General features: G+C 44.9%; 3 protein-coding genes across 3 annotated transcripts; 1 reads left to right on the top strand and 2 right to left on the bottom strand.

The window, feature by feature from the left end:
• Positions 1–27,395: 27,395 nt before the first annotated feature.
• On the top strand, positions 27,396–32,094 carry LOC120840042 (BTB/POZ domain-containing protein 6-A-like). Its single transcript, XM_040210473.1, has 2 exons — positions 27,396–27,664; positions 31,497–32,094. Exons 1-2 carry the CDS (start codon positions 27,396–27,398, stop codon positions 32,092–32,094), a joined length of 867 nt encoding a protein of 288 aa, XP_040066407.1.
• A 15,570-nt stretch (positions 32,095–47,664) lies between these two features.
• Positions 47,665–56,462, bottom strand: LOC115312305 (the record flags this gene model as incomplete). The annotated part of the gene is made up of 4 exons (XM_029971179.3): positions 56,451–56,462; positions 55,581–55,822; positions 54,957–55,073; positions 47,665–47,680 (listed from the first exon to the last, which is right to left on the bottom strand). Coding segments are annotated over exons 1-4 (387 nt in total), but the record flags the coding sequence as incomplete, so codon positions are not given.
• A 10,650-nt stretch (positions 56,463–67,112) lies between these two features.
• LOC115312310 lies at positions 67,113–68,114 on the bottom strand. Its single transcript, XM_040210472.1, has 3 exons — positions 68,079–68,114; positions 67,739–67,980; positions 67,113–67,230 (listed from the first exon to the last, which is right to left on the bottom strand). The coding sequence occupies exons 1-3, from the start codon at positions 68,112–68,114 to the stop codon at positions 67,113–67,115; spliced, it is 396 nt and encodes a 131-aa protein (XP_040066406.1).
• Between the last annotated feature and the right edge of the window lie 3,742 nt (positions 68,115–71,856).

The raw sequence follows: 71,856 nt of genomic DNA, 5'->3' as shown, positions 1-71,856 counted from the left end.
ATTGGCGACATTCCCACCTAGTAAAGAAATCGTGCGCGTGCATATTCAACTCGAAGTAGACGCGTCGTGCTCGACGTTTGCGCGAGCGATGTCTTCAGCCACGAGAAGGGAGCGACGGCTCGGCGACGTCTTCGTGCAAATCGGCTTGGTGGTCGGGCGTGGCGTACGGAATGAATACCAATTCTTTTGATCAGCACCAATGCAGAATTCGCCGGTACAGCGAGCGGCAGTTCTGAAGTATAGATCCCAGACCCGTCGTCTGCTGCCATCGCCGTCTCCGCGAGTCCCACGATATGCGAAACGACGCACGCACGCACATAGTGCTTCCGGTTCTCTGTGCAACTTTTTTTTTCAATCAACGCATTTGCAGCTTTTTAGAAGCCACAAAAATGGATTTCATATTTTTTTTTCTATTTTTAATATTGAGTGTGTGCTTTCAGGTGACCAACAACTTTGATTAAATTTGGTGGTCGCGTTGATACCTTAGAAAACGGCCCGTGACCACGGAAAAAAAGAGTGAGTGAGACTCGAACCGGCTAGTTCTTGATCGGCGGTTTTCGGGCGGAAAGAAACCAAATTTCCAGTCGCAAATTGGGTTCTGGGTAGTTGGGCTCTCATATATCATGTGCAACTAAAAACCTCGGCGAGCATAAACACCCTGTCAGTGTCCCTTTAATGCGGTGAGTTCCGGTACGTTACTTTTAAGATGAGAATATCTCCCGTGAAGCCTTGAGCTGGTTCCACGAGTGGTAAATTTGGAGCCCCCTTACTTGCCACGCGCTCCAAATCTGTATAAACTTTACATATTATTTAATTTCTCTGCCCCTTGGCACGTTTATATATGAAATTATGTTTATTTTACCTCATTATTAACGTTTTGTCAAAACACGTTTCGTTGACAACTGTTCATCGACGCATATTTCTTGGAAGCACCCATCTTCGACACTTTTACGTTTCGAGAAAACTCGTTTCGTGGACATATGCTACTGCAACGTTTCGTCGGAAAGCATTCTTTTGTTTTCTAATTGGATTGAATTAGCTTACTGGCTGAATTTTTCATTCGCTGGAAGCGTACCGGATATAAAGCGGACCCACCCAGACGGCTCTGATAGAGAAATCACCGTGAACATTCAGCTTCGCCCTTTTTTGTTCCACGAGTCCAGCGCCCCAGTGCACTTGACTCGTGAAACATAAAGTTAGAACCCGAAGTTCGCTAAACACGCCTATTGGACATCTGCGACAAACCCGGTTCATCGTTGTGGGACCCTTACGAAATCTGGTGCTTTTCTGTCGATAGAATGTTGAAAAAAGTTATGAGACAATACAAAATGTCAACAGCTCTTCATCTGACTTTCTTTTGAATATAGGATCACTTTTCAATAAAAAGCCAACAAATTTCTTGTCGCCTCCAAGATGCTTTTTTTTTTTGTGTAGGTTTTGAAATGAAAGTCTACGGGTTTTCAAATTAAAAGCTGCAACCATTTAGTACTAGAAAAACTGATTTCCATCTTAGCTTTTCATTCAGCGAATTTTAGAGGCTTACTACATATTTTTCACTCTGCTCCAGATTGGCAGCCGCAAAATTACGCAAAAGAATGCGATATATATATAAGTTTAATCACTTGGAAAATATATTTTTGTTGTATATTAATGCACTACATACATCCCACAGATATGCATAGGTAACGAACACAAAGACACATAACATGTAGCGCTCAGCACCTGAATCACAGTCCTGTTAACTCCTTCTTGAGAGTCTGTCAAAAGAAAATCTGTGTTTCGAAGTTCGTAGACTCTATATTTTACTAAATAGCATCGGTAGAACTAATAATAATTCGAGGCAGCCGCTAAATATGATCTCCAAAAACTGCTCCTAGAACAACTGCCACCCCTTCTCTGTATATCATGACCTTGGACGAAGCGAGTTAAGGCCGTTGCGCCACTTTAAAATCGTTCTTTTCCTTTAATTTACTAGTTTACTAGTTTAACAGGGTCAATAAAGTCACTAAATCATTGAAAGAATGAGAACGGCCTGGGCGTGTCTTTCGAATCCCTGGCCTCGAGCATGCGCTCCATGCCTTCCGTCGTGCTTTGACTGAGCGCGCGTACTCGAGGTGCGCGAAGCGCTTAAGCCTTGTCAAGGGTAGAAGGCTCGCGCTGGGTGCGGGACAATCGAAGATCCTCCCTACCATTATAACTTCGTCAGAGACGAAAGAGGAAGTTGTTGACTTTTAAGATATGGTCATGATGTACTATGGTCACTATAAACTCAACAGAAGGTATGTAGTTTTCGTATTAACTCTGGCTACACGGACACAACTGAACATTCTCAAAGCGAAGTAAACATAACTTCTGCAGTCTTCTTGATGACGCTGTCAACAGGAAATCGGCAGAAAAAAAAATCAACTTAGAGTTGATAGAAAGCCAACAGCCTTCTTTTGACTCAGGCTAAAGAAGATCAGAAAATCTCACAAAATCAGCAAACTCTCTGTTGACCATGTTAACATAAATCAAAGTCGAAAGAGTGCAAGACATTAGAGGCAACAAGAAGGCAACACGTTTTCAATAAAAAGATAAAATATTTCTTTAAGGGGGAGTCCAACCAGCGAGCTCCATAAACGTGGGCCGCCACTTTCTGCATGCGAAATCGAGGGCACCCAAAGCTTGTTCAGCCTTCCCGTTAACCCTCAAACACATGTATTTCTTCGTTTTACCACGTGATTGCGCGTGCGCGCGTCCTTAATATTTATTAATATTCTAAAGTCCTTGCTCAGATTTTAGTGAGCATTAAAATAATTCGGTAGACTTGCAGACCAAATTCATCATTGAGATGTATAACGTCTTTAACGCCAAACTCAATTGACCCTTTTCAAAAGTGCCAATCACCTGGTAGCAGCGGCAACAATTATCCGAGTAAACCATACTCCGGACACATATTTTGAGCCTGTATTGTCTCTTGTACATGTACAGGGTACATCTAACTACTACAGCAACGTAATTTAACCCAAATCAACCGAGGACGACCAGCGTGATTTTAGTGGCGTTTCGTGTAAGGATACATGCAATATTTTTCGCTGAGTGTGTTTTAGTGAGGTCAATTAAATTCGCGTTTGGCTCATGGCCCCTGCGAGCAGGGTCACACTCAGTTGCAGGACAATGTGGAAGGCGGTATAAGGAGGGTTGACGAGCGTGCAAAACAATTTTCCTTACCGAATATAGAAGCGCACAAAAAAAAAAAAAAAAAGCTAGATCTTTAAAACCGATGTCAGCAGAAGTGAGAGGTATCAGATTGCAGGATTTTTAAACCTGACATCACACTCCAAACAAGACCCTGCGCTCAAAATAAAAAAGAATAGGTCTATATTTTCAACAGTGTTTGTAGAAGCAGAGCAAATATTGTTAAATGCTACTAATACACAGAAGAGAACGTTGCAATATCTATGGAAGTGTAAAGTGCAGGAGCATTTGGAAAAGCTCTTACGTCCTTACACATGGGTGGCAGTGATGAAAAGAACAAAGAAATAAACAGAATGTTAGTAGATATTGTAACTTTTGACTAGCACGAACCGTCCACTTGACCGCTCTGTCTCTGCTCTCAGTATTTGTTCTTGCACATTTCAATACCTAACGAAAACATTTCAGTTTGTACTCAAGTCCCCCGACAACGCGCTTTTAAAGCCATCAGTCGCCAACGTTAAACACATTTGTGAGAAAATGCAAGGAACAGAAACAGATCGGTTTCTCAAAAATCAAAGGTTTAATCAAATATCTCAGAGGTACGTCACTCGTTACTTGGACTGGGGCCAGCTGAACTTAGAGGAGAGATGAAGCGTGAGAAACAGGGACAGAAAAAGACATAGACACTCCGCTGGGTACGTCACTACTGCACCACAAGATTGCGCTGTATTTATTCTGCTACAAAAAAAATGAATGATTATGAGATGGAACTTGTGATTTCGGATGTGTAAGGTGCCTAGTAGACCACGGTGCCAACAGGGCGGTGCACAAAGTGTCCACCTCGGCTCTGGTGCACGGAACTGTGAGAGCCGGTCACCACTGGAGCGTGGTGCACCTCGGCCTGGTGATAAGCACTGCAAGCGAGAAAGGAAATTTCATCTGTTAGGCATATAAAGAAATTATAGTCGGATGCAACCTAAGAACAATCTTTTAGCTCCACCCACAAGCGCATTGCGCCCATCTGAAGTGCCTCCGCTGTCGAGAAAGTAGTTCGCTAGCAACGTTGCTTTTTCTTCCTCCAGGAAACCTGTCTTAAACTAATACAATATTTATTTAATTCATTCAGGACATTTAAATAAGTTTGAATACGTCTTTGTCAACGAAATAGCTGTTTAGTAAAGAAAGAAAGAAAGTCATGTCCAATGTACCGTCTTCACAATTTATTTTCTGTCCAAGATACTGTCTAACATACCGTCTAACATACCTCTCAGCAGTGCTAAGCCTCGCGCCCGCTTCGAAATTTTCGTTGGCGATAGCGTCGCTGGATTCTCACGTTGTCGCGCAAAAACTGCTGCAAACGCAAGCCGATACCATCAAGATTTCGTGGCGTAACCTCGGGCACGTAAAACACGGTGCAAAAAAGCAGAATAATTGTCACGAGAAACTATAGCATCGCGTTGCTAAGGCCAGCAGCCATGTTGAGCTTTTTTTTTTTTTTTTTAAAAAGGATCGCGATTGGTCCACAAAATCGTGACGTCATGAAAACAATTGGCTGGCGTTTCTCGGCGTAGGATTACATTTTCCTCTGAGAGGCATTTCCGGTTTTTTCTTAGCTTGCAACCGACTATAGTTGAAGGTGAGACATGTTCAACTAATTTCTTTATGTTTGAGCTTTATCTGTGTACTTCATGTATGAGCTATAATCTTGGTTTGAAAGATCAAAGTTATTTCCAGATTGTGAAATTATTCATATTGTTATTCATAATGCTTTTTGACCTAGTTTCAAATTTGCGATGAAGCGGACCTCATCCATCCTAGGAACATGAAGGAAAAATGGTTACCGGAAATTCGAATTATCTTTGGAGTCATTACCAAATCAAAATGTCACACAGAAGCAAAACGTGTTTGCTCCGTGACACAGTAGGAAGACTTTAATGATTGAAGGGTTGGAGCGAAGCGGCTGGCCACTTCGCTGCGGGTTAGGTTGATGGCTGCCGCGCCGAGGACGTGCTCGCATCGTCAGCCTAGTCGCTAAAGGTCCTTGCATCGTCGTAAGATCCGGTTTCAAACGTGATCCGCGTTACCAACGGACCTGAGCTGTTCATGCACCTTTTCTTTCTGAGTGCTGCAGTCATGTTGAATGTCGTTACTTCTGGTATGCGTTAAAACATCGTTTTTATATCTCCGCGCCGCTGGAAGGTGTTCACTAAGAACAAGTGATTGTCACACTTCATTATTTTGTTTCACATGTATTTTCTTAATAAATTCTAGGTTAAAATGTTGTATTATTTTGTAGCTTTGCACACCAAATATTAAACCCACGTGACTTAAGACGAAAGGAAACGAAAAACGTCTATACGTCGGTGTCGGCAAACCCAACCCGCGCCGGCGTAGAATGATGTTGGTCGTTCACTTCGTCACACCCCGTCACAGAACCCAGAGCGATGGTGCCAAAGCAGTGACTCGGGGCAGAAAGTTGCGCCGTAGTAGGTTCGAAAAGAAAATGCGGGATAACAAGTTAAAATAAGCATTTATCTTATACCAAACGTCGTACAAAAAGTCCGCGAAAAACAAATGATGGCAATGTCGTGTCCGTTAAACCATACGGCGGCCGGCTTCGACAGATTTGATGCACTCGCGTTTCGCGGGAGCCTTCCACGTTCACCTGCGTATAACATTGAAGGGAGCGGACGATCCCTGATTGCTGACAATTGCTGACAATTGACAATTGCTGAAAATTCCTGACAATTGCTGACAATTGCTGACAATTGCTGACATTGACAATTGCTGACGTTTACCCGTCAGCAATTGTAGCACACTCCGAATAAACACTCTGGGCTTCAACTTTTTTAATTGCGTACCCGTTTCATGCTAGGCATTCGTTGTTCCGAGCGGGAACGGCTGCTGGCCACATACCACTAGCACATGATCATATAGAGCTCCCACGTGAGGTCAACCTGAATTCTAATGAGTTTTACCTTTGGTTTGTCATCGAGCTTTAAACTTTGGCTGGCACCCCGTGAATCGCGTCCGGCACGCTAGGCCTACGAAGCTTCTCGGGGTAGCGCGTAGGGCCGCACACGTAGGGACTTGCCCAATCGAGCACACGTACGTTGTGCCCACCGACGCACAAACACGGAGGCACAATGCTGAAAGGCGACAACTGCCCAAGGTATACGGCAAATTCAAATAGCAGAAATAAGCGTCGCGCACACGCTCTGATTAGCCCTATACGCCGACTCTCAATGCGGCTATGGGGCGCCCGCGCGATTAGCAGCGCTTAATCATTCTAATGCTCTAGACTCGCTAGTGAGCATGCGCGCAGGTTGGTTTGGCTGGATTCGCTGCTGGAAATCAGGAGTGTATTTTTCTTTCCTCATGTTTCTGTACGTTTTAAAGATATTTTTCTCGATTTTCATCTTTCTCGCTCAATAAAAACGCTTTCTTCTGAGAATACAGATGGTTATTTAGCTTGCATAAAAACATTTCTGACGGCTCTTGCCGACTGCCAACAACCAAATCCTTACCGGTGATGTCACTGGCGTCGCGTTTTCAACGCTGCTAATATTTTCTGGCCACTCCTTGTTCCACGGGTTGTGCCGAACCGCTATTGAGGAATTAACACACATAGATCAGAAGCTCAAATGTCAGTAGAGGGCCCCTTTACTTCTGTATATAATAATGTTCGAGAAATAACTTTTTCACATATTCATTGCTAGGCGTGTCGGTATTCTGCATTCAAAAGGGACCTCAGAACATCGCTTGCGATGCAACGTCAGGTTAAATGAGATGAAGATAAACGTCGATGTCGTTTGCCTGGTAAATTAACAGCAATGTTTTACATTGTCGTCAGTAGTAATGCAAGATCATCAATACAAATCATGAGGACAAGTCATAGAATGACCTGAATGGAGGTCAATCTTTCAACGATTTTATTAATCATTTCTCCCAAGGTTCCTGATTCTCGTATAAAGTAGTCTTTGTTATTTAGGGAAGCTGGGCTTTACTTACCAGAAGAAGGGGTCATGCTTCGTGACGGTGGTCTTGGGGTGGACGACCTTCTGCTGGCTGATGTTGTACCTGTGGGCGTGGGGAGGTACGTAGGCCACCTCGCTGTGGTGCTCTACCACCGGCTGACGCACCACCGTTGCAGCCACGGGGACGTGGACGGCGGCGGCGTGGTAGGCGTAAGGGGCCACGTAGCCGGCCTGGCAACAGGCGGCCAGCAGGACGATGCAGGGCACGAGGGCGGACTGGAAGGACGCGATGGCATCAAGTTTGTTGACCTTGGTGGCATGGCGAGGATACAGCCTTTGATGATTAGGAGTATGTTGCCTATATATGTGTTACGAAAAAAAAATACACGGTTTGTTTTATCGCAAATAAAGTAGGCATCACAGAACGCTTATTCTCCACCCAGAGCTAGCGCTAGAGGTCACATCAGGGTGCTAAAGTTCGAGACCGATCCGATACCTTATTCAAAAGTTATGAGGGATTCTCTGAAACTTTCAATGGGAAAATGGCGGCCGACGGCGTTTTCGAATACATGGGGCTCTATGGGCACCACAACCCGAAAACGGGCAAAAATGGGCTCCATTTCCCCATTGAAATTTTCAAAAAATCTTTTATAACTTTTGAATAAGGTATCAAATCGGGCTTAAACTTTGGCATCTGGTTGTGACCTCTAGCGCTACCTTTGGGCGGAGAATGAGCCTTCGGCGATGCCTAATTTATTTTTGCGGTAAAAAAACCCCATGACTATACGTTGTGTTTGCAGATTTCATGAATTGTCTGACAGACATGTAAAGCACTTGAAATGATTTTTTTTTTTTTTTAAATTAAGCCCTGAGACGTCATTTATATTCAGAGATCCGTGTTTTCGGTTTTTATTGTTCTAAAAGTTGACATACTTTTTTGGCTTTTGTTTGGAAATAAAGTTTTCGGTTTTACAGATGAATATTTTTAGAGATAAAAGCTTACCTGTTTTTTTCCTTCGGTGAATCCGCATTGACTAGTTCCATTTTTCAATGAGGGCAATCCAAGGTGCAGTACATTAGTCGGATATTTGAATTATATACAGGCGGCAACACTTGTACACATGAAAAAAAGCAAAAAAAAAAAAAAAAAGAACATAGCCTAGTGTACTACTTCCGTAGGGACGGCGACAAGTTCTAGACTGCGAAATTCGCAAGCATAATTCGCAAGCGCAGCATTATTCGCAAGCGCAGCATAAATTCGCAGCGCAGCATTAATCCGACCGAAGCTATCTTTAGCTGGGTCTCAATTGCCTGTGCTTCCTTCCCGAAAAGGAGCGCGAACGACGATCGCCAGTCGGCCAGAGCTCAAAACGTCTTCATACGTTCCTTCACATTCCGGCCCGTCGAACACTCGAGTACTGCGCCGCCTCAGCCCCATCGGTATATTCCCTTCCCTTCTGCAAACTTTGCTTTCTGTTTTCTTGCCAGGAGTAACGAAAGGCGACGCAAAAGCTGCGCGCGCGACGCGAGACGCGAACCACGTGACCGCGAGAGACGACGCAGCCAAGAGTTGCGAGAGACGACGCAGGCGCACAACGAGGTGCTGACAGAACGCGCTCGCCACATCACGTGCGCGCCGTGGCTGCGTGCGGAGCGTGACGCCTTGTTGCTCGCGGTGTTCCGTCTCATTTTTTTCGTCTCTGTGCCTTCTCTCCCTTCCCTTTTCACTCGACAGACAAGGTCAACACACCGTATTTGTTTTTTACGGAAGTCGCGCCGTGATTTCCACGGTCAGGTGGCTATTATTTCACGGTCATTTTTTACAGTGTGAGAGAAAGAAGAGCTGATAAGCATATAAGTGAGGCCTGTTTCTTTTATGGAACGTCTTCGAGAGTGCTTGAGAAAATGGGTGCAGCATGAATATATTCGTCTCGAGCAAGGCAAAACTATAAGTGAAACAAACAATTCATGGAAAAAGGTAATGTCTTGCTCTAGTGTTGGAGAAGCGCAAAAGTAAACTCACTCACGCTGAAAATGCGTGAGCGTGGGTGCACAGCGGACTTCAAAAATAGCACCGTAATTGGAAAGAACCATTACCAATACGTGAAAGAATAGAGGCAGCTAACATCGCAAAAAGGAGTGATACTTGTGTTAGCAGTCCATCCATAACGCTTACTGAAAAAGAATTGTTATATCTTGACTCTCGAAGGTAATGTGCGATAGACATTGCTTTTTGTTTGTGCAAAGGAGAACGAAGAAGTTTAATACGGGTAAAAAAACGAAAGAAAGAAGACGAAAATACAATTTGAGTTGTAAGTCATCGCGACGTGAGTGAACTTTTTTCTGGTGTGCGTGCATTTTCAGCGTGAGCGATACAGTATGAATATCCAACTCGCCCAAGCATCCATTCTAAGAAGTCCTGCTCTATTTTGATTTTCAGAAAACTGGACAGTTGTACTACGTGAGGAAGTCCAGTCACGTCCGTGGCAAATGACGCCAGTTTCGATCTTCACATTCGTGATACAACTAGAAAGGGAACGCACAGCTGCGTCCTCGTGAATGATGACACCAGCCACGATTCCGCCCATGCATGCTACGCCATTCCGAAAATTCACGAGTGGCTTGAGGACGTTGCTCCGCTGTAGGCGCATGTGTCGTGCGTACGTCAGTGAGGGTGCGGTAAGTCATTTTAAAAACCGGTATCAACTTTATGAGCGCACAATAACCAGGTGCCTGTCGGTCATATGGCTATTTTCAGCTACTGAGTATGGCAAGAACGTCTGCGATGGGACTGGAGGACTCGACAAACACCATGCAACTCTTTCTCAATCTCCAAGGGCTTGCCACATCAGCCATCAAGTTTACGCCCGATATGGCGCGGGACGTCGTCGAGACAAATTTACCGAATGTAGCACTAATTCACTTGCCAAGGCCTGACGTTCAGGTGTTTGGGGAGATGAAAACGAGAGACTGGGATTCCGTCCGGCCCGTGCCTGGAATTAGGTGCACTTCTGGCAGTGCACACGCGTCAACCCAGTGCGGCACGAATCGCTGGTATCACTTCAAGATCGGAAGCGCCTTCAAAGAAGCCACTTCAGAAATAAAGAATCAATTCAACCAGCGCCTGTGAGAAGCGTAGTGCAACGCGGCTATAACAAATCTCATTAAAATCTGAAGACAAAGAATTATAAAAACAATTTTACAAACCCGCTACCCTTCAGTATCTCTCTTCCCGTTTTACGGCCTGTAAGTACCTTTTCAAAGCTAAGGACGACAAACGCAGTCCAAAACCGAGGTAGGAAACGGTTCCGAGTTTTCATTATCCATCCGAAGGCGACTGCGCACGGAGTGGAGAAACTTGGCCCTCGGGTCAGGTCGGCGCGCCTCGCTGTTTACACAAACGCGCGTCGAAGAGCCAGGTGGAACTCGGTAGGGTCCCACTACGTCTTTTTGTTTAGTGTGATGCCATCCTTTCTAGAACCCCATGCCTACAGTACGTGTTTGCAGTAAAAAATACAAAGAAATCACCTATAACAAAATTTCGTCAATGTGAAGAGCTTGTGGAGGGAAGCGAGGCGCTCTTTCATGCGTTCCAGAACATACAAAAAAAAATACAAAAAAAAGTGGGGAACAAAATGGTCAGTTGTCATCACACTAAGCAAAGCGGGGAAAGCGCATACGATGGTGCTTTGCTTAGAGTGGTTTGCGCCCTGTCCGCCGCTCGCCACACGGGCGCCTGACGGGAGGTCCGGCCTTGTTCCCCAGCACTCTTAAAAAAAAGGAGTAGTACTTCGTCCTTTTTGGGGACTAAATCGATGTCACTGAGAGTGATCCCCCAAAAACGGCAAAACCCCGGTTTAGTCCCTCCCTTTTCTTTTAGTCCCTTTTCATTGATCCCTTCAGGTCAAAGTTTTGAACCGTTAAGAGGAGTGCTTTTGATCCCTACAGCAGGGCATCAGGGACTAAGCTTAACTCTTCAGGGGATTAATTATGGTCCCTTGAGCGCCGTCGTGTTTATAATTGGGGGAGTAACTTTGATCCCTTTGGGGATCAACAGTGGTGATTGGGGGACTAACCTTTTTTTATTGGGGACTAAAGTTCGTCCCTTTGGGGATTAATTTTGCCACTTAAAGGGATGATATTTATAGTGACGGGGGAGTAACTTTCGTCCCTTTGGGGATTAATTTTGCCACTTAAAGGGATGATATTTATAGTGACGGGGGAGTAACTTTCGTCCCTTTGAGGATCAATTTTGACCCTTTTAGGGATTAATTTTATAGTATTGAGAGGGTAATTTTCGTCCTTTTGTGAACGAATTTTGACACTTTTAGAGCCGAAATTACTAGTAATGAGACCCTTTAGCTGTGAATAGGAGTGAAAGGTTTGCGGCATTGAACAGCTTCCTATTCAGAAAAGGCAGATTGTGCAACTTGTTTGAAAAGGTATATCTTCTGAAAAGTTGCACAAAGTGTCTTTTCAGAGCAGGGAGGTATTCAATACCTCAGACCTTTCACTCCCATTCACAGCTAAATATTGCAGTACATATGAAAAGTCGCACACCTTTATTTGGAAAAAGCAAGCCTTTGTTGTGAAAGAAGCTGCGAAGACTGGATATGCGGACAACACTCGTAGAACTTTGAGGCAGGTTTTTTTACAGCTAACATCACCATTTTACGAAACATTGCACCAGCTATCTGTAGAAAAAAAAACTAGCACTTTCATTGTGGAAATATATTTATTCTAGAACTACAGAACACTGTAAATGAAAACAATTGCACATCACAAGAAAGTATACAAGAAAATACTGCCATCTTGGCACTGAAGAACTTGCCGAAATTTTACACGACTAGCATATATATAGGAATCTACAATGGTTCTTAGTGCTGCTGAACGAGCCCGAAAAATTGGTGCCTGAACATTAAAAGTTAAAGCATTCACTGAATGTGCATGTTACCTGTTGAAATTGTAAGGAATTTCAACTCCTTCCTGTGAAAAATTAGACGAACTTGCCAGGGCCTACGGTGGACATGCTTGCAGCTTTAGCAATGCTTGTAAACTGCGACGTCATTTTGTTCTAAGCAAGGGAAGCAGAAGGCGATCTCATCTGCTCGTTGTGCCTACCGGGAGTTACAACCATCGCCAACTCTATCATCTGCAGACATGACTGCTATTCACACTGGTCAGTTTGTCGGTCTTATTTTTCATGTGAAGGGAGCTAAGCTTTGAAATTACTGCAGGAAAAATTCACATTTGGTGAAATCTTAATTGAGCTTTCTACATGCAGGATGATTGTTCTGGCTCGTTTCACAGCACTAAAACATATTGTAGACACCCTAATATCCATTCAAAAATAAGAAAACTTGTAGAGAAAAAAAAAGCTAACAAGAGACAGCTCTTTTTAATGTCGTTTGTTCCCTTTTTTAATGAAAATGACTATAAAAAGTCAAACACCTTAGTAAAAGAGCTCCCAATCATAAAATGTGAGACAGTAAAATTACTAGTATATTTATAAATTAAAAAAAAAGAAAAAAACCTGGGAAAGGTTTTTGGCCTGTAGGAACATATCTGCTCAAGAAATTACTAGTATATAAGATGACTCAAGTCCCCAGGCTCGACCTAAAATGGACCGTAAAAATTGACGCCTGTACGTAGCGATCTAAATTTTTCGTCATAGGTGTATTTCACAGGTCGTTTTTTTTTAATTACAAAGCGCAGCTCTTTTTCTGTAAATAATAGGGCGAATAAACTTGCCACGGTCTACGACGTGAAGGCGACGATTTTTACGGTCCATTTTTGATCGAGCCCGGTGACTTGGGTCACCCTATATTTATAAATAAAAAAAAAAAAAACAGAACAAAAAATTTGCCATGGGTTTTAGACCTTCAGGAATGCATGTGCTCAAGAAAGTAAAAATAATGTTCACTTAAATGCGAATGCATTCCTTCAATGCGTTACACAAGCCCAGAACAACATTCTTTTAACAACAAGTGTGGAAAAAGCTTTTTTTAAAATTTAGGATGGTCAGCAGCCTTGTGTTCATGCAGCCCAGCTTTGAATGTTTGAGACCTACAAGTCTCTTTAAACAAACAAATGTGCAAAAATATTTAACGAAGTACTGAAGGTCGAAAACCCATGCCAGGCAGACACGAAGTGCCACAGCTTCCAGAGGGTCCTCTGTCTCATAAGCCAGATTTACAAAAAGCACACTGCAGCGCTCTGTTGGGGTCCTGGGACACACTTCGATGGAATAGACTGCGGGGAACGTCTGAAACAAAGGTTGGGAATTAAAACAAATCATAAAATCGAAGGCTTTCTGACAAAAAGAGAGGCCTGCCCTTAGAGCAGATACAAGTAACTGATGATAAGCAGATACAGGTAACTGATAGACTACCTGAAACAGGTTCAGTACATACTCCCTAAACCTAACACCCCAAACCAGTTACCCTAATATTGTTCTTGGCAAATCAAAGCTAAATTGGTCATTGGAGCAGCTGGAATATCCTCTCCAGGCTAGGTCATCATCGGGTACCCAAACTTCACCACGTTGTTTGACTGGTGAGCAAAGGAGTAGCACAAACAACGCAAAAGATGGACCATCTCCGGTCAACAGTAAGTTTCGGGAGCACTGCGATATCTAAAACTCCTAGATGCGGTTGATGTATGTGAAAAGGTTCTTAACACGGATTCATCTAAAGCCTTGCATTAAAGCCAGAAAGGTATTTCGTTTATAACGAAAAATTCAGCCTTCAGGCTCAAAATACAAACGTGAGATTGTCATTTACGGATATTGTTGATCATTTCCTCAATACAACATTGGTTCTGTTCTTGAGCAGGTGACATCGTACAAGTACCTAGGTGTCCATATAACATCTGACCTCTCCTGGCAAACTCGCATTAATTTTATTGCTAACAACGCTAATCGCATGCTAGGTTACTTATGCCGCAACTTCTCAAGGGCTCCTTCATCATTAAAACTACTACTGTACAAGACCCTCGTTAGATCCAAGCTTGAGTATGCGAGTTCGGTGTGGGACCCAGGCCATGAATTTCTAATTAATCAAATTGAATCCGTACAAAATCGTGGCGCACGTTTTATATTGTCTAATTTCTCGCGTTTTTCCAGTGTATCATCCATGAAACTAACTTTACATCTTCCGAATCTTTCATTGCGTAGAAAATTATCTCGTTTGTCCTTATTTCACAAAATTTATCATCACAACCAGCATCTAAGTGAAGACCTTTTTTCTGAACCATCGTATGCATCCCATCGAAATGATCATCACCATAAAGTCAACGTGCCTTTCAGTCGCACGAAGCTCTTTTTTGATTCTTTTATCCCAAGAACTACTAATGACTGGAACCACCTGCCCACCTCCATCGCCACAATCACAGACGCTCCTGCATTCAAGTCTGCCATTGAAAACTATTATGTTAACTAATATGTGTTGAATTCTATTTTTTGTACATTTGTTTTTCCCCCACTCTCTTCTGTAATGCCGTGTGGCCTTGAAGGTATTGAAATAAATAAATAAATAAAAATAAATAAATAAATAAATATTCAGCCCATATCTGAACAGGACGGGTATATTTCAAATTTCGTTAAGTATCCCTTTAAAATATTTTCATACCACAGAGCACAGACACTTCAGAATTTTTTTGTCCAACCACCATTCTACACTATACTCTGTATCACCTTAGTCAGGGCGCAGCGGATGCTGCGAGCCATCAGAGCTAATCCAAAGCTGTGCGGGTGTCATGTGTTCTTAGAGAGGGGGCGCGGCGACATGTGTTATGTGCTATGTTCAAAGAGCACGATTAAATGGGATTGCTCTTAGCATCCGCTGCATCCGGACATAGGGTGAAACAGTAATACCATGCAGTCAAATCCTACCAGGTGAGAATTAAGGGCCTGATTTTGTTTCCTCATATGCACACAGTTAATAACCGAATAATCACCCATGCTAGTAGATTGTTTTTTAAACTAATCCTTTCAATTGTGCTCAGTGCCAAGTGTCACGGCAATTCAACACAAAATATGAAGGCTCTATTTAAGCATCACATCAGTAATGCAAATTTATATTTCTTTTTAAATACAGCCATTCCCCCATTTTTTTTTAATGTTACTCATCACCAGACGGTCCCTCACAATTTAAAATTAATGTACAGAAGCATTTGGAATTTCAGATGCTGTACAGATAACAGTTAGATATCTCGAATTTAATTTACATAGTTTGCACCCACCTATCACATGAACTGAGTCGGCACCAATTCGGTTGCAATAGAAAGCTAGCTGGATTGGGACTTCCGCTAACAGTCAATGAAGGCTAAATTGTAAAGCAGGTATACCTTGTTTCTCCGATTCTTTAACATCATCCATCCTTTCAACAGTCTGGTAGAAAATGTCCGGCTTTGTCTTGCCCTCTGTCAGTTCAAGGGCGGTCGCCAGGTTTTCTGAGGCAATTTAAAAAAAGAGTTGCTCGGCATCGACGCTCGTGATGCGATTAAACTCAGCAAAAATCTGAAATAAAAATAGATGATCTTTAGTGAGCCAATAAATCGTAAACTACCCTGTAGAAAAGCAGGAGATAAAAAAAAAGATTCCCAATTTATTATGAGAAACAGAATCGTAATTGCAAAGATGTCAGTGGGATAATAAAAGACTCGTGGTGCTTGCTTTTGCCATGGAGGAAGTGCCAGTTAATAAGACTATGATGTTGTTATCAGTTTTCTGAAAGTAATTCGTTCCAAGCACATCTCATTATGCTTGTGATCACATTTAGTTTTGCCCGTGCTTTGAGAAATGCTGTTAATACTTACTTTAAAATAAACAAAGGAATAAAAACAAGTATGAAGTACCCCAATTTTCCACATAAGCCAACTAATTCAGAATGTGCAGTGTTTTTGGTTGGCCAGTTACGATCAGATACATCTCAGCTGCACCAAATCTCGCTCAGCAGGAGGAACCTACCAAAATATAAAGCTATTTGCTCGGTTTTCTAGCCCTCCACAAATATAACTAAAACGCAAGTATTTTCTTATAATGCTGCTATAAAAAAGGCAAGCAAGAAGTGGCCTATGAGGAGAATTTTTTTCAAAGGCATGTTGAACTTGAATAATTCCCACTGAATTGAGCAACAGGGCAAGGACAGTGTGCTTGCTCTCTTGAAAACTTCCAACAGGTTGGCAGGGCAGTGCCATTTTAAACCTTGTTATCACATTGGGTATGCTCTCAGATCCAGCCAGCTGTCGATCATAAAACTGGTGACCATGCTTTCTGCACATAGTCATGTGCACGAGGGGAGGGTCAGGTAATGAAATACTTGTCCAGAGAGCCCGTAGTTTCTGCCAACCCGTAAGCTGAGCCCTTGGAAGGAAATTAATAGCAAAAGACGAACGGCTTCATTTACTGCAAATGTGCTGAAAAAGAAAAGTGTAATACAACAAAGGGTAAAGTGCACCTTTTTTTATATCTTCTGCATCATGAAGCCTTACAATAATCTCGCAGAACAGGGCCGGTCTTGGTTTTCCCTCAGTCACCATGAGAACAGTTGGCAATTTTTCTGAGGCAACATTCATAAATCGCTCCTTTGCCTTGGCGCCAGTACTAATACAAAAAGACACTGCAAAGATCTGCAAGAAACATTATTTTCACATTTTCAGTCAACTTGGAGATATTTGTAAACAGCTCTTTTTAAAAAAGAAAAAGCGAAAAAAATCATCACTTATCAGTTGTAACAAAATCGTAATTGATGTAAGTGGGATAAAAAAGGAGACCCATCATGGTGCCAGACTTCACCATGACAGGACTAACGGCGCATTTATGCCAGGACTGGAGCCGCAACTGCAAAGCAGATCTGTGCGTTGAGGAACATTTTCCCCAACCGCGTCACCGAGATCTCCCTGCAGGAGCTTCCATTCGCTAGCAGCGCGAATGCACCATAATGGGGGTGGTAGTGGTCTTATCAGGGAACTTACTGCTCCTAAAAGCATGAGCAACATCGTTAGTAAGCAACATATTACCTGGTCTTTAGGGCTTTAGGGCTGGATAGTCGTCTACGGTGTTGAAGATTGTAGGGTGTATGCTGATGTACCCTCCTTGCCCAAAAAGTCCTCTCCATGGCATCTTTCACCATCTCCATATACGTAGTAGCTCCCTTCCTTTCTCTTCTCATTGCGTCCATGTGGCCGGCTATGAAATTTCAATCTTCAGTCGTGGGCGAGGATGCTTGCAGCTTCTGAAAATTAGAAGGAACGAAGTAAACCAACCTTGAACATAGTAAAAACACTCAGAGATTTCGAAAAAGAAAGGACAGGCAGGCATAGTCTTAATTAACTAGCACCAGCTTGTTTTCGCCGTAAACCTCATAAATAAACCCTTTTCCATATGTCTGTTCTCCACCAGTGGTCGAATTTTTTTTTTTTGCTACATCAAAAGTATTTCTTTAATAACATTCAAGAGACAAAGCCTACAAGTGCGAAATCAATAGTTTAATGAGCTCAATAATCAAAGATTACTCAGTTAGTTCAATGCCTCCTAGATCGCAAGGCTTTAGTGTTGCTGGATTCTACCCCCTCTCATAGGTCATCGCAAGGCTGACTGGAAAAAGTGCTGCATTTGCATTCAGCTGGAACACGTATTCTCACCAACTGAACACGAGTTCTAGGCCAATGCTAACATAGCACTGTCCACTATATACCCTGCACTGAAATATGATAACCGAGAAAGAAAATTAAGGGCTAAGGTATTGGTATTTAGGAGGTGCTAGGCCAACTCAAAATTAAAGTGTCCTTTAAATGAAGCTATAGCAACATTTTGTGTCGTGATAACTGTTCATGGCATGTGCAAATTTATTTTTACGTGACTTGTTTTTATTTTTGATTGTAGCTACTTCTGTTCCAAAATGACGATGCTATGTGGTAATACCCTATTATTTATGTAAGATACTGTCATAAAGCATAGTGTCTGTCATAACCAGAATTTATTAATGCGAAATCGAATGACAGTCAAGACGAGAAAATTGCACCCTAAAGGACCCCTGAAAAAAAAAATATTTTAAACAGTTTATAAGGGACACAAGTGCCAAAAAAAAAAAAAAAAATTTGCGCAAAAACATTTTTTAGCAATATTGACGGCGCGAGATTAATTTTCTATTAATTTCATGACGTCACAGAATAATAATGCGCAATTTTCCCGTCAATAAGATTGGCATACCATTTCTCCGTCTGAACGCGATAGCCAAGGCAATCCACCTCAACCCCCGCACTCGAAAGAAAACAAGTGGAAAGGACGTGATTACCGACTAAATCGCGTCTCGACCTACTAATTTAACAGTGACCCATGACCTGTCGATTTTTTTTTTGTTTGTTGCATATTTAATATTGTTCACTTGTTACTATATTAATATCTTTATTTTATGTATGTGCCTCTCCCCCTCTGTAATGCCTTCGGGCGCTGCATGTATTTTCAATAAATAAATAAAATAATAAATAAATAAATAAATATTACTCTAAATTATTTTTTTGTTGTTTATTCGCGTAAAATTTATTTTTCGACACGCGTGTCCTAACCAGACTGTTTGAAAATGCTCAGAGTCCAAAGCAATGAAAATGCTCAGAGCGCAAAGGAAACACAGCTATCAATAACAAGCATAAAAAAAAAGAAAACTTTTGAACGAAGATCACAAGACCAGCTTTGAAGAATACAACACACATTTAGAAGCCACGAGCACAAGTTACACAGGGCGAAAGCAAACTCCGAAGTGAGGATCTCAGAAGCAGAAGTATTACAAGACAAAACACCTCTACGCTGGGCTCTATAAACAATAGTATCGTTACAGCGTTCAAGTTCAATTCCAATTTGGTGATTCCCGACCATGGTTGAAACTATAAACTGTGCCGCGGAGCCGACCAGCATCGGCCGAAACATAGAGGGCCGAAAGACGCTCGGAAACCCGCAGAGAAAGTAAAAACATAAAATAATGCTTCACTAAACGCGCGCGTGCACGACTTCGCGGCACCGCTCAATTTCGTCGATACGTGCTCCTACAACGTTTCGTCGACTTTGTTTTGTTTCGTTCACCACGGGGATTGCATTATTGGTTTAATTTCGTTCGCCGCAAACCTACCTCAACTAAAGCGGACTTGCCCAGGCGACTCTGATACGCCACAAATGAATTGGCGATCGCCGCTTTCAAACCGTCCGCACTACGCGCTGAAACCCTTCGCTCCGCTCGGAGACACTTTAATATTGATCGAGAACATGTTTATTTACGCATATCGGATACGACCATACATTTCGCCTAAGAGCGTAAGCGCGAAACTTTACTCTCGAGGCGCGAACTCGCACCAGGCCTCATGCGACCCGCAACGGTTTCGTCAAGCTCGCATCGCCTTGGTAGCCGACCGAGGCGATATGTGCGGAGAGACGCTTCCGATGAAGCGTCGCAAGGTTGGTCGATGAAACGAACACGGGTACTTTTCGATGAACCTAAGTGGCATTAAAACGCTGCTGCGTCGACGAAACCATCTGCCGGTGTTACATCGTTTGTTTGATGAACTGATTGCCGCCGGGTCTAGTTTTGAAGTGCTAGGCCTCGTTTGCACGCTAACATGGACGAGTACGAGCCCGACCGCGTCAGAGAGCGAGCGCCTATCGTACAGGGTAACCCTGCGACTTTATGAAGTACGTTCTGAAATGACTATAACATTTCTGCTGCTCTACAAGTAGCCAAAGCCATCAAAACTCACCGTCCAATCGGTTGCCACTCCGACTGCATCCGACGACGCTTCCACCGCACCGCCACAGGTCAACTGGGTCAACCGTCACCTCCAGTTCAAACTCGGGCGCGCGCGCTGCAGTCGGAGAGTAGGTAGCCTCGTCTCCGGCGCCTCCGCGTCGCTCGGATTCCGTTCTCATGTTTTTCGCGGCCGGAAACATTCACCGAATATGCGCGTGTAGTCACAATTTCTAAATCCCGGGGCCAAAATCTTGTTTTGCCAAGGCTTCTTTCCAAAATAGCTACTCGAGTGATGCTTCGTCCACTTCATCGAAGGCTTGCGGCAGCCATTATTGGCGAGGGGACTAAAGTATTCGTTAGGGGATCAACTCCAGCGGGAGCAACGAAATGCCCGCGGGACGAACTGCTCGAGTTACCGCTTCTGAATAGAGGGCGCTAGGGTCGCGGGGATGAAAGATGGCGATTGGTGCCTTTGCGCACCTTTTTTTTTAAGAGTGAGGCACGTGGAAGCGGTGGCTCCAATGCCGTGAGGAGGCAGCGACCGCCAGGCCAAAAGCTGAGATCAGAGGCCGAGATAAGCCGCTCCGGTCGCTTCATTTATGTGGCGCACACAGAGACCCTACACGCCGGCTATTGAAAACAGGCCCTGCGAAGCAGGCGACATGAGAGAGCCTCTCGGTCGCTCCGGACAGTGCGATAGGAATTCTCCATTGAAAACCACCGTCCGCCTCTGTTCCGTCATTTTTTTTTTTTCTTTTTGACTACCCTCTGGCATATTTCCACTTTGTAAACATAATGAGTTTGTCACCTACGGGTATCTACACGCCCCATTCAGGCTGCTGCGGTAGCCTCAATTTGGTCATTTTTCTACCTTTATAACTTCAAATACTCCAAAATAATGCAATAGGATTTTGCAGATTCGTTTAGTACCCATCATTAGCCTTAAGGTAAAAGAGTTTTAAAAAAAATCGAAGATTTCTTTTTTTATTTATATAGATTTAAAGCAACTCGTAATTATTAAAATGACCTGATTGGAGCTTGTCTCATAAATTTATTTCACTGCCAAGGACAACCATATTTAACGCCAATATTAACAATATACAGGAAAGCACTCTGGCAACGTTTGAAAGTTCTCGTATTTATATAGATTCGTAGAAAACAAAATATAAAATGTAAGTATTTTTGAGAAATGTTCGATGTTGGGATTTTTGTTTTAGAAATGTAAACAACGTCGATACTTATTGATAAATATGCTGAGTCAATCCTCCTTATATGTAGTTTAACAGTAAATATTTCTAGACCCGTAGCCACGACAGTTTGTTTGGGGAGAGGTGCCTGAATTGCCTTCTTCGCGCAATTCGCAGAATGCGCTTCGCACTGAGAATGATTCTCATTTGTTCCCGCAAAAGCAAACTTGTTTTTTTTTTGTGTTTTTTTCGCTAAACAGGTTATGGTTTTGTTCTTATAAGCATTGAGTCTACAAATATATTTTTGTTTGTATAAATTAAAATTTGTCACCGATCTTGGTCGAGCGAACTTCTCTGAAAACGTCCACCAGTTCGTGGCTGGGCCCTCGAGCTTCGTGAGCGCGTTGGAAGACGTCAACCTGTCGGTCCAATGGTAGATGTCCGCAAGGACTGATTCACGCATAAACGGTCAGACATCAAGATGAGAGCTGGTTTAACACCGGCCACGCCGGCTCCCTCACACCGGTGACGGGCGCAGCAACCGTCGGCTGCGCCTGCGGAAGCGCCCCATGCCGCTCATAACTTCTCTCACCGCCGTCTCAACTGGCGTTGAATCAGGTCCCGATGGAAGCGGATTTGGAAGTTCGTTGCCGGATTCGTGCTGGCTTACGTTGGCAGTCTTCCCCCAGTAATAATTGGCTTTTACTAGTTCGTTGCGTCGTCAAGGTTGGGCAATCTTTGTGCTATTATAAGCGCGAGCTTCAGCCCGAACTGACGCATATTTTGCTGTTCATGTTCTTCTCTTTTTGCTCTTCCGATCTCTTAAAAATTAGACCTAAACCCAAAAGTTAATTACCCTCTGCCTCGTCGCCGGTATACTCCTCTCCTTGCGGCGTCTGATCACCCGGACGCTTTTCCGGCTATTCCTGGATGACTCATTCTGACAAGTAGCAGCGTAATGGTGGAACCATGAAACCACTAACTTCGCCACCTCTCCATCAGAGAATCACTGCATTTTGGTATGTCGGCCCATCCCGTTCTTTCGACTGCTCGTTTAGAGCCTAGCTCCGCGTTCCGGTCGCATAGTTGGGGAGCCGACGTGTATCGCAGTTTTTCTAAACGTTGTGACTTTCGATTTCGAATAGGCATATTTAACCATAATGTTGTTGTTGTTGTTGTTGTTGTTCGAACGTATTGACATTTGATATTTCACTTTTGATTTTTTCGTAATTCGCTTCTTCGAACACCTCACATCTCGAAGTCTTTGATGGGCGGAAATTAATCCCCTGCTGTTTTTTTACGACTTTTTTGGCACCGTGATCATTCAGTTCTTCAGGGCAGAATCATATGATCTATACTGTTATACTTATCGGCAAGGATTAAAGCAAAACAGATTGTTAAAAAAAAGTCATTTTTGCGCTGTGTTTTGGATGTCGCGGTTTTTAGCAGTTTTCGGAATTCCGACTGCATGGTTTTCAATTTTTAGTTGGCACCAATGGTTTCCAGATTTGCGCGTCTTGAGATGGCTTGCACTTTTCTATCACGCCACACGCAAGCCCAACTCCGGACCGAGGAGTTTGCCCCGCACCGGTGATAACCGACACCAAATTTGCCGACACCACCCGAGAGCCCGGTCCGCGTGGCAGGCGAAACGCCGCAGCGGCCCCCGAGGTGGCCCCAGGGGTCCCGCCGAAGAGCAAGAGAAGCGCCGTGGGAGCAGCGGCCCTGGGCTGACATGAAATTCGTCCACAGTCAAGTTCGAGGTTTATTAACCATCCAGTTTCTACAAAGGAGTGATGCCAAAAACGAAAACGAAACTGAAACTAAAACCAGAAATGATAGCTAGCATAGCTCAACCGAACTACTTGGCGCCGTGACACAACTGAAAAAGGAACCTTCGCACGCCCGAACGACCGCACTCGCCGTGCACTTTGGCCAGCTTTGACTCCTCTGGCGCGTCACGCATTCGTGCACTTGCCACAGAACGTCAGGGACGTGCTGTTTCTACCTCAACGGACTCTAGTCCTAAAGCAGAAACAAGCGGCGCCCCACTTTGGCTGAGGCCTTGCCTCCTCAAGACGGTGAGTGTTTAGGTTTGATTTTCCGATTCTCCGTCTCCCGACCTGTTGGACCGCGCTTAACTCCGCTGTGACGAGTGCGGGCAGAGGATGTCGGCATTGCTCAACGGTCTTACTTTCGTTTCTCTGCGCGCGCGTCTCGTCTGCATGGGATCATCTACAACCCCTTAGAGGTGACTGGGCTGTGTGCTTTGGTACATAGTCCAGTGTGTCGTTTGATGCTCGGACGGGTATTCGGTAAAGCTACTGGAGTAAGTTAACAGGCCGATTTCGGAACTCTAAATGGCGCGTTTTTATTAGCGATCGACCGAATTTGCCGGACTTCAGATTCGGAAAACTTCGGCGCATGCTGAACTTTTGAAAGAAAGGTGGGAACAAATTTGGCAAACGCCTGTGCACGCGCGAGAACGCTACGGGGACATAGATTGCAAACGGTAACCGTGCGGTCGTGCGGTTACCATCGTACAGTGTAGTACCAGTAGTACTACCAGCGGTTATGGCGAGGCAACGGCGAGATTCGGAATAGGCGACATGGTAGCTGTGTTTGTCATTATTTGTGAGTGTGGTTCTCTTCAATATGCTACACCTCAAGAACAGAAGATCAACCGGGAATCGACGCAGTCCACTGCGCAAATGTCGAATGATGCGGATGCGCTGTTGTTTTTCTTTGTTTTGTTTTTTTGAGTGTGTGTGTGTTTTTTAAGGCAATGTACGAAATTTTTAGAACATAGCTACATTTCAACTTTACTGTCCTCATCAATCAATTCGTGTTCTTTTTGCTATTCCCATTTTTCATGAATGTCTTGCTTTTAACTAGGGATATCCGGAACCACCCTAGGTCCGATTTGGAAAGGTTTCGATACTTTCGAAGCGAACTGAGTTTCGAATTCGCAAAACTTCGATATTTTCGTACTGACTGATGTTCGAATTCGAAAGATTCGCAACCTTCGATCACAGTGCAGTTTCGAAATCGAAAACTTCGAAGCTTTCACGGTTTCTAAAATTTCGGGTTCGAATATTTCGAATATTTTTTTTTTTACTTGACGTTCGATAATTTCGAAGATTCCTAACTTTCCTAACTTGAAATTCGAGATATTCGAAACTTTCGATATTCTTGGGATCTGAAATTTGAAAAATCCGAAGATTTGAGATTCTTTGGATATAAAATTCGGTAATTTCGAACGCTTCAAATTTGTATACACAATAAGTTCGAAAAATCGAAGATTTCGAACTTCTTTCTACATAAAGTTCGAAAAGTTCGGAGGTTTAGATTCTCTTTTAAAACTAAATTTGTAAAAAAAAAAAAAAACTTTGAAGTTGTTAAATTTTTTTTAGGTCCAAGTTTTTCAAGTTCGAAGTCCAGTTTTCATGTTCCTCCACAGTTTCAGTTCCAAAGATTGTTTTCACGACCCACTGGTTTTCACGAAATCAGATGTAGAAAAGTTAGGGCGTGATATTTAGACTCCGCAGTGTGACGTGTGACCATAGATCAGTAATTGTGACCGCCAGCCCCGGGAACGCACTGTTTTACGATACTCATCCAGTTTGAAACGGCCAGGGACGGGCAAGAGGTTGAAGCTCAGAAAAATCTTGAAGCGACCTGGCAAACTACCTCCCTACCCCTTGCACGCTGGGAGTAATCCAATCGAACGCCACCCGAGTGATGCTGGCATATAGTAAATTAAGTTTGTAATTGTCCTGGAGGTTTATATTCCGGGACGGAGGAAACGCCTCGCATTAAATATAGAAGCCGACAGAACTCGAGGTCGAGGAACGTTCTACCGTACCAGTAGCGTCGGAAGAGGAAAAACGGAGTGGGGGCGGGCGGGCGGGCGGGTGGGTGGGTGGGTGGGTGGGTAGGTGGGGGGGGGGGGGGGGGGGCGCCGCGGGTTGCGGCTCCAGCCCTCCCTTTTCCCTTACAGATATTTCGGACTGTTACAGAAAACAATACGGAAAAAGAGGGCGTAATGTCGAGCTTATTTTAGTCTGAAATTATTTCTGCATATGTATAGCTTCTGTCGCTATACATGTTGGGGAAAACAGCTCAGAAAACACGGACTACGAAGAGGAACACACACGACAGGACAATGCTTCTGTCGCTCTCCACTGCATGAAGATCGCGTAGATGGTCATTCTCGAAAAGTCGTTGTCAGAAGGCACTATTCGTCACATGCTTAGTGGTTAGGAAGTACACAGCTATGTCTTTTCGACCTAAATAACTGTGTCATTGATGAAAAAAAAAAAACAAAAAAAACATAATAAATGCGGCGACAAACTACTGCAGAAAAAAAAAACTATCAAGAATTTGCCGGAAGTGTGGTTTTCTAGCATATTCAGGGGCTAAAAACTTCGAAACAAGTTTCTCCTACCAAAATGTGTACAGGCTAAAAGAAACACGTCCCAAGAACGTGAAGCGAAAAAACAAATGTTTATTTTTTAATGACGGGCTGAACTTGAACAATATTAGATATCTTCTCCCATGAGTTAATTTATTCCTTAACGTGAAAAAAAATGATACATAGTTTTAGATTCTGCAGCTGCCAGTGATAGGTACTGTCTGTAGTGCTAATATAAATGCGATACCTCAAACAACTTAGACGAAAAAAAATACCAAGTTTAGGGCATAATTACCCGCAGATACATGTGTGGACATTTCTTCGAAACTTGGTTAACAATAATCACAACTTAAGACGACACTTACCTAAGCTATACATAGATCATTCTTACAAAGTTTAACATCTCTACCATAAATAGCTTCGACTAAAGCGCACTTCGAATATGGCACAAAAGACAATCGTCAAAAAACCGTTGTCCTTCCTCGCCCCTTTGGGATTTTTTTTTTAAACTAAGCATGCGAGAACATTGACATACACGGCATTGTCTTTCGTAAGGAACGCAGCACCGCATGTAAAAATTCGAGAAAAAAATTACGAATGTACCTCACTACTTGAATTCAAATAAAATCGTCCGCCAGTCTATCGAAGTTCGACTAACGTCGAACTTTTACCCTAAAAGTTCGAAGTTCGTTGACCTTTTGACATTTTAGGATTCGAAAGTTCGAAACTTTTCAAATTATCTTGATAAATAAGTTCGAAAATTATCGAATTCCTTAGCGTAGGAGATTCGAAAGTAGGAAATTCGAACTTTTTAGTGCAAGGAGGTCGAAAGTTTGACAAGCATCGAATTTTGCAGCGTAATAAGTTCGAAAAAGGTCGAATTTTTTTGCGTCATAAGTTCGATAAGTCTCCATTGGCCATAAGTCTTTTCACTGGTATACATCCGGTGGACCCAAAAGCGGGTCAGCCGGCCTCAGCTTACCCATTGGACAAGAGCACTGCGTCACTATACTACTGCGTTCAACCCTAAGAAGACAAATTCGGTGAGAGCTACGCGCTTGCCAGACAACTCAGCCGTTCCCCTTTCATCACCTGACCTCATTATGTACGCGTGGGTAAGCGCGACGTAGCCTGATCACGTGGCAAGAGGTTAAAGTGTGGCTGGCCCAACGGGCATGTATAGCTTCCAAATCACTCGCAGCTTAGCGGTGGACTGAGAATAGTTTCGCGCAGCTCTGCGGTAGCCACGTGCGCAAAAGGGGGGAAAACAAGTTTTGTCCGAATTTTGAGGGACGAGCTAATCTTTGGGGAGAGAAATCCCAACATTCACGACCTATAGGGGGCGCACTGGTGCCTCTCAACTTGGCTGTCATCTGGATGATCGTCGTAGAACAGCGCTACGAGGCTGGGTCTGCGACGGGCAAGTAATTTTAGTCTTGCTATATGCGAGCAGCATTCGAGCTTTACGTTATTTTTTCGCGCCAGGAAGGTGTAGGCAATCCCATTTATTATAAAGCCAATCATCCAGGAGCTAGGTAGCGCGATTCTCACACCGCGGTACCACCATCGCCGAAAGCTGCGAATGGCGATGTTCGGGTACACATTACTACACATAAGAGGGTCCGCGTTAGAGGAGAGTTCTCCCTTTCTCTCCTCTTCAACTGCCAGCGGTATGCACTCGCCCCTGTACCTCTGGCAACTCTGAGCGACGTGTGATTTGAGCAAAGCTGAATTAAGTCGATGCACACAACTCTTGTCGTTAGGATTTGTGCCAGTATCGCGCGACGCTGAGATATCGGGTGTCGATGATGAGTGTCGCTAGGCACCGTGTGTAATTAGGGTTAGTTCTCGTTTGAGTCCCTTTTGTAAGTATGTAAATAAGCGCCATAGCGTGACCGGAGACATGTGGTTGTTTCAGATGGCGAAACCAGCCACTACGCCGATTGTGGCGCTGCCAAGGAGCGATCTGAGCTTCTTCTCGGATGGAAGGTACACGGACGTGGAGTTCCTGGTGGAGAATGGCTCCGACCCGCCGAAGAGGTTCAAGGCCCACAAGATGGTACTGGCAATGAGGAACGAAGTGTTTGAAGTCATGTTCTACGGAAATCTGCCCGAACAAGACAAAGTTATCATCACCGACCTGCATCCGGATGGATTCTTCTGTTTCCTCAAGTAAGAATAATAATAATAATAATAATAATAATAATAATTTTTTATTCAACATTGCAAATATAACCACTTGAGTCTCGGGTCTGGTCAAAGCAGCAGAGGCTTGTGGGACCAGATCCAGCATTTGGTGTGGCAGACCGGATATTCACACGGACTCACATTGCCGTGAACATAGGGGAAAAAACACACACACACACACACACACACATTCAATGTTTCATCAGAGTACAGGCGAAAAGTCAGAGTTGGTGTTTTAGTCGTGTTTGTATGTAGCATAAAGATGAGTCATAAAAAAAGAAAAAAGCACTGGATGGCACACATTTTCACGCACGAAATTACGCAAAAATGCAACAATAAATATCGTATTGGAGACACGAATGTATCTTGCTGAGTCAGGCAAATTGACTCAGGGTGTGTTCACACAAAAAAACAAAATGCATAGGAACAAATAGAAAATTTCACACAATACATCCACTAGTCAAGTTGTGTGTCCAAAAAAAAATAAAAAAGTGCTTTAGTAAAAAAGAAAAGAAAAAAGAATGACACAAGGGAATATGCAATATGTAAGGACAAAGAAACAAGAGTTAAAAGCAGTAAAGTTCACTGTCTATACACGTCGGAGATCCAGCTCCTCGATCTCCGACGTGTAATAATAATAACAATAATAATAATAATAATAATAATAATAATAATAATAATAATAATAATAATAATAATAATAATCATTAGAATAATAATAATAATAATCCGCGGAGAATCTTAGTGAGAGGGGGAGACGAGAGGGCGCGCGGGGACTTCAGAACGTTGAGCTCTGGTCGGAATGTTTAGTGGATAAACCTAAGGCTATTGGTGCCTTTGTCTACATTGCACTCGTGGAATGCGAAAGCCAAACGCCAAATGCCGGCATTCCGCGTCTAGTGCATTCGACGAGTGCATGAAGAAGGAGGCAGCTAGCTTTAGGCCTACCCACTAACCAATCCAACCAGTGCTGGGCCTTTTGACGTATTTGCGCTATTTTATCGTATCCTCCCTGAGTTTCTTGGCGAATACTATTATGGGTATTAATAATTCACTGTCACACATTGGAATTCAAAAGAGTGAAACGGGCAGATCAGATCCAGCAAAGAGCTTGTGTAATCAGTTCCTCTGAAAACAGTGCACCAATAGAAAACAGATGATAATTAACCTTTTTCCAGTAAGCTTCTGCGTATAGCACACCTATCCTCCGGCCTTATTGCTTCCCGTTGTTCCTATTGTCTGCGCCTATTTTCCCCGTACTTCGACGCTGTACATTTTAAATAGTCACTCGCTGGTGGCTTTTTTCAGAATAAACCTATTATCAGCAGGAAGATCCAAATCCCTATCACCGCGGCAGCCATAGCCGTTTGCTCAGCTCCATCGGAGCTCATGATTCCACGTTCAAGTTCCACGACGTTCGATAGCTGGGTTGATCGACCAGCTACACCACAGCGTTAACAACCCGTTTTATATATTGGGAGTTTGTAGTTCACGATACCCTCAGCACGCGCTCTCTTGAGAAATACGAAGAAATTGCCAACAACAAAGTGCCGCCGTAGCACAGCCAATATGCCAAGAGCTCGTGCCAAAATAATGCTTTTTGGCAGAAAATGGTGAGATTTCCGTTTTGTTCCAAATGCTTGTGTTCATGCACTCCACGGTGTGTGAAAGCAACGCCGATTCCCAACGTCTTCGACGTGACGTGTCACAGCGATAACGGGGACTGCACTGTAGATTAACATGTGACTGTTCAATATTTGGTTGCGTTGATTACTTTTAAGATTTAACCGCGAGCTAACGATGACAATATCAAAACACATGGTTGTACACGTATTGTGCACCTCTTCTATCTTTTGAATTTTAAGGTAGAAATAGGTGATAATAAAAAAAGCGTAAACGCGCACTAAATTCTGTTAAAATTGCAGATATATAGACAAATGCAAAGCAACGAATTTGTCCTGCCGTCCCCTCGAAAATATAACCACTTCCCGTTCCAGTTCCACCGCTGTAAAATAGCACGGCGGCGTTCCTACATTAAGGATGGTGCACATAGCGCGGCGTTCTCACTTAATGCAACGTCATGAAAGCTTACGTCTGCTTACGTCACGAATCGCCGGGACATCTGTGATTTTTACAAAGCGTGACTACTGGCCAGTGCAAGGAGATCGCCTGGCACGCGGCATTCGAGTCAGGAATGTTTCGGTGAGTTGTATGTAAACTAAGAAAACGGTCCTTTGTGATACAGCCTTCACTCCTAAACAGAACGCGTTCCAGGAACACCGTTCCGTGCTACACTACTGAACGACGACATTGCGGTCTTACTGATCGCTAAAATTCACCATTTCATTTCACCATCAACTTTCATTGAACGTTAGAGGTCAACAGGTGCTCTAATAGATGTCTCGCCCTTGTGCGAATAAGACATCGGTCGTTTGAGTCGCAAACAAGCTTACAAATTACCGATTCCGACGTTCTATAAAAAAATGGGAAGCGGGGGGTGTCTGCCGTTAGAAGCACGTGCAGATTCACGTACACAACTGGACTATTACGATGTGTTTAGACCCCTTCGGCGTGAGTACCCCGCGCGGAATCGAACCCAACTCTTTCCAGGTCAGTGATTTATTAGGGAGTTTTAGAATAGCGCACGCTAAAGCTTTGCGTACGCCACGAATAGCGTCGTTGCCACTGCGCATGCGCCGAACGCAAACCACGTTTTCCGTTTTGCGTGCGCTATTTTAGCGCACGCTATTTCTCAGAAATTGCGTGCGTACGCAAAGGGTATTTGCGCTCCTCCAAGGAGGATTCGTGATGAGAAGTTGGCTAAAGCCAAGACATGCACAGTTAAAAAAATGGCGGCCCCCAGGACGATGGCTGCGGCCGCTTTGGCGGAGTCTTGAGCGCGACGTCGGCGGCATCCTCGCGACTGCGATTTTCAATACGGGACGACATTGCACTCGGTGTGCAAAGCCCAGTAAGGTGGGTAAAGATCACCGGCAACTTCATGCTTGCGACGAGCGAACATTTATCGGCGGAGGTCAGTACAGTTTTGCCGAGGCGGCGTATGCGGAGACGACCGTCGACCGCTCGCGTCGCAATCCCACGTTTAAGCAAATGTAAAATTGTTACTCCGGACAAAAAAATTTGTTTTTTTTCTCAAGTTACAGCATTTCGTGTGTGAAATAAAAAAACGTGACTGCATCTTGGTGGCCCTTGCAAGCACGAGATGCTTGGGCTTTTGCGTCGCGGCTTAGAAACGCTATTTTAAAACTTCTTTGCGTCGCGTGCTCTGACGCAAGCACTAAATCTAGCGCTAGCGTGCGCTAAAATTGTGTACGTTATTCTAAAGCTCCCTATTATCTAATTTAGAGGTAATGCTCGAAGTGCAGTTTCCAGAGATGATGTGCGCATTGAAGCGAGGATCCGGTTCCGTTTTAAAATAAATTTCTTTAATGATAGTATAAATTGGAAACATGCAGATCGAATCTGTGCACCCCAAATGAGGAGCGTTGTTAACGTTAAGTAGAGCATACAACAAAATACGCTTATACGCTAATATAAACACAACTTGTCTTTAATAACTATGCATGGCAGTGTGAAGTACAGATAACAAATACATTATCTAAGAAACATCACCACAGTTTTTTTTCTTTTTTTTTTAAATAGGCACCTACATAATTGATCTGCATCAGTGGTTTTATTAGTGAGCAAAGTATAATACTTATCCAGGTCAAGGAATATTGATATTGTAATATTTATATAAAGTTTATATCTAGATCAGTGTGCGCCTGCCGCTTCTGTCAACTCGCTTTCATTCCAGGTACCTCTACAGCCAGTCAGCCAACTTCGCCGACATTCCACAAGCACTATACATACGAAGTGCTGCTCAGAAGTACATGGAATCCAAGCTTGTGGATGCCTGCGATGCTTTCATCAAAGTCATGCAGCCACGCGACGTGTGCGCCGTCTTAAATTACGCGATAGAGCATGAAAACCTCACAAACTTTGAGAATGAAATAGGCATGCATCTGGAAAAGAGTGGCCTGCAGGTGTTAGAGTCAAGTACCTTCATTTCAGCCTCGATAGAAACCGTCATCAGGGTTCTTAAGAATCCCCGGTTGAAGGTCAAAGAATATGAAGTCATTAAGTGTGTCTACGCCTGGGCGATTGCACATTGCAGACATGAAAACGGGGAGCCCTCCGCCTCCGCACTGCGAGAGTCCATGAAGCCCTTTCTGTCAGAACTTAGGTTCCTGACGTTGAGTTCTCAGGAGTTCATCGCTGGTCCGAGTTCGTGGAACATCTTCACCGAAAGTGAAGCATTTTCCGTTCTGAGCAACATCATAACGCTTGGCTCAATGCCGTTTCCTGATGGCGTTTCCACTGTTACAGTAGGCCGGGTGCCGGCACACCTGTAACCGGCTTGTTCACGGTCCGCTAAGTAAAAATGATGTTTTCTTTTTCTTTTTTTTATGTTCGCAGACGTGACCGCGTTGAAGTGCTGAAGCAATACCGGGATACATATCTTAGAATTATCGCCATTCCTATCAGGAGGAATAAACTTAACATGTGGCAAAAGTGGCGCATTTTTTTTTTTTTTAATGAGGAAATACATAGTTTGGGTTTAGTCCGCTGAATGAAAATGCTTTCCTTGAATTAATTAGCCGTTAATTCGTGGCGCGAATCATTCGCGTCCCAGAGGTTTCCAAAAAGGTGCAATTAAGGTTCTTTACATGTGTTTGGTGTGAGTGTTTGTGTTGATTTCTTAAAAAAATAGCACTGTTTTTTTTTAAAGCTAGGCAACAGGAAGTTACGCATTTCTTATACTGATAAAATGTTTGGTTCATTTGCAGGCATTCTTCATTCTTTTGACTAGTGCAACATTTCGTTTGCGTTAGTTTAGTAAAGGAAGAAAAAAAAAAAAACGGTTGACCGCATATTCTTTTTGGCCTTGTTGAGTCACGTCTCCGAAATATCCGATATCATTCACAAGCAAGTTTCTACGCTCCACGTGTTTTGAATCCCGATCAAATAAAGTTTTGTGGAAACTTTTTATGTTTCGTATTTTTTCTAGTTATTGTAACTGCTACACCTTTGGGAAGCATATCCACGTTGCAACTGTATACCGTGATGTTTAAGTTTTTATTTGTTGCCTTTTTCATGCAAGCAAAAAGCCAAGCTAGTGCGTCCTACAAGCTCTCGCGGGCTTAAGTTGCCACATATATTAATGGAGCAAACATTGCGTTCTATTGCAAATTAGGTTCTCATTAACTTTGTTACGTGCCACCTGGGTCGCTAAATTCGTCAAACACAAAGCTGGGACCGAAGTTCGCGGAGTGTGCTGATTGGACTTTGGCGACGATGACGTTTCGTGGGACTAGATGTCAATCATCCGAAATCTCGCGGTGCTCAAATGGACCTTTTGCAGAAATATCGGTTCCAGAGTAATTGGATCTGCTAGGCCCTCTCTCTCTTCCATCTGGTCGAGCAGAGAGGGAGGATGGTTTCTTTTTATCGACTTCCGGGCAGAAGCTAACCCACGACGAGGACAAAGGCGAGATTCGGGGAGCCGTATCTAGTTCACGCCGGCTCAATAGACTACTTCCATACATCCCTGCATGCAACACGGCGCGCGTTGCACTCTGAGAACTAGTGTGCCAGGGAGGAGAGTGGCATGGTTTCGGTTTCGATCGACACGTCGACAAGAGGTTATACACAGAGCGTGAACTATAAACAGCCGTTGTCTCATATTTTCTGGTCCCGAGAGCGTCATTTTTTGTCTCTAAACTAACCTAAATGCTTATACCCCGATGCTTTAGCACAAGCCCTAGACGTATAGCTTGCCTTAACGCATGTTTGTTCTATTTTTGTACTTGAGCCTTTCTCTTAGTGTTTCGAGGTATGGGGACGAGCCAGTGCTGGGAATCTCGACGCTGCGCAGCTCGGGTACCTTGCTTGTGTACGAATCAACAAGCTGTAGCAAGCAATAAGTATGCATACATCGAGCTCGAGCCTTAACACCGGTGTTGTTGATCGGGAAGTATTTTTGTTTCGTGCGTCCATAGACGAAATATAACTTTTTGCAATTACTGTTTTTTTTTTTTTTAATACGCTTGAGTATGCGAGGTAAAACTAGCGAGTCGCCATTGAAAAGCTGAATTTGAAGACACTTCCCGTCTCTTATCTGTACTGCCCCGCAGCACCGCACGAAGTAAAGTCCCCACCCGCTTGCATTACGCTAATATTCAACATCGCGTTTAAAAATAAAGTTATCCTGCAATCTTATAGGCACATTGGCACATATAAACCGTTTTAAGAAATCAGAAGTCGAACACTTGTGTGAAGAATGTCGCACCGTTCGCCGGAAGTGCGCCGGACTGGCATGAACACCTATGCGGTGCGCCAAACGAACGAAATTATTCAAAGCGCATTTGACGGTTGCTAATGGCCATAATATTTGTTATGTGTTTGCTTTCTTCCTGCCTGAGTATACCGAGATAATTTCAGACACACCGTTCAGGCACAGATCTTGGGCGTCAATAAAAGCTCGTTCAAAAAGGCTTAGCGAGGAGTAGGGGACGCTAGTTAGGGGCTTCGAGCAGGTCTCAGTGTTTGCGAAAACTTAATCTTTTATCAGCATAAAATTTTAGTGTAAGATATGTGATGACACGACGAAGACATGATAGTACCTTTTGTGCAGTAGTGAGGTCGAATTTATTGCGTTTCCTCAAAAGTTCATGCGCCAACGCTGGGCTCAACTTTGAGACTCCTGTGAGGACGCGGCTTGCTTTTCGCGCAATGAAGTAACAAGAAGCGGACGTTTGGCAAACAAAATACGTGTAGGGTTCAAGGTGACCAAATTTCAGTTGTAGTTCACTGGTACTAGTCGGGATTACTGACATTGAGCTCAAAGATGCACTCGTGGGGTGAGGTGACTATAGCTACGTCTTACTACGTTTGCATACGCACGCACAATATCCAGCGTTTCGGGGAACCAAGGAAAGTAAGTGCCCGCTCTTCGTTTTGTATCACTCGAGAGTGAGTGTATTGTACATTCGCAAAAAGTCAGATAATCGAAAACGCAAGCAGCGCGTTTGGTCGCGGCGTGATAGCATGAGATGAAGCTGCTCAATCGAAACCGAAACTGAGTGGCCAACCAGTTCCCAGAGTGCACTGCGTGGTATTTCGCCGCGATGGGGCGCGTCGGTTTTGGAAGAAGTTTATTGGCAAAAAGGATGTCGCTGACGTTTTGGGTGTCGAACGGGTGGGAGGGGAATTGCGCGCGCGTTGTTTTCTAGCCACTTCGTTTCGGACCCAGTCGCGTGTCTAGGTGGCAGTACAAATTTGGCCAATGGTGAATTCGAGCGAGGTTGTGAAACACGGTGATTTAGCGAGCTTCATCGGAGCACTCGCAAGCAACATCGCGGGCCCAGCCGATTGAACGGCTGCACTGATGACGTCGCGCCCGCGTGTCCCTATATCCCTACGCCGCGAATGCTGTGTAAATTGTCACTAGGCGGGATGTGAATATTTAAGAGGCCAGGTTCACGACGAGCATATTAGGTTATGACAACTTTGCCAAGAAGTTCGCAAGTTAAGAACATCGTAAGAAGAGGAGAAATCGGTATTCGCGAACGCATTCTTAAGTAAAGGAGGAAAGCGACGTTCTCGCACGGAAAAACTAGAACTTCCGGTGTACCGCAAGCTTCCAATCACCGCGAGAGCGGGCTCTTGCTATGGCGATGGCGTCTCGGCAACATGAACAACCAATCTGGAAGCTCGGCATGACCATGAACACGTGGATTTTGAATAACAAACGCAAGCGGCCTTTTCGCCAACGATCGTCTCGGGTTCCCGTCCTTGCTATGAAATGTCGATTCTAACAGGATTTAAACGGGCCTGAATGCCGAGGCCGGGATAACCGCCTTCGTCCACTGCTGCGAGCTCAATCGCTACAAAGTAAAAAAAAAAAAAAAATGTTGTCGTTGCTAAAACCAGGCGGCCCGCACCGGTCGTTTCCTAAGCAGCGTAGATAGAAACATCGCCGGGGCGTCTTTCCAGGCCTCGGAGAAGCAGGAGCAAGCGGACGTCGAGGAAGATGCATTTGAACTTCTAGAGTGCCGGCAAGAGTCACGTAAATGCGTGTTCACACTCAGTGCAGGCGCGACTTTGATCGAATTGCTGGTTTCGCGTTGTTGGACCGCGTCTTGGTAATGGCTTCGGGACCGACCTTTTACGATTGCAACTCGGTGCTGACGTGACACTCGGCAAAGGAAAGTTGGACCGCATCGCGTAGCTCCCACGAACTGTTCTAGCTCAACAGTGGTGACGTACCGTCGTGTCGGAATAAAAATGGCGTACTAATAACAAAGAGTACAATCTTTATGTTGCGAAGGTATCCATACCGCGTTTATTTGAACTCAATATCACATATATAAATGAGGTAGAATCGACGAGACTTCCTTTTCGATGATAGCGTTCGACACGCCTGCCTAGGAAGACAAGGGGAATAGATTGAGCTCTTAATCTCAAATTGAGATCAGCGATCAAACAATTCACACGGGAAGGGTCAACAAAAAAATGGCGCGGGCATATCCCATCCAGCAAGCTAGCCGGTCGTGGGCAGACGGTCTTGGTCAGTGACCGTTGGAACAAGGCTGCGTCCGTGGCTGCGTCGGAGCAGGTCGGAGTGCCTTGCTACGCCCATATTCTGCCGCGCTCGCTCAGCTAGCCCTTGGCGGACGCTTGGTCTGTGGGATCGTTGCCGTTGTAGCTTTTCACATGTTTTTCTGGATCCAGCGTTCATGTCCGTCGTGGTCAGCTTCAAGTACTTCTTTCTTCTTGCTGCTTGAAGTCGGGACGCGCTAGAAGAGCACGTAAAAAAATAAATGTCCGTTTGTCGTCTCGACCAAGTAGCTGTGCGACACTGTCAGTCGTGTTGATTCCATCATAAAAAAAGTAGGTAAGACGGCTCCGGAGCTTTCGGGGGATTCAATCGTAACCTGCGCAAAACTTACGATAATTCGGTATCGTGAATACGAATTTGTTCTAACGTTTTGTCGTACGCACTTTTTTGGCGTAAGATCGTTTCGCGCATCCGGCCTCTAAACATTCTCGTCCTAAAATTGTCGTTTCTGGAATTTTTGGCGGCGACAAAGTGATGTTTTTCAACTTTGGGAAGGAATTATTCGAAGCCGAATTCTCCCCTTCGAAATGGAGTATGCGACTTTAGAGTTCTTCCGCCACACTCAACGATGCTACCGTGGTCATGAAGAGGGACTGTTGGTAGTGACGTCGGTGGTGTTTGAGAGAGTGAGAAGGGACGGAGGACGGCGAAAAAAACAACGGGGAAATAAAAAAAGCAGTACTGGAAACACACACACACACAAATTAGGTAGCAGGAAGGGCCGTAGAAAATGCACAGGAGAGAGAGGGAGGGTGCATGTCAGAACATCAGAATAATTTTATTTCGTCTATCTTCTTCCGATATTCATATTATACCTTTATGAAATGTCGGAAATATATTGGCGGCGTGCGCCAACTACAGGGGGCGCTTCCCTAGCTGTCATCATCATCGTCTGGGACATCGCCGATTGGACAAACTGCAGTAGACCGCGCAGATCTTAGATCCTTCGGCTCGTCAGCTCGCTTCATGGGCAGTCCGGGTAACGCGCAGCAAAGCCTGTTTCATGCGTTGTGTTTGTTTGGTCAAGTGATATTTGTACTAGGACATTTTACCAAAGCTTGAAACCATGGCACACGTAGTCGTGCTAGAAAACATTTTTGGCGCTGGGTTGGTGGTGTGCTGTTGTCTACTGCAGTGCAGAAAGCTGAATAATGAACGTTAGAAAACATGATTGCGCTTTGAAGACGGGGACATAGGAAGGACAGACACCACAGAGCGCTGTGTGGTGTCTGTCCTTCCTATGTCGCCGTCTTCAAAGCGCAATCATGTTTTCTAACGTACCATACCAACATGCCCAACGATCAGCGCCTGTGAATAATGAAAACAGTATACAGCGCTTAAACCCCCTAGAACATCTACCACGGCGAATAACGTGTATTTTTATTGTGATTCCGACTAAATAAAGCTTATAAAATACTGCCTAATCAAATTGAAAATAGGATATTAACCGAAATTCGAAAACCTCGGGTATCTAGTAAACATTTCAGCGAAAGCGACTCCGTGTATCCAGTTGCTCTGTGAGCGCTGGTCTCCTTTAGCTCTAAGTTTATTCCTTTTTGAATTTTGTAAACTAAACTGGCAGGAGGAAGCGGTGGCTGGCTACCGGACTTGTTTCAATTAGATGGCTGCTTATTCATCCGGTCGAGCGAAACGTGCGAATTTCGCGCGACTGAAGTCTGTTAAATCTACTAAGTCGGTGACACCTTAGCCGCGTCTCAAAATTGAGGCATTAGGCTGCTGTGAATTACTATAAATTCGTAGTTTAGCTTAGCAAAAAAATGTGTAGAACAAATTAATCAATCGCCTGAATATGAAAATTTCTGCTTTCGAGCAGAAGTCGCCATAGGACAGACTTCTTTGCCTGGTATTCGATTCGGGAGGAGCTAAGCGTTGTGTACTACCGACTCATTCGGTGCTGTGCGTGCGGGCACGTGTGTGTGAGTGTGTGTCCCACCGTGGCGTTCGCGCCAGATTACAAAGAATCCTCGCCTCGCGGCTATGGGAAGGAAAGAGGACAAAGTGGAAGGACAGCAAAAAAAGGACGGTTAGCCATCGCAAGCCTTCGGACAGAGAACGTTGTAGCAGTTGTCTGTGTCGCGAACTCAAGCCGAGTTTAGATAAAGTTATATGTGCCGGAGCAAGCGCTGGGTACTGTCTCTCCTCAACGTCGGGCCCCGACGACGGTGTGTGTGCAGCTCCTAACCAGAGTCTTCACACTGAGAAGCATTTGGTCGTTAGCAACGGTCGAGTCACCGTTGGATAAAAGTGTCGGTATCGGGAAGCTCAAGGTAGATAAAATAAATGTGCGGCGCTTTGCAACACAGCTGTGCGCGCGTGCTCAGCTAAGGAGACAGCACCTCATTTACTTTGTTGAATGTAAAACGTTTTTCTACAGCAGCCTCCTCAGATCGAAAAAAACAAGAAGTAGGCAGTGAATAGCCCTGACGAACGCCGCGGAAGCTGTAATGTGCACCTCAAGGCTTGTTTTTGAAGATGGTAAATTATTTTATCTTAAAAAGCGACTTCGTGGCGTTGTTATTGTTTTTTTTTTTTTTTTTTTTTTTTAGCGAGATCTCACAAAAACGTTTTACGTGTTTTTTTAAAGAAATAAACCGAGTTTAATGGGCACAGATGCGTACGCCCCTGAATAAATGTATGTTATGAGTTGAAAGATCCGTACTCGTCTTTGTTCTTGTCCTCTTTGTGTTTATTGTTTCTGTGTTTTTTAACATAGCGACTCCATGCTTTAACATAGCGTGTCGTCTGCTTGCATCCTGAAAGCTTCGTCACAAGAGAGCGACCACCAGGGGGCGCCACTAAAACATTAAGTCGACAATAGAGAGCTATGGTCTGGGGCGATCGCCTCCCCTTACCCCTCTATTCCCCTAGCCCCTCTTTGGACGCTCCTTGAGAGGGCTGGTGGGATGAATTCCCCCCCCCCCCCCCCTCCCCGTACCCCTGTTTCGACGCTCCTGTCCAAACCGACATTCCGACCGTATTGCGGATTCATGTGTATTTTACTCCGTATACGTGTGCCGGAACACGTATACAGAGCGAAATTATACGTCTTAGTTTTGACGACCATACAAAAAAAAAACATGGGCGTATTCAGAACATAGGCGAAGGAGGGAGAGGATACGTAGCTCCCCGGATGCTAACAAATGTACGTCGCGGCCACGGGTGTAATGCGGCCGCTACTAGTGCCTCCGCTCTCGAGAAAATAGCGCGTCGTGTGCTCCGCGACGTGGCGACATCGGCAACGTCGATCGGTTGGAAGCGTGAAATCTCCGTGCAGATTGAGCGCAACGACATCGTCGCGAGGCGGCAAGAGTACCTTCACTATGGTGCCTGGAACGCGTCTCCGACTGGTGTGTTTACCGCGTCCAAAAAAGTGGTTCCTCGATTTCCACCTGATGACGTCATATTAGTGTCATGCTGGCGCCGTTCGCGACCCTGGCGGCGTCCCAACAGCAGAGGTGTATATGGCAGACGCCTGTTCTGCTCTAGGTCGCTCTCCGCAGTGTCAGTCCACGGAAGGTACGGCAGCCGGAAGCTGGGACGCCTGGGACTCCGTGACGACAGCGATACTTGCGTTCGCTCGTGCTTTTCGCCAGCATTTCTACGCCCAACCGCCTGGATCGCGACAGGCGACAGCTGCACTCCGGTTTCTGTGACGTCATTTGTTGCCACTTGGGACCACTTTTGATGTATGGGCGGGATAGGACGCTAAACACACCAGTCAGAGGCGCGATCCAGGCACCATACCTTCAGTATTGAGACTGAGAAGGGTGACGAAATAGTTTCCGCTTCCTGTTGTCGGACTAAAATGGTGACGTCAGAGCACGCCCTGACAAAAAAATATCTACGAGTTTCAATCAAGTTTTTAGTGTATTGTTATAGAGTATATTAGAGTAAATTGAGACATTGATAAAATGAATAATTTTTGTAAGGGCGATTGTAACTTTGTCTCACGATTCCATTGAATTGCGGAGGTCAGTACATCGGCCAGACTGGAAAAAGCCTGAATGTTCGTCTTAGGGAGCACCATTTAGAAGTTACCAAGGCATCATCGGACTCAATCCACCCAATAGATGGGTATGCTTGTGCATGCCCGTACTCAAACTTGGAAAACACCACTGTGCTCGATTCACACAGAGATAAGCGAGGGCGCGAAATGATTCAACCGTTTAAGATTTAAGAGCCTTCTTTGGCGTGATCATCAAAGGGGCTGGAGTTCCTCGCTTCAGAAATATCATAAAAAAGCTTGTTTTGGTCAAATATTCATTCCGCCTTCCTTTTCTTTCTTTTCTTCTTTCTCCTTTTTTTCAGGGGTTAATTTACTTCCTTTCCTTTCTACTTCCTTTCCCTCTTTTCAGGGGCTAAATTCCATAATTTTTCCTACCATTATAATTTGGTATTTTTAAAATATGTGAGTAATACAATTTATTTTAAATGTGAGTATTTTCTTTCTTTTTCTTTCAATTCTTTGGAGTCCAAAGTCGTAGCGTCATGGGCATCTCCTAAATGTTCGTTGCTGATTGAAAGAAATGTGTGTGTCTGTGTTCGTCCTTCACGTGTTTTATTCTTTCTGTGAATTCTTCACAGCATTGCAACGCCCGTGATCGTTCAGTTTACCCGTCTGCCCTGCAAGGCGTGGCCTACCAAATCGTCTCATATTTTCTCTTCGGCCAGTCGTTCAGCTGTACCCGTTTTTGGACTTTACGAAATTGCACTGCATTAAGACATGCTGCCCTCTACTCCTTTTACCCCGACGCAGAGACTGGAGTGGGAACTACGTGCCCACCGGACCAATCGGCCACAAAGAGTGAGTTACTTTCATCACCTGTCCCGATTCTCTGCGCATGGGTCTGATCAAGTAGCGGAAGACTGATCCAACGATGACGTAGCTTCCACCGCAGTCTCAGCTTAGGGGTGAATGGAATGCTAGCGAGTTTTAGTAGATCGTTTGTTGGTCGTCTGGGTCGCCGCCCGCCGTAGGCCCTGGCAAGTTTGTTGGTTCTATTTTTTTTACTAAAAGAAAACTACAATTTGTCATTTTAAAAGAAGAAACCGACCTGTGCAATACACTTTTGACGAAAAGTTCAGATGGCTACGTGCAGGCGTGGATTTTTACGGTCCAGTTTAGATCGAGCCTGGTGACTTGAGTCACCCTATAGATAACCCATAGCTCCCAGCATTAAGCGAATTTAACAATTTTCGTCACATCGCTAATTATTCAACGAAATATGGATCAGAATATTCTTTAACAAACTTCTAAGAAACGCTCGGCGGTTATTTATTGTTTATGATCGTGGTGCTGGTGAGGTAGGCTCTAATCCCACAGGCGACGTGGATTTGGCTGACGTCTCGTGGCACGGTGACACATCGCAGTGAAAAGGCAGAGTGCTTTCGAAGGAAAGAAGGTGTAAAAGAGTCCGCTTTTTCTTTGGAAAGTTCCATAACAAAATTTTTGTTTTGGTCTCTAATATTGTGTTTTGGTTTTCCTTTTACAATTTTTGCGACATGCGGTGTATGGAACTCAATTTCAAAATCGTTTCACGGTCCTTCTAAGGAGTGAGTTTATAGGCGGAGAGTTTGCTATTTCAGAGGTTGGTTATTGCAGTTTGTTTAATGTGAGAAAAAAAATGGATACCTGATAATGACTCTACAATGTGGTAATCTCGCTGGCAACGGGTATTTGAACTCGAAGCAAATTGAATGTATTTCTCATTGATGAGGACAATGACATGAATTATATGGTTGTGACCTTCCAGCCTATTAAGTGCATATTTTAGGGGGGAATCATAAGTTATTCAAGAAGACCGTACACGTCAAATGAGTCGCATTTCATGTCCGCAACGCAAGAGTGAGTTACATTTATTGTCATTCAAATATGCATGGCTACGGTAAGGAACGGGTAGCTTCGAGAGGGGAGGTTGCCTAATAGACGGCGGTGCCGACGGGGTGGTGCACGAAGTGTCCACCTCGGCTCTGGTGGACGGAACTGTACGTGAGAGCCGGTCACCACTGGAGCTTGGCACACTTCGGACTGGTGGTAGGTGCTGCGGGTAGAAAAACGATTTTGTGTTATTCTCAAAAGCGAAAGGAGCGTGCAATGAGAATGACACTCCTAAGCCATTTGAGCTAAAATGTCAGAGTACGGCCGTGACAATATTATTTTCATAATCTTGTAGACCTGCCTATTCTCACCAATATTATTGACTACAATATTTTTAACTGTTTAAAAGGACCATGAAGGCAATTTTTTTTTTTTAAAGAAGGTTTTTTCGGAAGCATTGGGGTCCTGGCATGCCAAACAATTTTATCTAGAACGTTGTGACTCTTATTTCTGTACCTGCAAATAAATTTGCGAAACCGAAACAAACATTCAGATTTCTTCCCTTTTTCGCCTCTGGAAAGAGAAGTGACGTCAGGGAGCACTGTCGGCATCGGTAGGATTTAGTGCACACTCTGTGGTTCCTTATACACGGTATGAAACCTATTAATTTCCAGCTACAACTTCAAAAGATTATCCAACGTTCAAATAAACTTTTTTCATCACATCTCACCACCGAAATCGAAACCAAGAGCGCGTCTATCGTTTGAACCAATCGCCAGACGAGGAGCCCGTTGTCGTCGTGCTTTGACCACGCACTTTAGTTCACCTTTCTGCCGCCGCCTCGGTGGAGTCTCAGGCATTGTTCCCGGCGCTGTTATTACCGCGCCTGTTTGCTCGATTGGTGCGGCACCCAAACTTCTGTTTGGGCTAGAACTTGGTCAACAGTATCTGAGACGTGCCTGACACCCATTTCAATCGTCGAATAAAACTTCTAAACTGCCTTCATGGTCCCTTTACCATATATTGAATTTTTTGTCAACACGATGTCAGAAGGTGAGATGTAAACAATATATGCTTTGAAGTTTGAGCTCAACTGAGATTTCAGTCCGAATGCTCGCACTGGTGACTGCCCACTAACTTGAGAAACGTTCTAATTATAAATTGTTTTGTATATGTTCAGAACATGAACCACGCCTGAAATTCAAGATCACAAGCAGAACACGTGATGAATGATAGAGGGAGAGAATTGCTGCTGCCGTTACGTTGAATCTTGAAGAAATGCGTCAGCATTTCTTCCAGTTGTTGTATACAGGGTGTTTATTAAGCTACACAAATTTGTTATCAAAAAACTGCGAAAACTACACTTATGCGGTTTGTGCAGGTGAGTTTATACAGTCAGGCAGACATAGTATATGGGGATAATCATAACGATCCGTAGAATAATTAAATAAGGAATAATTAACTTTTAATTAGTGAAAATAGTCATATGGTTTCAATTAAACACATGTTCAGCGTCATTCAAAAATACTAAATTAATCATGTTTAGAAATATATTGAGCGCCTGGGAAGCGTAGTAATGCGCTAAATGTGCCGCTCGTGCAGCAGGTACAAGGCTGGGGCTATAAGAGACGGAAAAAATCTCGCGGTCGAGTGGTAACTTTAGTGTACTACTGAGCTTCCCAGTGCTCAAACTCTTTCTGAAAATTACTGATTTAGTGGTTTAGATCACGCTCAGCAAGTTTTGACTAGTCTAAGATTAGTTAAAACCTTAATTAACAAACTTTCCTTCATTAGCCGGCCGACTGTTACGATTAACCCCTTATGCTATATCCCCCTCGACGTATAACTCACCTGCAAAGCCCGCAAAGGAAAGCTTTCATTGCGTTTTTTCAACAAAAAATGTAAATATTAAAAAAAAAAAAAAAAAAAAAACAGTAACACATTTGCCGCCCGCACTGTGTGGCACCGAAAATGGTGATGGGGGACATCGCCGGTGATCGTCCGTTGCTAGGTGTTACGTGGAGCTGTAGTCCCATCCCATGGCGACGTTGCGAACTTTGAATAGGTGTTTTCCAACTAGTTCAAGATCAACGCATGCGTTAGGGCCACTTAGATCAACGCATTAAAAAGCTTTCAGAAAAAAAAAAAAGTGTCAAAGTGTACGCAAGCTGGTGTATGTTGATCATGATATTAAAATCCTGAGACTGGGAAGGAAAATTAAAAGAAAACGTGTAAGACACAGAAATAAGGGGACAGACAAGCGTCTGACTTGTTTTTCACCGAGATTTGAACGCGGATCGCTGGAGACCGATGTTTGTCTGTCCCCTTATTTCTGTGTCTCCTTACACTTTTCCTTTCAATTTTCTTTTTCAGACTCAGGATTTTAATATCATGATCAACTTTTGAAACGAAGGTCCAAGTTTGAACTTATGCGGGTGTGATTATCCCAAGGTGTCAAGTAGTCTTTTTGCTTTCCCGGAAGCACACTGAACTCACCCGAAGAAGGGTGAGTTCCCTTAAACAAGAATGACGCTGAGCCAAGAGGATCTTCAGGGGGTTCGAGGCTTGGGTAAAGGTGCCCCACTGACACACGCGGTCGCCTGTACCCGACTCTCAGATTTGCTTCCCCGATAGGAGTAAGAAATGGAACGTACGAATGCAAAATGGGAATAAACCCAACTAAAGCAGTTCTTTTACGCATCACAAAAAAAGGGGCGGCACTCTGTTGGTCGAAAGACGTTTTAGCGAACGCCGACTTTTCATCGAAAGAAACTTTCACGAATGGCCGGCCGCCGCGAAGCGGCGATTACGGGTCGGCCCTGTGGGTTACATCAAATACCATATAGACGCTTTACACACGCGCCAGATTGAGCCGCCATAGCCGCCCTTCTCTTGTCTTACCGAGATGCCGAGCCACTGAAGCGGGCGTTGACGGGTCTTCACTAGGGCCTATGCTGGGCACAAGAACACAGTAGCATCTAAAATGGCAATAACCTGTCCTGCTGTGGTAATGATGAAGTGAAGCGAACGGAATAAGAGGGAACAAAAACTGAAGGTCAGTTATGGCGGCGCCCATGCACAGCTGCTGTAAAGCGTCTATAGGGCAACATTGGCAACGCCCGCGGAGCGCGGGTCAAAAGTGATCGCAGCGCCACTGGCGAGCTCGTAGCCTCCGCTAGCGGACGAGTTTTCGGCAAAGCATTGGTTTTGCCTATTTTCGTGCGAGGTGATCAATTGAAAAAATTGTCGCTGGTATTCGCTGCTTTGAATGTCAAAAAACAGGTGCCGGCTCACGAGTGAAGGCCAACTCGATTCGCGTGCGAAAGGCGTTGCACCTTTCAGGGTGAAATCCAGGGCTATTCTGAAGAAGACATTCTGTCAGAACTTCGGTAAGCCTTGCTAAACACGAATGTAGCTACGTAGGCGCATTTGAGGGGCAAACAAATGCACGATCTGGGCAGAGAGCAGACGAACTTGCATTCCGTATATGCTCTGCTTGCGGAGCTGAGTATCGCATAGTGTTTCCAGGGCGGCCATGATGTATCCAAGCTACAATGCGGGAAGCGATCGTCGGTTTTGCAGGAAACGCGGAGGCGCGGCTGTTGTGACCTTGAGTGTGTTTGCTGCGGCGTGCGCACCAGAGAAAATAAAGTGCAGCGACACGCCGAGCATCAGTAGCCGTCCCGTGATTTGTCTTCTCTTTTCCACTATGCCAGTGGTGGCCAGAGTCCTTTGGAGTTAGAGTCGCAGAAAAAAACTTCAAATGTTCAAAAAGCCGCAGGAAAAAAAAGGAGGGCGAGTACTTCTTCTAACAAGAAACGATGCGGAGGGAACAGTCCTGTCCAAAGGGGACAAGTACTGTTGTCGACTGTGTTAAATATGAGATGTAGACCTTAGATGGTTTCCTAATCGGTTTATTCCGATGGAGCCTCTGATTGAGCCTGGCGCTAAGTTCCTAGCCTGGCGTTTTTCTGCTCGTGCCCCGCGGCTCTCGAGCGCTCGGTGCGAGCGCAACCGATGGTCACGAGCCGATGGGCGCCAGATTGCCAGCCGCTACATAAGAGCCCCTCCAACTAGTCGTGGCTCGCGTAGCGTTGCAGTTGTCGTCGCGCTCGAGTGCCCCTCCGGGGGCACTCGAGCGCGACGCAGACGCAGGCCCTTGTGCCTGCGTCTGCGTCGCGCGCAGGCACAAGGGCCTGCGTCTGCCGTCGAAGAAGCTGACGCTGGTTCGAGAGGAAGCACCGCCGGCCTGCTATTGTCTCGATGGGGTGATGCGTCTAGCCAAGTTCGAGTATCTTTACAGGGAGATGGCGCCCGTGGTGGAGTTAGGCTCTGGTCAATCTTGAGGTCCCACACAGGAAACGGAGTCTCCGCTTTTTGTTGAGTGTTGGCCGTTGTCTGTCTCTGACATATGTGGTTGGTATGCCGGCGCACCCAACTTTCATCTATGTTCACCATCCCTGAACGGAGGCCCATGTAACGTTTAATTAAGCCAGGAACCCAGCCTTTGCCGCGTGGAAACTTCTTAGTTCAGACTGACTGTCCCTCGCTCTGTTCCCGTCCGTCAGTGACGCTTTCCGCGCTGGGCGGCTCTTCAGAAAGTACAGTTTTTAATCTTTCCAGAGCTGGTGGAAATTCCCTGCCATAAAGCAACCATGCTGGCGTTTTTCCCGTTGCAACGTGAATGGTAGTGTGCTGTTTGAACAAAAACCTGGCCAGCACACAATTCAGGTCTTCCATTCCCTTCTTCCCGAGTGAAAGTTTTAGCTCCTGTACCATGCGCTCCGCCTGGCCATTAGCCGCGGGATGGTACGGTGCACTAGATACAGCGATGATCCCGTTGTTTCGGTAAAATATTTTCATCTCCTCGGAAACTACCACCGCGACATTATCCGACACAATCTTCCTTGGTAGACCAAACGTTGCAAAAATGGTTCGTAGTTCTTTAATGATGGCGGCAGACGTCATGTTGCGGACCACGCGCACTTCCAGCCACTTGGTGAACGCGTCCACCACAACCAGAAAAACATGACCCTCGACAGGACCTGCAAAGCCCAGGTGAACAGTGTCCCACGGCTCGGTTCGCCTATTCCACACAGGTATAGGTTTGTTCGCAGGTGACTTCCAGTGCTTCTGGCAGGTGCTACATGCAGCGACCTATGCTTCAATATCGGCGTCGATCCCGGGCGCTTAAACGTAGCTGCGAGCGCAAGATTTCATCGCGACAATGCCGCGATGTCGCGAGTAAATTAGAGCCATCGTCTCTCTTCTTAAGTTGTTAGGAATCACGACCCGTGTCCTCCAGCTTACGCATCCTCTGTGTGTCGACAACTCTGCCGCTTGACTTTTGTACGGCGAGTACTATGGTGACTGCTACCGATGAAGGGTGCCTTCTTGTACAGCCTGGTATACGTTACCAGGACGGCGTGACGTGCTGTCTCCCTGGCTACTTGGTCTGGGGAGAGCGGTGGGCGGGTCAAAGCCTCAAACATCAGGATGTCTCCTGGTACATCTAGCTTCTCCTCCGTGGGAAGTCGGCTAAGGGCGTCCGCATTCTGATGTCGGTTTCTTGGCCTGTACCTCAGGTCATATATATAAGCGGCCAATTTTACGCACCATCTGGTCATCCGGGGTGACAACACTTCTGGAATGGGCTTGTCAGCTCCTAGGATGCCAAGAAGTTGATGATCTGTGTAGGTTATGATGCTTCGCCCCGCGACATACGGATGAAAATGGCTTAGTCCATACACAATGGCTAGGCCCCCTCGGTCAATTTGTGAGTAGTTGCGCTCAGCGGTTCCCAGCGCAATCGGAGCTTCTCGGCCGTCGGAGTCCAACTGTGCTAGTACGGCACCCACGCCGTAAGGCGAAGCGTCGCAGGACAACAGCAGTATTTTTTTTTCGTCAAAGTGTGCCAGTACTGTATACTGCACCACCAGAGACTTCAACTTCTGGAAAGCCTCGCGGTAGTTTTTCCTTTACCGTCACTCTGTCTCCTGTTCCAGTAGGTGATAACGCTCTTTCGCAAATCGTTGCTCGATTCTGTAGAAATTACATTTGAAAACGAGCCTGTTGGTTAAGAGATACAAAACTTGAAAGAATAAAACAGAGAGGACGAGGGCGGGAACAGGACATCTTTCATTTTCCAACAACATAGGATGGCACAACGAAAAACCGCCCCCCAAGGGTCTCACCGTACTCAAAGAGGGAAAGCAGATACTTAGTTATAAAGAAAAGGGAATACACCAAATATAAAAGTTTAAAAAGCGCATCACTAATCTAGTTATCTCTGATTACTTAGAATTCGACCTTTGTCATTGTCAGTGATAATGCAGAATTATTCTTGTTTGCAGTCCAAAAGGAAAATGTACTATAAATATACGGGTTTAAAAAGCTGTAGCGTCACGAAGAGTCAATAATCTAGCCATCTCTGGTGTTAAGAATTCGACCTATGTCTTTGTCAATGATAATGAAGGTGCAGAAATGTTGTTTACAGTCCCCATGGCAAAGGATTACAATTTCTGGATTTACGATTGCATCCTCATTCCTCAGGTGTTTGTTGGCCCTTCCAGCAGAGGTCGGAGAAGCCAGTCCTCCCTTTCACCAGTGCTCACTCCAAGTCTGTTAGGCATGGCATAGTAAGGTCACTTTTCGAGTCCTCATTCTCCAAGTCGTGCACGCATTTCTCCAAAAATAGCCTCAAGTTGCAGCATCAGAGGTTAGAAAAAGCAGGCTTTCCTGCTGACCTCCTTCGTTCCACCCTTGGGAGGTTCATTATCAAACCAAAACGTCCGCAAGCTGTTTCAAAAAAGAAAGGTCGGTTCGCTGTGATTCCCTACATGCACAATTCCGCTCTCCGTTTAAGGTCTATCGCGTCGAAGTTCGACACGAGTGTGGTTTTTTCTTGTCGTATGCGCCTCAAACAGATATGCAAAAAGGTTAATGGGAGCTACAGTCCCCGAGGGTGCTATGTAAAACATGCCAAAAAGTTCGTAGAATGCGAAGAAAGAAAGGTTTATTCAATTCCACTAAGCTGTGCCAGTCAGTACATTGGACAGACTGGGAGATGCGCCAACCAATGACTCAGAGAACACAACTTGGAAGCATCAAAGGCTTCAAATGAGTCGTATCACCCCATTGTCGTTCACAGCCGCACATGCGATGACTGTACTCCTCATTTTTCTGATACTAAAATACTGGGCGGGCACAACAACAGATTTGGGAGAGAAATCATTGAATCATTTGCCATGGGGACTGTAAACAACAACATTTCTGCACCTTCATTATCACTGACAAAGACAGAGGTCGAATTCTTAACACCAGAGATGGCTAGATTATTGACTCTTCGTGACGCTACAGCTTTTTAAACTCTTATATTTATAGTACATTTTCCTTTTGGACTACAAATAAGAATAATTCTGCATTATCACTGACAATGACAAAGGTCGAATTCTAAGTAATCAGAGATAACTAGATTAGTGATGCGCTTTTTAAACTTTTATATTTAGTGTATTCCCTTTCGTTTATAACTAGTATCTCCTTTCCCTCTTTGAGTACGGTGAGACCCTTGGGGGGCGGTTTTTTCGTTGTGCCATTCTATGTTGTTGCCAAATGAAAGATGACCTGTTACCGTCCTCGTCCTCTCTGTTTTATTCTTTCAAGATTTGTATCAGATGAAATCTGTCATAAAACGCTAACAGTCCCAGAAACGAATTCAGCTCGTCTTGTTCCATGGCTCGGGCGCCTGTGCTACGCCTCAATCTTGTCCTGCGTGGGATGTATGCCGTCCTAATTGATAAGGTGGCCAAGCAATTTTACTTCAATCACCTTGGAGCGGCTCTTGGTTTCCTTTAGTATTAATCCTGCATCTTCTAGTCTCGTCAGTACTTGCTCGAGTCGATACTTATCTTCTTCCGCAGTCTCCCCACTGATGATAATGTAGTCTAGGAACGCACTGACTCCTGAGATGCTGGCTAATGTTGTGCCCACGACTTTCTGGAAGATTGCCGGAGCTGCCGCCCCTCTCGAGGGAAGTCTCTTCACTCGATATAGGCCCTCGATTGTGTTGATTGTCAGTACCTCGGTCGTGTCGCCTGTAACCCGTAGCTGTTGATAAGCCTACGCAAGTTATAGCGTCGAGAAGACTGTGCCACCCCAGAGGTTTGACAAGGCTCCAGTGGGTGTCGGCAGCGGATAAGTCACCGATCTCGTTGCATTGTTCACCGTGCTGCGGTAGTCCCCACAGAGCCACACCGAACCATCCGTCTTTCTAACCACTACCACGGGCGCGGCCCATGTTGAATGTCAGACCTGCTCCAGGATGCCCAGCTTTTGCAGTGCCATCAGTTCGCATTCCACGATACCATGCAGGGCGAAAGATACCTGGCGTGCCTTGAGGAATCTTGGCGTTGCTGACTCGTTGATTTCCAACTGGAAAGGTGGGCCGTTGTACCCTGGGATGTCGGACTTGAACACCGCTTTGTATGCACTGAGAGTCTTCTGTACTTCTTTGTCTGGTGAAAGATGGTGTATCCAGCTGACCTGGATTTTTAGCGCTGGAAACCAATTTCTGCCCATCAAGTTGCACCCTTTTCCACTTGTTACAACCAGCGGTAGAACGTCATCTTTGGACTTATGTCTCACGCGCACTTCAGCTGAACTCAGGAAATTCAAGCCTTCTCCGGTCCATGTTCGAAAGGTGACGTTCTCTTTCCGCAGGTACGGAGGTCTGATCGACCACACCTTCCGGTATGTGGCCTCACTGATTACCGTAAATGCTCCTCCTGAGTCTACCTCGAATTTTAGAAGCTTTCCCTGAACCTTGAGAGTCACCAGGTACTTGAGAACGAAACTGGTTGCATGTTGTGTGTTCAGCTCTTGCATGTCCCACCCGTAGCTTTTAACAGAAGCTCCACTTCGTGATTCTAGGGTGTCCTTTTCTGCGCTGCACTCCATGTGATTGGTTGAGTGACTTGTGCTAGACCTCATCTTGTTTATACAAGCTTTTTTTATGTGTCCTATAATTTTTTAACAGAAACGGCTCGCTACCCTGCTGAATGGGCAACAGTCTTGCCTGTGCCGTCCATGGCAGCGGTAACACCGTAGATCCGGTTGCGTTTGATCCCGATCCGAGGTCTTTTTTTTAGCCTGTGGTTGTGTGACCCTATGCAGTTCCGTCTTGGGAGTTTTAAGCTCCTGTTGCTGTTTTACTGCACTTTCCAGTCTTGTTGCCATGTCGTATGCTTGCTTGAACGTGAGCGTTTGCCCTGCGAAAAGCCGTTGCTGCAGACGCTCATCTTGCACACCGCACACCAAACGGTCTCCCAGCATTACATTCAGCGGCAGCATAGTTAAAGTTAACGGCAAAGGCGCGGCGGCCGCTCGTCCTTTAGCGCTAGTTCAAGTGGTCGATGCTGCGGCGCTAAGTTGTGGCCACCGAGAGAGGTGTCAGCACGCCGAAATTGCAGTTGGCGGCTAATTTCTTTAATTCCGCCGCATAGGTAGCGATCGACTCGCCTTGCTGTTGGTCGCGGCGTTGGAATTTGCTTCGGCTGAATAGTTCCGAAGGCCGTGGATCGTAATGTTGTTGGAGCATGGACATGATGCTTTCAAAGGTAACTTCGCCGGGATTCCTGGGGTCCGTTAGCGCTTGCACAGTCCCGTAGGTTTCCGCGCCACAAAGGGCCAGCAGCAGGGCTCTCTTCTTCCCGTGGTCCGTTATGTTGTTTGCCTGAAGAATTCCAATCGCTCCGCCCAGTGGGACCACCCTGTCCTTTGGAATTATTCGACCTTGCCTTGTGTCGTAGTCATCCTTGAACCGCTGTTGGAATTCTCGTCCGCCTTCGTCGCCAATGTTAAATATGATATGTAGACCTTAATGCTCATTCACACTGGAAGCGGATCCGCGTTCGCAAAGGCGTTGCGAACGCGGTTGTATAAAGATCCAATACTATTGCACGCGCACTCGATGACATCAAGTGCGCGTGCAATTGTACTGGATCTTTATACAACTTGTTCGCAACCGCTTTGCGAACGCGGATCCGCTTCCAGTGTGAATAAGCGGTTAGATGGTTGCCTAATCTGTTTATTCGGATGGAGCCTCCGATTGAGCACTGGCGCTGCATTCCTAGCCTGGAGTTTGTCTGCTCGAGGCCCGCGGCTCTCAAGCGCTCGGTGCGAGCGCAGCCGATGGTCACAAGCCGATAGGCGCTAGCTTGCCTGCCGCTACATAACAGACTGCTACAAATAACAATAGGCAGCTGAATGTCTCTTCAACCGCTCAGCAAATCTGAATGCATGGTTCGCGTGTCAGCCACTGCCCCTGACGTCCGTTACATAGGGATCGAAATTATTTCTAGAACAATAAAGGAAACAGGGTCACTGGAAAGATCAATGTGCCAAAAAGCAGTCCTGCTGTATGTACGCAGTGCAGTACCAGGCTGGCAAGACCGAGCTTTTTTTTAAATTCTAGAACTCTTTCGGTCCTGTAGACACAGGAAGAAAACGACGGCACGCTTACAAGGGAGCCGCGAGCCTCAGTTCTACCCTTGAAGAGGGCTCGCGAGTTGCAGTTTGCCCACCCCTGCTCTCTGCCCCCGGTATAACGTAGTGGCCGACGAAAACGTCGTCCCTTCGCAAGCTCTAGCTGCGTATTGTTGCCTGGGCAGAGTTTCCAGGAAGTACCTGTCGCGTGTCACTCTGCGGACGCCGCAGACGGATGCAACGCGATCACCTTTCGTGTCGTCTGCTTCGTAAACTTTGGAAACATAATTCGGATCATCGCTCGCGTTATAAAACAACGCTATTATACCGTACCCAGAGGCCACACATAATGTTCAATGGTCCAAGAGCCTTGCAGTTCCTTCCATTTTAGTGTAATATATATTTTTCAAACGCAAAGCGAGAAATATGCTTCGCCTGAAACTCGGTGCCTGCAAGGCCAATTTCACATATATAGGTTGGACCCATATCGGCGAACACGACTGCTTCTCCGCCAATATAAATTTGGGGGCGAAAAAAAAAATGAATGCGATACTCTTGCTTCGCATCAGTGCCTATCCAGATGCTCTACTAACTCTACCCCTTCCAGGTCAGTTTGCCGACCGGTGTCGTCTGCTACAGTTCTACGGTATGTTGGAATTTTCTTTTTATAGAACCGCTTTAATTTTTTCTTTCTCGTTTTTGCAATCTGTGATTTGATTGACTTTCAAAAACCGAAAAAACGTTTCCTTTTTGTATCCCGGCGAAAAAGCGAAAAATTCACTTGCGGCGAAGTCCGTTGAACAGCGTTAGGGGAGGTGAGGGGCAGAAAGAGAATAGTGGGGTCATAAAATTTTTGATAAAATAATGTTACAGTGACAGGGGTCACACGGCACTCTACGCTGAGGCGTTGTCATGGTGGTACAACCAACACTTTCTTAGAAATCCGAGCGTTTCTGCATCAGTGAGTTGTGCAAGCGTCGCGAAACATTCAGGTAAAACATGAAGGGCTTCACCAGGTGGAAAAAACTTGAGGTGAACAAGGCCTTAGTTTTGTCTATGTTCTTATCAGTTGGGGAGTTTGTGGGTCGCCCTGAACAAGGTTGGCGGTCCATCAATAATTCACCGGCCATAAAGCGAGAAAAACACTCGTAGATCGGCGATTTCTTCATTGCATCTTCTTTATAAGCTGTCTAAAACATTACAAGAATTTCCGCCGGTATTTTTCCTAAAGGAAAACAAGAATTCACGGCCGCACGCGGTTCTTTCAAATCACACATTGCAAGAAACGAGGGATGATCTTGAGGGGCTCGGGGAAATAATGCTCAACATGCCGCTGAAACTTTAGCAGACGACCTCGGTCGGCGAACTGGCTCGGAAGGGGTGAAACTAAGCGCTGCTAGCGGCGAAATGTGGTACTACGAACCGGCCCGATCGTCTTCCAGAAATTCATTCTGGCTACTTTTTGGCCCTTCTTCCTACATGGGAGAAGTATCGGGAACCCATTATTTGACACCCGTACAAATTAAAACGTTTATAGTCATCGACATCTTGAGAATCCCGAAGCCTTGTTATTTTGCGGCTTCTTGCATCGTGTTTTTTTATTCGGCAGTTTTAACAACTCATTATGTCATCCCAGTGGCATTGAAGCAGTAATCGAGGTGGTTGAAAATCGACCCACATTGCATTTTTCAAGTTTGGTAAATTGCTGCTTGCGCACCTCGTGCGTCTGTTTACCCCCCCCCCCCCCCCCCCCCCCCCCCCCCCTTCAAATGAGCAGACGCGCTTTTGTTTTCCCGCGGCCTGAACCCAACGACGGCGGTCGCTCTGCTACCTCGTCATCGCTTGCTCCCTGCGCATTTTCTGCGTTGCCTTTTTGTTGGCGTGCCCCTGCGTGCCTTCCGGTGCGCCAAAGGCGCATTTCGGACCACTTGCTCGGCGTATAGTCTCAGGCAGGCTTTGGTATCCCAAAGCTGTAGATTTTGGATCGTCAGAAATAATACATCCCCAATCTTGGTCATTTGTTTGCATATGTTGCTACTTTATAAATAATACAATTTCTAAACTTACTAATGAAATGGTGTAATCACCCGACTTGCAATAGACGCTGAAAAGTTAAAAAACGCCGGGTGCCGGTATAGTGTTTTGGAAAACATGGTTGGCTAATTATCACACTGATACGTCACTTGTGCATCTGAAGAGTGAGTTTAGCTTATTGTGCTTCAAACGTGGGTGATTATGGTAAAGAAAGGTTGATGTCGGCAGTGGAGGACTCCTAGTAGACGACGGTGCCGACTGGGCGGTGCACAAAGTGTCCGCCTCGGCTCTGGTGCACGGAACTGTGAGAGCCGGTCACCACTGGAGCGTGGTGCACCTCGGCCTGGTGATAAGTGCTGCGGGTGGGAGAGGCATTTAATTGTGTTAGTCTAAAGAACAAATCCGTCGTCGATGAGAAGACCACTTCTAGGTCATCAGCTTTAACATCAGATTCCAGCGAAGCGGTCAGTTTTGAAATATTATGAAAGCCCAACCGAATTCCACTTATATAAATACCCACCGACTTTTTTTTCGTTGCAAACATTGATTACCTGGTAGTAGATATCGCCATGCAAAAGGCGAGAAGTTAACATTTTATGCAATATTGCTTCACGCCGACTTAAGTTTCGATGAACCTGCGCATTTTAGCGCCTGTCCAGTAAATGTAATAAAGATTACGATGTATTATTTCTCAATGTACATAAGTCTTCAGTCTGGAAATAATGATCGCCAACAGAAAACGTACTGATAGAGCAGGAAATGGTCATAACGGAGGTCCAGGTACAAATTATGCCTGTGTAATACTCCCACGGGCACTGATTTTTAATCAGTCCTTGTCTTCTACGAAGATGGACCTGGCTTACCCGAAGAATGGGTCGTGCTTGGTGACGGTGGTTTTAGGGTGGACGAGCTTCTGCTGGCTGATGGTGTATCCGTGGGCGTGTGGTGGCACGTAGGCCACCTCGCGGTGGTGCTCCACCACCGGCTGACGCACCACCGTCGTGGCCACGGGGACATGAACTGCAGCAGCGTGGTAGGCGTATGGTGCCACGTAGCCGGCCTGGCAGCAGGTGGCCAGCACGATGAGGCAAGGCACGAGGGTGGCCTGGACGAGCATGATGGAACTGGTTTTAACCTAAGCTCTATAGGTACAAATACGCGGACACCATATTTGAGCTCATTGTATGGAGCCCACGCGCTCAGCGATCACCCGGGTATCATCCACCAAAACCAGCCACCCTTGGTGCGGAGTCTACGCTGTGGAAGCGCTGCGAAAAGCTTCGTTCAGCATGCCCTTAGCAGAAATGGAATTTACCTTGCCGTTACTGAATATTACCTACTCGGAAGAAGTTCTCGACAGGCTTGAAACGACATTGGAATGGCAAGACATGTTGCATATGAATTTGCATTGAATATTTAGTGTTACGTAGAAAAACGCTTGAGGACGCCATTTTAGAGCACTGAAAGAGAATAACCCCTTCAGCGGAAAGTGGGTATGGATGAGGAATAACGGGCTGTGAACTGTGGTACGACGCCAGTTTGTGATGGGCCTCGCGGACGCTACTTAACTTGTTTACCCAATTAACTATTTCGATTTGTAACCGTACCGCAAACGTTCTTCCGATCTCTCGTCAGGATACCTGCGAAACTCTTAGTGTGTTTGTAATAAAACGTGTTTAGAGTTTTCTGCGTTACAGATAAAATATCTTTTTTCGAACACTAAGTCTACTCACAAGGGTGTTCATGCTGTCTGTGGACGGAGATGCTTCGAATGACTTGCTGGAGTCAAGACTGTGCTACAGGCCAGTTACAGGAGTCTTTTTATAGGTGGCTGCGAGGAAACACTGAAATGTGCCGGAAACAAGTATCTTCGAAGAGCGCGAAATGTCGCGCCCATATTCTTATCGCGACATCGCAGAAAATACTGATCGCGTTATTCTGCGGCGACCTAGAGAGCGGTCAGCAACGGGGCATATTTTACCGGCAACACTTACGTTCGCTCACTACCGGAATGTCATCAGTGTGCGGGGCAGGATTCTTTGTCCGGAAGAGGTGACACGTGAAAGCCGCGGTCGGCGTGCCCTTGAAGGATGTGGTCGTTGCCTTTCCTGTGGAATGCTTTCTTTGTTTAGTGAAAACACCTTTGGTGTTTTGAATTTCAATACGGCACTGGGATTCAATTAGAGTTTTCTTTTTATGGCTTTTCTATCAACAAGCGTCTGAAAGGCATTTAATTAAGAGTGATTACAGAAGTAGCTAGACATAAACAGAGTCTCAGCATTCCTCAGTTGTGACGTCAGTCTGTGGCCACTAGGAAAATAAACTGAAGACTTTGTTAACTAGGCATTTGCTGCGGCTTTTTAAGCTCCATTGTAAGTGGCGACAGAAAAAGTGATATTACAAGGATGGCAGGGGTTTAGCGTAAGGGCAGCGGATCTATCAGAAATCGCAACTTTACTTTTGGTTTTTGAGTGTTATCATCGTAAACGGCTTAATATTGTTCCTTCGCTAAATAATATTTTTCTTCTTCTTCCTTTTTGTTGTTTCATTACGTTCACAAGACGATAGTTTTAAGAAGGTGCCCTTAAAGTCTCAAAATCGTGACGTAACTATAGCTTTGAACCTTTCTTTAAATTACAAAAGTACATTCAAATACCCGTGTTCCCGCAGAGTTTTCTTTGTGCCTATATTTTCAGCGTAAAAAAAAATACATGGCACATTTAAATTTATAATATATTAAAAATCCTTGGTGGAACAAATATTTTTTTTTCTGTATCACGCTATGAAGCGTGTGTGTTTTTTAGTGAAGAAAAGCTTAGTAAACACCTACATGTCGTGCCTTTAATTGTGCAGTAAAAAAAATCTTACGACATTGTCGTGTTTTTTACCTCGATTTATTGTTCCATTTTAGCTAGGCGCATTTTTTGAGAAGTTCAGTCCATAAAGACCGGTACATTTTCTTCACGAAAGATGTCAAGAAATGAGAAATTTAGTGTAATGGAGAAAATATATTTTTCTTTTTTCAAATATTATGCAACATTTACAGCACACTCTTTCACTAGTTTTAATTACTACGCTCTTCATGCAAAAAAAGTACGATATTTAAGCGGCAAAAAGTTGGCACTGACTCTGAACAAGAAATATACAGAAGAGCGTAAATTCACTTGGCAGCATAAGCAATGTGCTGTTTGCGCGTTGGCAAGGTGCCATGTTTCTTTTACCGTTATATGTCCCAGGTGTATATTTCAGAGAGGAAAATATACGTCGCAAAAATACATTTTACTTAAAAGGTACTCACCCTGCACATAGACGACACGTCAAAATATTTCTTACACAGCAGACATTAAACTTTTTTTTTTCGTTATTGGCGCGCAATGAGCTTGAATCATAAGACGAAAGGTGGAGAATAATAATATAAAATTCAAGACGATCGATTCTCGATTTCAATCACGATTCATAACGTGAATTTATTTTAGCGATTTTTAGCATGATTTAAATCAAACCCTTTCTGCCAACAGGATTCCAAATTAAGATTTTTTTTTGCTGTTTGCCTATTGCTTTGTATGTGCATATATTTTAATTTTAAATCAAAGAATGATCAGTCAAGAAAGATATTTATATCAGTCTGAACACAAGCAAAAGCAGTGGTATTCATGAGAAAATGGAAATGTTGACCTTTCCTTCTATCATCCACCTTGCTACGTAACGTCCTACTGCAATTATATAAGAACGCGAAATAGAGGCACTGACTCCAGAATTGTAATTTCTCATTGCACAAAAAATTTAAACACAAAGAAAATTAAGTTTGCCATCAACTAAAAATATTAGGCTTTTTATATTCTACTGCGGAAGGGTTTAATAAATAAAAAATTGTTTATTCAGCTCTACTTTAAATTTGCACTAATTATTCCGCATCGATTTTAGCGATTGAACCGGTTGATGGACCAACCTTTTAAGTTGATAATACACGTAGTACAAACGCCAATTTAAATCTGAATTGATTTATACGAAATTAATCTGACTGAAATAAAATAAGTATAATTTACATGATTTGTTTCCAAAGCTGCATTTGTTTTTCCGCCTTGTACACAAATCTTGATTAACAAAATCTGTCATTCACTAAATTCAATCACGTCTCGACATAGTAAACATACTTGAAATAATAATAAAGAAAATTCTTACATTGTCCGCACCACTAGACTCTTTGAATGGCGTCAATATTTAGATTTTAAGCATATATAATCTGCGGAGTATAGTCCAGCAAATACATCAAAGAAAACGTCGTTATTGCTGGATATTGAGGGTACCCTAATGCACACGATTTCTTTTGACTGCTGTATTTAAAAATACGTCGAACTATTTTATGAGCAGACCCGTGTGTGTACCTTCCTTCAGAACCTACGGAGACGAGCCTTTACTAATTACGAAAGCAGCCGGCGAAAGTGGAAACAGACGAAAGAGAGGTCACGTTAATAATAGAAAAAAAAAAGAAGCGATACACGGATTGCATTTCTGCGTTCTACCTTTATCGGGTGCTTCGTCGTTCGCCGGGCTTCCCCTGCAAATCGCGATGATTCGCTCTTCTTGAGCGTCGAAGAATAACAAACGCGCAGGCATTGTTCACAAAGAGGGCGACGTATTTCCGAATAAATACGGTAGTTAAACGAACTTCAATAGGTATGAATAGCGGACGCACCATACCTTATGGTAATAATTTTGAAACCCATTATCTGTTTAGTGACTTCATTTTTGGCCGATACACGGTGTTAGTGAATATGACGCAGACTTTTTAGGGTGGTGGTGCCTTTTTTCAGAGATTGTTGCCCGTATTGGTATTGTTTTTGCTGCTTCTGCGGCTGTGGGTTGGACTAAGGCTTCGACTCTGGTTTTAGTGTTGAAGACTCAGAGGCGCGTATCGGTTGGTTGTAGGCAAGCCCGGCCTTTCAGTCGGTGAGTCACTCTTGGGTGGTGGTGGCGGTCGTTTTAGTCGGCGTGGCCCCTGTCTTCGTCTGTCTTATTGCATTGTTTGTTTCCTTTCGTAGAGGGCACTGAGGGTTCGTGGCTGCGTGTTCATCGTGGTAGTTTCTCCACCTCGTGTCCCATTTGTGGGTAGTCTCGGACGGGTTCTGGTTTGCTGGGAACTTTTGGCCGCAGTTTGCACACCATACATACTCGGTCCGGCTTGCGCATACGTCGGATTCATGTTGCAGGCTAAAGCAGTAAATACATTGCTTGCCATGGGGTATTGGGGGGGGGGGGGGTATTTCTTATAGACACAGGAGCAAAACATAGTGTACTTCGGGTTGGTAGGGCCTTCCACGTTCAGGAGAACCTGGGCAGTGACGATCCGTCGGAAACTGATGATCCGTCGAGGATCGTCAGTGATGATTCGTCTCGATGATGGAGTCATCGGTGATGTTCAAGGGGACGCCGTGGATAATTGCCCGGGCGTTGTTGGGATCCTTGGTTACGTATGTCGATAGGCGATGGAGTTTCTTTCTTAAATTGTGAGATGTTGCAGAGCCGGGAGTTTTTTCCGCTGCCATGGGGCGGTAAGTGTCGATGGCTATCGAGTTTTATGGGGCCCGGAGCTGGATGTAAGTATCCTGGCGTCCTTGCTTGGTGAGCTGGGCGGTCATACGAATTTGATTGCTAATTAAGTCGACTGGGATGGTCGAGAATTCGAGGTTGTAGGTGATCACTATGGTTGACGTAGGTGTCATTTGTCGAGGTGCCAATGGAATGTTTTCAAGCATTCGGATTTCCGGTCGTTTCCACGTGTTGAGATTTCGTGGTAATGTTTGTGGTATCGGCGCTAGATATAGCATCGGCAATAGCCGCGGTGATTGAGTACGGCAAATCTGGTAGTCTTTATCACCACTGCCGGTTAGTCGTCGGCGTTGCCTGATGTGTTTCATGCAAGATTTAGGGCGGTGGCGCCAGTCTCGGGGTCTTGCGGTCTCTTTCTTGTTTTTTTCGAGACTCGGAATCAGAAAGAAATGGGTGCCTTGAGTGTCGAGGTTGGAGATTGATCCTGTCACTTATTCCGAAGGCGATCCGACGATTGGGACCCGGAATTTTCGAAGTTTTTTTCGGGAGCAAAATATTCAGCGTTGTTTGTTCAAGGCGCTTCGTCTTCATTTTCTCGGAGACTAATACGGGTGGTGGCCGGTGTCGGCGCACTTGCCGCAAGCCTGGCAGTAGGGTCTGCGTCGCACCGCACGTAGGGCCTGCGCACCGGAGCTATGGTACTTCAGGTCGTGAGTCATTCGATGGCGGCCACTGTCCGGCCGTTTTTCACGCCTCTTCGTCATTCCGGCTTCAGAAGCTCCCAGTAAGCGAAACAGACGCCGGAGACGTGGCCGCGACATCATCATGGACGACACCTTGCCTTTACTCAGGATTTCTCAACGTTGGCGGATGTGGGTTGTGCGTTCGTGGTTTTCGCTCAACGTGTTTGCTGGCAGTGCGTATGTGCACGTATGGTGCACTTGCTCGGTTTCATTAGTTGAGCTGGCATATATCAGGAATTTACCTAGCAGAATTCTGAGTACTTTCAAATATATTTTAGTGACAAAGAACTCGGTTGTCCCTTTTTGATCTGATCACTTTTATGTACAGTTTTTTGCCCACGGATTTAAGCAAACGTTTGGTTCTTAGCAGCGTTTTGACATGCATAGGAAACTGAATGTCTGAAATAAATTTTCTATAACGTTTTAAACTGCATTTATAGCCTACGGTTCGCAATCATTTGGGGCTCTAAAATGTTGATGGGCTAAGGGGGTTTAGGCTGAAGGGCCTGACGCGCTAAAAAGGAATGACGGCCTAAATGGCTATGGGCTGAAGGGTTTTTAGGCGCCATAAGAATTAGTGGTCAGGGGTGTATTTTCAATCGGGCGGCGTCAACTATTTCCTGATATATTGCCAAGGCTATCACAGCATTTCTAGCGCTCCAACTCTGTAGGACAAATAAGCGCCTTTCGATAAGCTCCTTTCTGCACCATGTGCTTTGAAAACGTTGGAGTACTGGAGATGCTCTGCTAGCCTTGACACTGTAGGACGAAATAGTTGACGCCGAGTATCCCAATGGCCCTGGACGGGTTCCCACACACACCCTAGGAAGGCTTTCCAAACTCGGCTGTGCGCCGCTTAATGAAACACGCGACCGAGACATGGGAGGGGGGGGGGGGGGGTTAGCCCTCTCCTTCTCGGAAGATCAACACGGACGCGCCAGCCACCTACGTGGCTGGCCATGCGAAATCGTTTTGAGGGGATATATTGCCGTGTATTACGTGCGTATTCGCCATCTATAGCGAACAGGACCTACTCAGCCCAAACAACGGCGGACGCAATCCCAGACACCGGGATGGGAGAGCCGAAGGGTGTGCCACGGTGAAGCACAGGACGCCTGGAAGCCACAGACTGGGCACGGTCGCAAACCAGACATGATGCTTCTCGAAACACCGAACCATTGTAACCTGAAGTGCTAAATTAATATATCCTTACTTTGTCCCAAACTAACTGGTACATCACAGAGAAAATGAAGGAAACCAGCTCTTATTCAGTCAAAATAGGACCTTCGTCAGTAGCTGCTCGTGCGGTTTTTTTCCCCGTCAACGAGCGAAAACTGCATTAAAAACGACGAACTGACGCTCAGTGTCGGCTTTCCGTTGCAAGAGTGGGACCTATCTTCTAGAGTGGCTGGGTGTGTGGATCAAGAAAATGATGTTTGAGTACCCTGTTTCATGTCCCTCTTGGTGCGTCCGGCTTCAGAAGCATCCAGCCAGCGAAACACGCCGAAGATGCTGCCATAACGTCATCAGGGACGATACCGTGACTGTGCTCAAGATTTCTCAATGGTAGTGGATGTTGGTTGTGTGGGTATGGTATTCGCTAAAGGTGCAACTTACGGGGTGTATGTGTCTCTGTGGTTCACCTGCTAGATTTTTTATTGGAACTACCGTACATTTCAGGAATTTACTCAACAGCATTGTGAGTACCTTGAAATTAATTTTTTTTTGCGACAAAGATCTTGGTTGTCACTGTTTGGTTTGATTGTTTCGACCTAGAGCTGTTTGCGCCCAAGTTCGTGCGAACGTTGTTTCTAATCGTCTTTAGGAATTACAACAAGCACTTAAAGTTGAATGTCTAAAATAAATTTGCAATAACGTTTTAAACTTAATTTTTTTTGTGGTTAGCAGTCATTTGGGTGTCTAAAGGGTTGATGGGTTGAAGGAGTTGGGTTTGGAGGGTCTTACGGGTTGAAGGTGTTTAAAGTCCTGACGTCTGACGGGTCCGTGGGCTGGGGAGTTTGATGGGCTAAAAAGGTTTAATGCGCTCAGAGTTTCGCATAACATATCAAGACTGAAATCAATAGGGTGGCAGCGTATGAACGCATGGTGTGCCTTTGTCTGATAATTGTTTCTTGCTTCCTGATTAGCTTTTAGGCCTTTTCAGCGGCTAACACAGCAATAGCATTGGCTGCTATACTAGAATGCTTGAACTTGCCACGTCCAGTCTTCTTAAGGTGTCTCTGACTACACTCGTTTGAAAAATTACAAGGCTTGATCATGCTGACTACCGAATGTGATGCATAATCCATACAGCTTGTGTAGGTTGTGCTAGCTTCTTTCTACAATTTTTTGTCATATTAGTGTTATTTCTAAAATGTCGTATACTTTAACTTCGTGTAACGCTCCCATTGTGTCGGTCGCTCATTCATGACGCTCGACCATAACGATCTTATCATAGAAAACGACGCAAAATATATTCTGTCTTCAAACGACACGGTTGGCCATATATCCCAGTGACAATGTACTCTTTCAAATGAAGCTGTATGTGCATTTAGTCTACTAAAAATAGGGGTAATCTGGTGAATAGAGTGCATTTCTGTTTATTGTGATTAGGACAAAATAAAATTTAAAAAAATGAACGTCTCATCACATTAAAAATAGGGAACAAAATTCGAGAATATCTCGCGCGTGTAGAGTGCACATCACTAAAAGCGACTCATTGTGTCTTGTATGTTCCAATGTTCTGTGTGAGTTCTGGTCTCTCATTAGTCAAAACGGAGTCGTTTTAACCGAATCCTTGAACATTCACTAGTTCGACGCGAAACCTGCGAGGCGCATTCGCGATCGAGGTACGTTAACTAGTAAGTCGGTGACAGTTAAGCGTGCCTTATGAGGTATACACCTTATTTTTACAACCCGAAGGATGGCGTATAATGCCTGAGGCGCTTCTCAATGAGTGAGTTTAAATTTTGTTAACAATGCTTAGTGAAATTTGAATAGGACAATACAATTTCTATTTTTCTTTTAAGCAGCAGTCGTGATGTGACAAGCTTCTTTGCAGCGTATGCCATCCCGGAGGAGCTCAGCGTCAGTTGCTGACGAGCATTTTGTCTTCAGTAACTGTCGAGTCACACTTGAATGGAAGCTTTGTAATCGGCAAGCTTATGTAGCTTAAACAAGTGTGCGGCGCGTTGCAACATAATTTTGCTTGCGCGTACATCTGAGATGACAGCACGTCATTCACTTTGATGAATACAAAACCTTTTCCCACAGGAGCCTCCACAGAGCCAAAAGAAACTAGAATCTGAGACGTTGTGAATAGCCCTGACGCACGCCGAGCAAGAAGTAATAACAAGCTCCAGGCTAGCTTGAGGTGTTGTTATGCATTGGAAAGATCAAGAGCCAAGTACCTCTTACATGTTTCTTCATTAAATAAACCTTTTAAAATCGGCATAGATGCGAACTGACATAGCCGCCCAGTGCTATTACATAGCTTGTCGTCTGCTCGCAGGCGCAGATGACGTATCATGCAGAGCGCCCACGTGGTGACGCCACCAAAACATCTCGTCACGATAACTGTATACGGCGAGCAAGTGTTTAAAAATGCATCGTGGCGCATCCAAGTGCAACGAGGAGCACGCGAATCAAAGGAAAGAATAGAGGAGGCGTAGAGGACGCGTTATCACAAGGCATCCAATTTCGCGCCATCACTGGTAGAACAGAGGAGAAACAAAAGCTCGTGGCAACGTTTTGGGGGCAAATAAACGCACGCAAGTGCGATGGGAGCAGAAGAACTTGCATGCCGTATGTGCTTCACTGCGAGAAGCTACCGCTTCTTTCCAGGAGACACGGAGTTGTGGCTGTCGTGGCCGTGCGGTTGAGTGCTGCGGCGTGCAGAAAAGATAAAATATTGTACGTCGACACGCCGAGCACGTGCATTAGTCCTGTCCTTTGTCTCCGGTTTTGCTCGATGCCCTCGGTTGAACGCAGTGGCCGACGAAAACCTCGTCTCTTTGCAAGCTGTATCTGCGCACTGTTGTCTGGTCCGATGGATCCGAATGTGCCGGTCGCGTATCATTCCGCGAGCGCCGCCGAGGCAAGCAACCCGATCATCCTCCGTGTCGTCCGCCTCTCGGACTTTGAAACCTAATTTGAAGCACCGTTTGCGTTAGAAAACAACGCGATTATACTGTACCCAGTATAATCGGTTACACATAATGGTAAGTTGTCAGGGAATCTTACGTTTTGTTCGGTTGTGGCGTAGAATGCATATTACGCAAATACAACGCGAGAAACATGTTCGTCCCGAAACTCAGCCCCTGCAAAGTCCATTACCCTTATGAAGGTTGGACCCAGCTCGGCGCGCATGACTGCCTATCCGTCAATAGGGAGCCGACAACGAGAAAGAGAACGAAATACTTTAGATCTGCGTGCAAAGCCTATCCAGTAACTCTACATCTTCTGAGTCAGTTTGCCGAACGCCGTCGTTTCCCAAACTTCTAGTGTATGCCTTGATACATTTTTTTTCTGCGAAAGCTTCAATTCATCATTCCCCGTTTGTAGAATGTATGACCATCATGGACTTTCCATTTCTACAGCACGTTGGTCATCAGGACTTGTTTTTCATGTGTCCAAAGAGACAAAAGGTCACGTGGTTCGATGTCCGGTGAACGGCGATGGAAGGGGGGGGGGGGAGGCAAGAAGTGCGGTCATATCCTTTTAGTTCAAACATTGTTGCACTTACAGGGCACTATGTGCTTGAGCATTGTCATGATGGAACCAATACTCTCCCTTTTGCCATGAATCGGAGCCGTTCTGCCTCAGTAAGTTCCGTAAGCAACGCAAAGTAACAAAGTAAAACATGAACAGTGACACCACTAGGGACAAGCTCAAAGTGTTTTATATTTTCACCACTTGACGATGTTGAAGCTCTCCCTGAACGGCGTTGATCATGTACGAATAATTCACCCGCCTTGTAGCGAAAAAACTACCCGCAGACTTTGATTTTTTCTTAGCATCTTCTTTGTAAGCTGTACGAAACATTGCAAGAGTTTCCTCCGCCGTCTTTTCATAAGAGAAAACAAAAGTTCTTGACCACACGCTGTTCTTTTAACTCGGGCATTGTAAGAAACAAGAAATGACATTGAGGCGCTTTAGGCGAAAAATTCGCAACATGCCGCTAGAATTTTAGCAGACGACATCGGTCGGCAAACTGATTTGGAAGGGATGACAGTAAGCGCTTCTAACGCGGAAGCTGCTACTGCGAGCGGCCCGGCCACCCTCCAGAAATTCATTCCGGTTATTTTTGGGTTCCCCCCTTCATATGGAAGAAGTTGCGGTGTTTCGTTATTTGTCACCTTTAGAAATTTGAACATTTATAGTTATCGACATCTTAACATTCCCGGGTCCTAATTATGTTCCCGCTTCTTGCATCGTGATTTGTTATATGACCGTTTTACCAACTCCTTCTGCCATCTCATTGGCAACAGAGCGGTAATCGAGGTGGTCGAAAATCGCACCGCTTTGCATTTCTCAAGGGCGCGAGATTGCTCTCTGCGTTCCTCGTGCGTCTGTGTACACCGAATGAGCCCACGCGCTTTTGTTTCCCCTGTCCTGAGCCCAATGATGGCGTGCGCTCAACTCCCCCGTTCCTCGCTCGCTGTCTGCGCGTCTTCTACGTTGCCCTTCATTCGCCTGCACTTACCTGCGTCCAGTTGCGCAATAGACGCATTTCGGAGCACTCACTCGAAGCACAGCTTCAGGCACGCTATGGTATGCCACAGAAATAATGATTGGTTCGTCAGAAATATTTACCCTCCTCCGCAGATCTGAATGTGTCAGCCACGATACTTAGTTCCCGCATGTTGCCACACAATAAAACACAAAATTGTTAAGTCGAATAATGCAATCGCATAATCACCTCATGCGCAATAGACGCTGACAACCTAAAGGACGCAGGGTGTGGTTTAGACTTCTGGAAAACATGGTTGGAAAATATCACAATGATACGCCATTTCTGAACCCAATGAGTGAGCTGCATTTATTGTGTTTCAAACGTGGATGATTATGGTAGGAAAATGGTGGCTTCTGGAGTGAACTCGTCTAGTAGACGACGGTGCCGACCGGCCGGTGCACGAAGTGTCCACCTCGGCTCTGGTGCACGGAACTGTGAGAGCCGGTCACCACTGGAGCGTGGTGCACCTCGGCCTGGTGGTAGGTGCTGCGTTTGGGAGAGCCATTTCATTGTGTTAGTCCCAAGAACAAATCCGTCGTCGATGAGAAGAGTACATCTAGGCCATGAACTGTAACTTCAGAATGCGGCTAGACGTCTTTCTTTTAAATACTATGATAGCACAACCTAAATCATTCATTATAAATTCCGCCAACTATTCTTATTTGCACATGGGGTATTTACTATAGCCAGTGCTGCCTTGCAGAAAGTGAGAAACTGATATGTTATGCAATGTTGGTTCACGCCAACTTCGGTTACAACCAAGCTGTGCATAGTGGAAGTTGTCCAGTAATTGTAATAAACGTTAAATTTATACATTGTTTCTCAATATTCACTAGAATGCTGCCTGGAATGCAAGATCACTAACAAAGCACGTGATGAAAACGCAGAAAATAATTCACGAATGAGGTCCAGATTTCACCCTATGCGCGTCTAATTTTCCCAGTCATTGAGTCTTAATCAGTCCTTGTTTTGTAGAGAGACGGGCGTGACTCACCCAAAGAATGGGTCGTGCTTGGTGACGGTAGTCTTTGGGTGGACGACCTTCTTCTGGCTGATGGTGTACCCGTGGGCGTGGGGTGGCACGTAGGCCACCTCGCTGTGGTGTTCCACCACCGGCTGACGCACCACAGTGGTGGCCACTGGGACGTGGACTGCAGCAGCGTGGTAGGCGTATGGTGCCACGTATCCGGCCTGGCAGCAGGCGGCCAGCAGGACGAGGCAGGGCACGAGGGTGGTCTGGATCAGCACGATGGAACTTGTTTTAGCCTAAACACTACAGGTGTAAATACGTGGACATCATATTTGACCTCATTGTTTGGAGCCCATGCGGATACCCACTGGCCGGGTATCATCTGGCATAAACCGACCATTCTTGGTATGGTTAACCCGTTCTGGAAGCGGTTCCAAGGGCTTGTTTCAGCGTGCCCTTAGCTGAAATGGAATTTACTTTGCCGTCAGTGAATACCGAAAACTCGGAAGAAGTGATCGACAGAGACTTCAAACGACATTGGATTGATGAAGTGTGTTGCATAATAATTTATGAAGAATATTTCGTTTTATGCAGAGAAGTGCTTAAGAGCGCAGTTTTAGGACACTGAAAGAGAACAACCTCTTCAGCTGAAACAGGTATTGTTGTGGAATACCGGCAGTGAACTGCAGTAACAGACCAGTTTGGTATTGACCTCAGGGACGGCATTCAACTTTTTCACCCAGTTATCCAGTTTGACCGATAACCGTAGCGCACACGTTCTTTCTTTCTCTCGTTAAGATACCTTGCCATTTATTAGTGCGTTAGAAACAGAAACGTGTTTAAAGTGTTTTGCGTTACATATAAAGTATCTTCTGGGTGCACTGAGGTTACTCACAAAGGTGTTCATGCTGTCTGTCGATGGAGATACTTTGACTGACTTGCTGGAGTGAACACTGTGCTACAGGCCAGTTAAGGAGTCCTTTTATGGGCGACTTTGAGGAAATACTGAAATATGTCGTAAACAAGTGTGTTCAAAGCGCGCTAAATGTTCCGTCCATATTCCTATCTCTACATTGCAAAAAAATACTCATCGCGTTTTTCTGCGGCTACCTAGAAAGCGGTCAGCGACGGGGGCATATTTTACCGCCAACACTTACGTTTACTCAGTACCGGTATCTCATCAGTGTGCGAAACACGATTGCTTTTCCTCACAAGGTGACATGTGAAAGCCGCGGTTGTTGTGCCCTTGAAGGATGTGGCCGTTGCCTTTCCCGTGGAATGCTTTCTACGTTTAATGAAAAATACCTTTGGTGTTTAGTGTTTCACTACGGAACTGGCATGTAAATAGAGTTCTCTCTTTATGGCGTTTCTATCAACGAGTGTCTGAAAGCCATTTAATTAAGAATGTTTGAAAATTAGCTAAACATCAGCAGAACCTCACCATTCCTCGGATGTGACGACAATTCACGGACCCTAGGAAAATAAACTGAAGACGTTGTAAACTCGGCAGGTGCTACGGCTTTCGAGCTTCATTTTAAGTGGCGACAGAAATATGGATTACGAAGACGGTAGGGGTTCTCTAAAAAATGGCAACTGTACTTTTGAGTTTCGAGTGTTATTATCGGAAACGGGTTAATGCTTTTTTTCTCTGTGTGTGCTTTTTTTTCTTTTTATCTTGTTTCATACAGTTTAGAAAGGCCATTTTTTTAAAAGATACCCATAAAGGTTCGCAGTCGTGGCCTAACTATAGCTCTGAACGCTTATTTAAATGACAAAACTCCACACAAATATCCGCGCGGTCTATAACCTTTCCTTGCTCATTTCTGGTTTCAGCGTACAAGAGAATACATGACCTTTTAATTTATATTTTATTAAGGATTCGAGGTGCAATAAAGAATTTTTTTCTTTTCCTATCAAGTTATGAAGCTTGTGGGTTGATTAGTGAATAAAACCTTGATACACCCGAACATTTCGATTCTTGATTTGTTTCGTAAAAAAAATGTTGAAAGGGACGTGTCTTCTGACCTCGCGTTTTTTACGATTTTAAACTGCCACAATATTTTGAGACCATCATTCAATCTAGACCAATGCATTGTCTTCAACGAAGATCTCTCAAAAGGGACAATTCAGTTATATAGTAAAAAAAATTATTTCTATCTTTGTGTCAAAAAAACAGGATGCAAAATTTAACGCACAGCCTTTCATCTGTCTTGATCAATCTTTCTGTGCACAAAAAGATGGCCGCACGACGGCAGAGCGTACGACACAAGAGCGTCGACATTAGAACGCCGACAGTAGAGCGCCGCGACGTTAGCGCGGGCGACACGAGACCCCCACGACGTTACAGTGCGCGACGCGATAGCGCTGCCACATTAGGTTGCGTGTCATTAGAGCGCCTGCAAGGAGAGCGCACAACCAGTCCAGCGCGAGTGGCCTGACCAGACCGACCACTCGTTCGGGCATCGTGTGTTTTATGTAAAATTGTCGGGGATATACGCCGCGCCATTCAGCAACGACATTGCGAAATGAGTTGACGAAATGTTTGCCTGTGGCAAACCAAGAAGTGTTACAAATGGCTGACCGCAGAAAACAATATATTATCTGTAGCGTCCATTTCCACAAAAAAAAACCTTGCAGCTGACCTAGCTTCATTAGCTCTTTGATTTTAAATCTCACAGGTTTGCAGGGAAGGTTTCCTGAATCCGTCAAAAGCCTTGAAAGCTATGCACCCTATACACTTGGGCTGAGTTATCCTCTGATGAATTTTTTACTGATAGTTCTTTAGCAGTTAGCTTTCTTCATTACGGTCATGAACGTCACAATGCTATTTAGAATTATATGACAGGTGTCTAAATAGCCAGCAAGTAGATCGGAGTCCGAATGCCTGCCAAGAATAGGCCAAATATATCAAAAAGTGAACTATTTATAGTATATCTAAGAGGCGCACCGTAGCGCCGTGAAGAAATCTTAGCTCGCTGTTTCACCCACACTCTTAAAAAAAAGAGTCGCTATGACTCTCTTTGGGGGGTATTGGCGCGCCGCAGAATCGATTCCAGTTTGTAGAGTCCTTTGACTCTTTTTTTAAAGAGAGTCCGCACGACTCCCTGTGGGGGGTCTTAGCGCGCTACAGATTTGACTCCACCACGACTCCAGTTTGTAGTCACTTGACTCTTATTTAAAAAAGAGTCCTGCGACTCTCATTACACTGGAGTCATGGTAGTGTATGGGCGACTCCAGGTGACGTAGTCAACTGCGACTCTTTAACAACTCTTATCCAACGGAGAAAAAGAGTCACACGACTCCTTCCTGGTAATCCCCGTGACTCTCTAACAAGAGTTGAGAGGACCCTCCTTTTATGAAGAGTCCCCCGACTCCTATCGCAAAAGAGTCATGGCAGTGTAAGAGCGACTCTCCCAAAGATAGTCAGCGCTGACTCTCACTTTGTCTGGAGTATAGCAGCCCTAGTCAAGTATCAGTTTGTTGAACAGAGGGAGGCATTGTAATCGTTAGGAGACTTCTTGCCGCCTGCGAGGTTCAACTTGTATTTCTCTAAAACAAGGGTAGTAACATCAACTGTGTGAAAGTATAAAAGTTGAAATGGAAACTTCAATTCCACCTGAAAGAAGCGGTAAGATCAATTGTCTGCAAGTGTAAACTTCGAAATGCAGAATTGATATCTTACAATTTCCTGTAATGAAACATGGAAAAATGAACGATGATGGTCTTAACGATGCTGAACTGAATGCTGCTCTAAAATTTATCATGAAACACAACCGAAGCTTTCAGGACAGCACTGTTTTGTTACATTGGAACTTGCACACAACAAAAAAAAAGTAAAAGTTTTATTTTAATTGGCAGCTTAACTTTCTATTAGTTCTTTTTTATCACATGTCTAGACTATTGGCAAGAGCTGGTGTGAACGAGCATGTTCTGTTGCTTCATGCCTGCTTTGAGTGGACAGGTGGGTGGCAATAAATTGCAGGAATCTTCAAATTTAACAATAAAGATAGCTGTTTTCTCTCAGCTCATATCACTGCCATTTGTGCAAATGCAACTTCATGAGTCCTACAATGCAGGTACTGCAAAACAAGCCACTAGTATTTAAAACAATTACTTTATTAGAAACTAATGTGATAGATATT

Source organism: Ixodes scapularis, unplaced genomic scaffold, assembly GCF_016920785.2.
Source record: "Ixodes scapularis isolate PalLabHiFi unplaced genomic scaffold, ASM1692078v2 PGA_scaffold6__148_contigs__length_123643588, whole genome shotgun sequence".
NCBI lineage: Eukaryota > Metazoa > Arthropoda > Arachnida > Ixodida > Ixodidae > Ixodes > Ixodes scapularis.
The sequence above is the reverse complement of the archived record's forward strand: the minus strand, read 5'-3'. Positions and strand labels throughout refer to the sequence as shown.

What these genes read in the sequence shown, in the direction of transcription:
- LOC120840042 (XM_040210473.1), top strand. Translation starts at nt 27,396, where the DNA reads ATGTGGTTGTTTCAGATGGCGAAACCAGCCACTACGCCGATTGTGGCG. An exon ending in GGATTCTTCTGTTTCCTCAA is followed by an intron (nt 27,665 to 31,496) that starts GTAAGAATAATA and finishes CTTTCATTCCAG; the next exon opens with GTACCTCTACAGCCAGTCAG.
- LOC115312310 (XM_040210472.1), bottom strand. Translation starts at nt 68,114, where the DNA reads ATGGTCGGTTTATGCCAGATGATACCCGGCCAGTGG. An exon ending in AGATGATACCCGGCCAGTGG is followed by an intron (nt 67,981 to 68,078) that starts GTATCCGCATGG and finishes GTGCTGATCCAG; the next exon opens with ACCACCCTCGTGCCCTGCCT. An exon ending in AAGCACGACCCATTCTTTGG is followed by an intron (nt 67,231 to 67,738) that starts GTGAGTCACGCC and finishes TCCCAAACGCAG; the next exon opens with CACCTACCACCAGGCCGAGG.